Here is a 72,089-nt window from a genome sequence, read left to right as displayed (position 1 = left end):
GAGTTATACAGAGTTATGTGAAGACTAGCCATGGGAGAGGACTTGAATGACCAGATCCGTGAAACGATAGTTAGTTCCAGCCAAGGACATTGCTAAAATAATGCTTATATTTGAATTGAAGTAATTACCAGCTCAGACTTCATCCCAAAACGTAAGTTGATATCACCAGTGGAAATGAAAATTTTGAGTTTGCAAATGACATTTTTCAAAAAACAAACAAAAAAACCCAAACAGACCTAAGCTTTTCTGAAAAATTACAACTTAGGATTCACAAATGGACAGTACAGACTGTTAGAACTAGTGTAAACTTTTTAAGTCTGATGGGTTGCAGACTATAATGGCATTGTGTTATCTCATATACTCATAAGTTCTTTCATGGGTGCAAAAACTGAAGGAAATTGTAAAGAACACATATTTTACAACCCCTGTTTTAAGAGTTAAACTGTCAGTGTGATTCAATTCCTCTCTATGCATACTTTTTCACACATACTTTTGGTTTTAGTGTGTAATTAATTTCCGTTAAACAAAATGTAAGCTAAACCATTAAATATTCAACAGACTTTCCTTATTTTGCTGAAGAGAAAGGTACAGTAATCACTTAACTTTGAAATAAAAGAGAAAGATATCCAGAGATTTACCTCAAAACAGTTCAAGTAGTTTGTTTCTCTCCATTTCTATAAATTTTATCCACATTAGTTACGATTAATACTTTTTTTTCCTGTTGTTTATATAAGGAATTTAGACTTAGGACTCTGTAGAAATTAGCGTAATATTTTTTTTCTAAAACAAAAGAAAATAAAACCTTCCCTGTCCCTTTGTCTAATGCGTCTACATACTCCATTCTTCTATGGTTGTTCTGCATTAATGCAAGTTGTGTTGCATTGTTGTTTTTAATTAAGAGATATTGGATCAAAGAGTGTCTCATTGTATACACAGAATTCCAAAACACAGTGTAATTATAGTCTTCAATAGGACTGAGTGTGGACCTCATGTTAGTGTCTGCTATGCAGCTTTCTCATTCATAAAGAGTAAAGAAAAAGTAATCATTCCTATCGCTGCATTCTCTCAGTTTTCTTGCTTGTTCCCTAGCGTAAGCATCTCAACTCTCTATCTTCTTTCTTTCATATTCCAAGCAAGCTACTACTTTTTATTTTCTTTCTTTTTCTTTTTTTTTAAGATATATATTCAAACTCTGTTAAATTGAGGGTACTCCCTCTAGTTTGTTGCAGTGTAGTTCTCAAGGATTTTTCCTTATTATTGAGAACAGCTATTATTTGTAGAAAGGCAGGATGCAATTGTTTTCCTTGATGTGTAATGAAGGTTTGTATACAAGTAGAGCGACTGCCTTATTAGATAAGTAGTACATTTGTGAATACCTTTGCATACTTTTGAAATAAGTCTTGCCTGAAGGCCTTGCCTGTTGATATCAAACAAAATACAAGAGTCTGGATCTAACTGCTCTTCTGCAAATAAAGCAGCATCAATAGTGTATTGCAATCTGATATAAAAGAAATGCCACCCTTATCTTTATTTCAATCTGATTAACTTTCCTCATTTAGTCATTACCTTTTATTGACAAAGAACAAAATATACTCATTAGGTGTGGGGAGACAGAGTAGAATCAATTTATGCATTAAATTGAAGGGTAAAGCCTCCAGATATTCAGATTAAAGATAAAAGTAGTAACCTGTTAAACATAAAGCCTTATTGATAAAGAATAGCAATTCCCTCTAGCAGGCACATTCTTTTAACAGGTTTTCATTTACAGTGGTGTTATTGCCTCACTGAGCTAATTTTAGCTTAGGTAGAGTATAGCCCTTTCATGCTTGAATCTGAGTTTCAGGCTTCCATCAGAGTTGACCCAGTTTGGCATAAAAATAGTTATGAATAGACTGCAGATTTTAAAAGTGATTCCTGGTTTCTCAGTCAAGACCTAGTCAAACCTATTGCCATATGTGTGCAAGTCTTAAGACAGAAGGATAACTGGACTCACAGTTAGTTGTAACGGGACATAAGATACAATGGAGGCTGGCAGGGAGATATGCTGAAAACCACAAGCTGGAAGCATGACCCTAAGAGCAAAGCGATGTAGGGAGGTATTTTGCATTTGCGATTACATTTGTTGATGACACTTAAACCTTTAAGTGACTTGAAATCCATGTAAAAACATTGGCTACTTGGAAATGGTACAGATATTGTTTGTTATAATCCAATGAATCATTTTGAGCCCACTTATATTTGGCATATCTAGGTGATGCTGAGCTGAATGTGGCTTGGTATTCTGTCATTATGTTGTAGCTGTATGCATGTGGCCAGTATGCATATAGCCAGCACATTACAAATCTCTTCCATCACCTAACACGACGCTTTCATTTTACTCTCTTCTATGCTGCTTTCCTCCAGAACCTGGCAGAAGCAGGTGTAGATCTTGGAGTCCTAAGAATCATAAATCCTTGTCATTCTTTGCCAGTGGTCTTTCTCGTATTAGTTCACCTTCACCCTTTTCAAGATCTGCACTGTGATGGTGGTCATTTCAAATGTGCTGCAGCTTGTGCAGTGATATTTGACATTTTTCTGACAATGAGCCTTAACCTTGCAAGCCAAGACTCAGCTAACAAGCAGCTTTTGCAGAGGTTTTGGCAAGACTGGCCAGTAGATAAATGCCTACAGCTGCAGTGGGAGAACAATGAGGAGGAGGAGGAGGACACTGACCAGCTGCTTAGATCAGTTTCTTGGATTGGTTTCACATGCTGCAGCCAGTGTTTATGGGCTCACTAAACCAATAATGGACAGACCAGCAGTCTGTACAGAGTTTCACCATTTATTTATTGAGATCTTTGTTTTGTTTTGTCAAGCCTTCTGATATGTACAAGCATTTTAGCTTGAAACCATAACCTTAAAATTATCATATTGTGAAGTCTGCTGTCTCCAAGTGTAACCATTCAATAGCTATCTCCTTTGCTTAGGGGCAGTTAAACTGTTGGGCCTGTTGAAATGAAGGTTATTGCATAGAGTATTAACTGTATATTTTAAAGCTTGCCAGATTTCGGAGAATATTAATGAGTTTCCATGAATAGGACAGTTGATAAAACACATGCAGGTCATCTTATTTGCTCTATACCAAGCTTTTGGCTTTAAAATTAGAGTGAGGTATTTCTCTGTTCTGTTCCAGAGGCAATGACTGGGTTATTAACATCAGTGGAGTTATTCTGGAGAGGTTCATGCTGTTGTAATCATGAGGAATTGGATATATATATATATATATAAAATATAAATAAAATAGAATCTAATACGTACTAAAATTTTTGCTCCATTGCTGCCACTAAAGAATTAAATGATGCCAATCTCTCCTGCAGTATTCTGGGATACACATTATTTGGTATTAATCTGGCTAATTAGTTTTGTGCCACAGAAAGGAATTTTCTATTTTTTCTAGCAAAGGCAGATGTGCATCATAATTGGGCTGCAACTTGGTCAATGTCTTCCTTAAGCAAAACCTGTGGATTATCTACTACACATCTTGCATAACAGAAAGAAGGATTCTCATCAAGGAATAGAAGATGCTGAGCAGGTTTAGATGATCTGCATTGTAGATGCATCCTGTTCAAATAAGAGTGTCCTCATCAAAATGTTAATATCAACATGCATATGGTCTGGGATGTTTTGTGTACCTATGATGAGGATAGAATTATTTATCATAAGTAAATATCTTTACTGTATTTCAGACCCAATGTTCAATGGATATACAGTTTTGTTGTGCTGTATCTAACTTTTTTTTATACCTCATGGAAATATAACAAATTATGAAATATTATAAGTAGTAACAGTATAATTTCACCATATACAACAGGATTTCGTTATGCTTTTCATAACATTTTTGTTGAGAATGTTGTTTCTAGGGACTAAGCTTTTATACTCATACCACATGGAATATGGTTATTTTACTGCTGGTATTAATCATGAAAATTGGGAACTATGAGGATTATTCATCACAGCTGTTTAAAATCACCCTTTTCATTAAAATGCAAGTAAAGTAATCCACAAAGTGCAAGTGTTTGAAGTAAAACTAACCCTGAAGATGAGTGGTTCCAATAGTGAGACAGTTCTATAAAACAGCATAAACAGCAGTTTTAAAAGCAAGATTAAAAATAGCTAGTTTGTACTTTTACAAAAGGATATTAACAGTTAATTTTATTGAGAGCAGGAAAACTGTCAATCATGTAGTGGTTAAGTACATCAAAAATATACTGTCCTCTTTTCTGTGAGTTTCTAGAACTGGATGCAGCTGTAATGATGATGGGAGGTAGATCTTGCTATGACAAAACTTTTTCCTGTTTGGTAGTAAATGTTGGTATGTCCTATAGTCATCCTTGTTGTATCTTCACAAGCAAATCTTTTTTCATAGATCCCGTGTCAGAAGTAAAAGAATATGTAGGGGGAAGATTTTTTTTTTTTTTTTTTTTTAATCTCGTGGTCTTCGCAAAGTTGTTTTTAATCTTTTCTGTGATATTATTTGTCACAGATTTGGGAGCTCCAGGATTGTGACAAAGACTTTCCTACTTTCTAGACTTTTCTGTCTGTCTGTCTCTATGCCCTGAGAATTTTTCATCTTTCCTCAGGATCCAGACTTGTTTTTTAGAGACTTCTACTGCATGTTTAAGTAGTGCTATGCAATAGCTGCTGTGTCTAGTTCATACAGTGTATGAAACAGGTTTAAAGCCATAACTGGATACTGTTTTGTGCTTATAAATTTAGACTGCTTCGGGGACATGAGGTGGTATCTCCCTTGTTGGCTCAGAGCCAGGTGAGGTATGGGTAATGCAGCATGCACTGAATAGAGTAGACATTCTTTGTCTGATATTTCATGCCTTTTTCTTTTCGTCTTTCCTCTCCAACTTGCTTGACACTGATAAGAGCAGATAGTGTGCATATTTAGAAGGCTGAAGTGAATCCTGCAAGATGTTCATTGATATTACTCAGCTGAATGGTCCCACCTGGTATTCTGCATGGGATGAGCAATGGAGCAATTCTTTCAGTGTCTGAGCCATAGAAGAACATGTTCCACACCTCCTAGATATGCTCAAGGTATATGAGGAAATAAATTGATTTTGCAAACATTGCTCAGGCAGCATGAGGCTAAATATATATATTACTTCTTTGTCCTTGACAGTTTTTGTGTATTGCTTAAGCTGAGTTTATTTGCTTATCGTGCTAAATTTGAATGGGAAAATGCCTTAAAATATATTTACACAGTTGAGATGCCTTTGTACCTTGAAGAATATGCATAGCACAGTGTTACATGAATTGAATTGTGCATGATAAAAAAGTTATGAGAACTACAATAGCAGCAGAGGGGTATGGGGAGGAAGAAGAGACTTTGTTATGGATGAAAATACTGAGACAGATATTATACATTCTTTGCCTTGCAGTCAGTATGTACCCAGATAATTTTTCTTTCTGAAGTCTGTTTTCTGAATGAGAGAGAGTGTGTCTCTACTGAATGTACCAGAGAATGAAGGTTGTTGTTGTGGTAGCATAGGAGAGGCAGCCTGAAAAGAGAAGTGGAGATGGTAAACAGGAGAACTGTGGTTTGGCTAGGACTTTCAGATGTGCATAGCAATATTATGATTGCAGGTTTCTTCTCACCCGCAACTGAAAACTATTCTACTATGAAATCTTCCCTGCCAGCTCCTTGTCACAACAGTAAGTCGTGTTCAACTCTTGCTGATTAAGTAGAGATGGCTCAAGTTAGGTCCCCTCCTCTGGCAGAGATGGGGGAAAAGTGAGGTAATATAAGGTTAGAGAAGGCTCTGGTGACTATAATTTGTTACTTATTGGTGCTCTCTGGCAATAATTATAACTAGTGAGATGAAAAATTTAGATAGTTGATATTTTCTTCTTTGTCCCTCTCCATCAGCAGTAGTTTCTTCCCTAGCTCCTTTTCATCTTCCCATAGCTGCATAAGGAGTATAAAAATGAAGCTCAAATGTGAAAAGAGAAGTATGAATATATGTACTTTTAGTGTCTTCCCTGGTATAATGGTCAACTTCAGCAAGGCTATTTTTGCCCATTTGCAAAGAGTATAGACTATAGTGCTGTGAGGAGATGTCAGCAGAAGTACACTAATGTATCTCACTTCACGTTCACTCAGGCCAATACGTCATTGTTGTAACAAGGTGGCAGTGGACAAAAACACAGAGAGGAGACAAGTCCATCCTAATAGGACTCTAAACAGGAGGGAATAGCATGCTGAGCGCTGTCAAAAAATATGCACAAGTGTGTACAAATGAATACTAGTACACATTCACTTCACATGCAGTGAACTTCCTTTTCTTGTAAAGAGAAGTTTAAAACACTTTTAAACAGGAGCACGTGTTATTTAGTGTATTAATTTTACCACGAGTCATTGACAATGAGTGCAGTTAAAAGCCGATACAAGTTGGCCAGAGAGATTTTGGGAGACAGTCACTGGAGAGAGTCAAAACTTTACTGAGCAGAGTCCTGAGTGGGAGGTTGAATTAGATGTCATGCAGATTGGATGTTTCTGGAACTCTACTAAGAAATGCATCATGTGAGTAATATGACTTGTCCAAAGGCATAGTGACTGAGCTTAACCATATGGCAAGGTTTAGGCTAACCCTGTGGCACTGGGTGCCACATGAAAATGCATCATGTGAATAATGATTTGTCCGAAGGCATAGGGACTGAGCTTAACCATGTGGCAAAGGGATACTGGGTGAGTATCCCTTTGGGCTCTGTGGGACTACTTACTGATATAATGTTAAGCCGAAGTCACCGGAGAACTTTGGTGTGTCAGTGAAAAGTTCCTGCTGATTTTTTCCAGCTATGCAGTACACAGGGAAAGCATGTTTTCTAAATGCTGTATTTGTAGAAGTCATGAGGCTGAGAGAAAAAAAAGATGACTAAACAGGGAAGTACCAAATACTGAGAGTAGAGTTGAGCCTACTGAACGCTGCAGTCAAGAGGTTTAGCAGGGAGCAGTACCTGCTTTCAGAATCTCAACCCTGTTTAAGCTCAGGCTTGACTTGTGAGCAGACTGGCAGCATCAGGACCTGGTTAGACTCATAGAATCCAAGGAACGCAAAGCTGTCTAATGTACTATGTAACAAAAGTGACAGCTAGGTCCATTTGCAAGTTTACCCCTAATTGAACATCTGTAGTAACATATGAGCAAAATTTGAGACCTACTCTCCTTGCTGGGTGCATTAAAGACACAGATTATTCACTTTCATCTTTTGCATATTAAGTATTAAGGGATTTCATAGATGTGTTTTAAGGCTATTATTTCTAGCTAGCTAGTACATGCTAGTCAATTAATTAAGATAAAAAGATCTAATTGGTGTTACAAGAATGTAACCTGAAATATAGTAAAGAAATTGGTTGAATGTGCCAGTGGTTACAGAGGAGGATACTTTTCCTCAGCTATTTGTTAATGTCAAGGATTTTATTCTCTTTTCTCTTTAACATGACCTTCCCCCTTGATCAGCCCCCAACAAGATGTATCCATAGAACTCCCTGGAATTACATCCCTTACAAATCATGTATTAAAATCTGAATTATTGATTTTTTTCCCCACCCCCTATATACATCTCAGGACTGTAATCCAACAGCATTATTCAATGCATTTCTCTTTCAAAATGATCCATTTTCAACTTCATAAAAATTCTATCATATTTCAAAAAAAATTAGGAACCTTGATTCTAACTGCAGAGATTGCTTGTACTGCTGTATGTAAGAGAATGACATATTAAGGTTGACAAATGTTAATAGAAAGACAGCAGTAGAACATTATTTTAGGCATTAAGTTACCTTTCAGAGAGCTTCTGTCCCTCCCTGATTAAATGCATCTTGAGTTTACAAGAATAAAGGACAAAGACAGAAACGGGCAGAAGATTCCACTCTGACCTCCCATACCTTCAATCTATCCGTGGACACTCATCAGCATTTCATGTGGAGCCTCACAAGTCATATGGAGTTCACAAAATCAAATTACCTCTCAAATTACCCTTTTGCCCATTCTAGTGCTTTCCTTTCCCTTCAGAAAGCCATTCTCTGAAACCGTACTGTTTGCCTGATCGGGTTTCCTATCGTCACACCTGTCTGCAAAGAGAAATGCATTATAGATGTATCCCTTCATCCATTTATACAAATTAGCATAACTAATGCTTCAAGTATATTCTGAATGACAGGTCTTTCACCATGGCCAGATCACAGGATGTTTGTTCACCAGTGAGGGATTGTTTCACCGTCCAGCTGGTCAGTCAGGACGGTGTAATTTGGTTTTCTTTAATAAGCTGGAATCATCTTCCCATTCCTGTAGAGAATCTTAATCTAGAGCAACAGTCCAGCTGTCACTTAGTGCAATTCCCTTTTCTCTCATTTGGCTAGAGTGTCACTCTGTTACTCTTTATTGAAAAACAAGGTTGTTCTCTAGAATAACTATACATGAAACAGTTTATCTGGGGCTGCTGCTATTAAAAAATCAATATTCAATGTTGACAATGGTAATTATGTGAACAATTTTGTATATGTTTTTGGGACTAGCAGAAAGCCAACAACTGATTGTATGTAAGAATCATTGTTCTGAAGTACCATGCAGTTTTTTCTATATTGCTTGTAATTTCAATTAAGTTCCCTATTTCATTATATTTCTTCCCTGAAACATATTCTATGTGAGTACCATATACACCAGTACATCTCCATTTTTTTTTGTCTCATGTCTTTAAAGTTGACTTATGATAAGTTTCACTGATCAGCATACATCACACATCAGAAAACAAGGTGGGTGTGTAGGTCATTTCAAATGGCAAAATAGTATTTTAGAAATTAAACAGGGAGGAGGGTTCTCTACTCCCGTGTTTGCTTTTCCACCTGGCATACTTCTGCACAACCAGCAACTCTAGGCAAGTGCTTGCCATTTACTCAGCTCATCTGTGAGTTCTCTCTAATTGTGTGTATGAGGAGTGAGGTTACCAGAGGAGTCTAATTTTGCAAAACCGTGAGTACCCAGATCTTTTTTGGGAAAAATCTGAGACCTGGTCAGCAATTCACTGAACACTAAAATAGCAGCCAGTTGACAGTCTTATCATTCCTAATATTAAGCTTCCAAATGCTATGTTTTTCAGTTTGTCTACTTCTCACTAAAACCACACATAAAATGAAAGAATATCACCAAAATGGTGGGAAAGGATGGTAGGAAAAAATCCTTCTATTTCTCCTGCAAAAAAATCCTCCAACAGGTAGCATGATAAAAACATTGGTCTGACATTGTAGTTGTGGAAAGGAAATGAAAACTAGTCTAAAGGAGATATGGTAATTTAAAACGTAAGGAAGGGAAGTTAGAGACAAAGGAAGCAAGAGATGAGACATGTTCAGGTAATATGGTTCACTGAGCCTTCAGCCTACAAGGAAGAAGTCACAGATAACTGCTAGCCACTCTCTTCCTCTATCATTAATCCTACCTATTTGCTCTAAGTCACTCTCCGTCCTTCAAGATTTTCTCCTTCCCTTTTTTTCTGCTTTCCCATATGATCACTTTGGCCATAAAATAGACTAGGTCAAGTGTTCTGTGTTTCCTCTATGAGGATGTAATAATGATTGCTGCCTCTGCCTATGTGTGCACCATGGATTTTTCTGAATGTAATTCAGGGGCTGGAATTGTGTATCGGCTTTCCTTCACCATACTCAAAGCAAAGGCACCGATACAGCATCTAGTCTGAAATTTTGCCTTTGCTCGTGTTGCCTGCAGATGCGTTGTAGAATCAAGGGCTGCACTGTTTGTTCCTTCACCTAACTGTAGACACCACTCTAAAATATCTCTTACAGTTGAGTCTGTCTTGATTCTACTTTTAAGATTCTTTTCTTTTAGAATATCTTCATCTCAGAAGTTCAACAACAACAAAAAAAAAAAAGAAAGCATTTAAGTTTCTTTTTTTCTTTCCAGTGATAATAGTCGAACTAATCTGACTCATCCATGTCTTCCTTATTTCTACATTTAAAATAAAATTGATTGGATTGATTAGCAAGGTCTGACTCTCTGTGGAAAAAGATAAAAATCTGCCCCTGTTTCAAACTCTCTTAAAAAAACGCTAGACTTCAGGTTTAGACAAAGCTAGACAAAAATCAAAACAAAAACAAATAACTCTCCTCCCAAGTTGATTTTTCATGATGCATTGGACGCTTAGATGTTTCCCTGGCGTCAGAGAAGCTGAAGTGAGAATTCTCATGTTTGTGTACGTGCAAGGCCTGAGGCTGGGAAGCTATGAAAAATGGCTCTTCCTCAGCTGGATGAAGAGAAGAAGCCAGCTCTGGCCTACATTATTTACATTAAGTATAAGCCTATCCATCATTCCACTTCTGACTTGTATTACAGCAGGATTTATATTCTGGTGTGTAAAACATGACAGTCTATTATTGTGATTTGCTTAAGAAAATGCATAGGAAGTATGCAAGATATGCTCTGGGTGCTGGGTCACAAACTTCACAAGTAATGGGCTGTGATGATAGTGATAGGTTTGCTAAAAGGTTTTATTGAGAGAAAACTGTCCTGGAGAGCAAGGAGACTGTTCAAAGGTTCCTATGTTCTCTGGGTCTCCCATATCCTCTGGATTGTTTATAAAGATGACAGTGGAGTTAGAGTGATACTATAGGTACATAGCTTTGACATAGTGACAGCTCCACAACATAAGGTACGGCCTTTGACATAACGTACAGCTCCACGACAGGTTGCAGTAAAAAATCTGAAAGTACAAAGGTAGACGTATTCCTTGTTTACTACTGAGAGTATTTTGAACACTGTGACTTGGGTTTTAGCTAAGGTGGAATATGTGGTAAAGAATTCCAGAGTTCGGACTTTTTTTTTTTTCTCTCCCCAGGACCTGGGGTTTAACCCAGATCTGATGAGTGGTTTGAGGTAGCTCACTGGCTCAAATATGGCACTACAGACAGGGATTTTCTTTTCTTTCTTTCTTGATTGAATCTACCAGGAGCAGTGGAACAGGGAGTCAGTGGGCATGTTAGAGGTCAGCATTACACAGAAAACCTATTTGAGAGATTAGTTCACAGGGTAAGGCATGTAGAAAAGTATAGATATAGCCTGTATGTTAACAGACTGAAAAGCAGAGAATGGAAATATTATGCAATAAACAACAGAAGGAGCCTCTTGTCTGAGAATGCATTGTAAAAGCTCGTGCTATGTTTTGAAGTATGTAAGGGTGAAAAGGAGAAGTGTAAAATGTCAGGGAGGCAAGAGTGCTATACGACATGTTTCCAGTGCAATCAGACCTGGTGTCTTATATGGGTTTGCTTCCATAATTCAGTAACATGGCCTCCCAGTTGGACTAGAAATCACAGATTTAGAAAGCAGGTCCTCCACCTGACTGACTCAATAGCTTTTGGACTGTGCAGAAACAATTTAGCAAAGATTTTCAATCTGCTCTGTAATAAGCATATTTTTTGTGCCAATAATTGCTTTCAAGTGTTACAAAAAATATGAGAAATTATGCCAATAAATTAAGAGTGGAAAAAGTAGAGCTGACAAAAATATATCCACCAGAACTTCAAATTCTTAATCTGCCAAAAGGAAACAGTAGTGCTTACAATTCAATATAGTATACTGTATACAAGCAAAGCTTGCTGTTTGATAATATTTGGAATACTTCCTCTGAATTTTCAAATGAGAACTCTCATTTTAGGGAAAACTTTTCTGCTTCTACACAGCTATAAATCTAAGGGTTAGATGAAGAAACACATAGAAAGTTTTCAGTTGCTATAGATCTGCTGAGCTATACAGAAATCAATGGGACTTAAACACATGCTTAAAATTAAGTATGAGTTTATCTCTTTGCAGAATCATGGCCTTAGGGTGAAATTAACCCCAATAAACTTCCTAGCTTCTGTTCCATGTAAATCCAATTATGAAGCTCTAAATCAGCTTTATAAATACATGTGTATAGGACTCCTGCTGGCACAAAAGACAAGGATGATGTTAGCCTGTGCTAATTATGCAAATCTGGCATCTATGCCAGCTATGGGTGGCACCTTCAGGGTTATGAACGTATCTACCCCTGTAATGCCATATCTTCTCTGGTGAGTGGAATGACTAGTTACACCAAGGACCACATGTGGCTGATATAGGCCCTTGATTTCACTGGGTAGCGTCTTTTGATTCAAATTCCTAAACAATAGCTGATTGAGTGAGAATCTTTGTAGTGTCATTAAAAACCCAGCAACTATGGAGGTGCATGAAAAAATACTTAAAAGTGTCAGCAAAGTGAGGATGTGATATATACTTGCATATGTTCTAGAACTCTTGTGTTTATAAAATTATTTATAATTAATAACATATAAAAATGACATATGTGATCATTTGAAGACCTGCCTTCCAGAATACAAGTTATGTGGTACAGCTTGCTCTTTGAGCCCCAGAAGCATAGTGCAGAATGAGCTGTTGCTTTACCATCCTTTTTCTGTTTAAATGTAATTTATTAACATCTGTTAAACACAGCAGTTCCCACAAATTTCTTTGCTAGTACTGACCTATAGAAATTTCAATTCAAAGCCCTTCTGTCACCAGCAGCATGTTTAGAGAGTTAAGGTCGTAGAGATGAATAAATGATAATGCAGCATAGCCTCAAAAACAGCAAGCAAATGAGCTGAGAGAATGCAGAACCCATATTTTCAGAAAAGTTAATCAATTGTATGATGTTTGACTGGTCACAGGAAAACTTTTTTTTGCAGGAAAATTCCTCTGTTTTTGTCATCGCTTGGTATTGGATGTTTTTAGTATAGTCCTGCAGCTGGTATTGATGTTTGCTCTCTGCTGTTCTTATATCATAGATGGCACTGCACTAGGTCATTCCTTTCCCTTTCGTGAGTCCTCAGGAATTTTCCAAATATCATCTTATTTTCCTCTTCTGCAGGCAGAAAGTATCATGCTCCTTTTATGCCGATGAAGTGCTTCAGAGTTAAATAAATAAATAAGAAATACAGCACACCTACTTGAGATGAGAATGGTTTGGGAAGTGGCTTGTGCTCTTCCTCAGAGGACATCTAGCTCGGCACGCAGATAGGAACAGCTGGCACTTGCATGCTGTGTATGCTTCTCTTGGGATACATCCCCCTGAGAGTACGGTTTATTCTGAACCCACATGAGTCCTCATAAATGTACATGCTGTCCTTTAATTCAGGTGCATCTTGTAACACTCATTTGCATTTCTCCCAATATGAAACCTGTCTGAATACTTCTCTAAATGATTCATTAGAATTAACTTGTCAATAAATCTGCGGAATCAGTCTCATTTTCTTAAGACTCTTAAAATGTTGAAGGATATCTGTATTGCAATGGAATTAAAAGTATGGAAGGCAAATTTGCCTATTTTCTATTTTCTAAAACTTAAAATGTTTTTGGCTAAATTCTCTTCAGGCAGCATGTGCTTAAATACTTGCACACTTTTTTAATTTTTTTTTAAGGAAAAAATACATACAATCCAAATCAAATTGTATATTAGCTTTTGCAATTAACTTTCTTCTTGGTACTGTAGGTGACCAAAGAAAAAATTCACCAAGAAAGATGATAATTTCCTGCCACCTTTACTTAGAAGTGTGAAGAGGTTCATCTGATCCAGTCTTCACTATCTGTTAGTTTATGTGGTAGTTGCGCAAATTTCTGTTCTCCTCCTTAAATCATCAGCTGCATGGAAAAATGGGAACCGTCTAGGACTGAAGAATCAATGTTGACTATTGACAAGCTGTGTGGTATAAGCCTGCACAAATAACAGCTGCTAATAACTGTGGAAGTTATTGTAATAGATAGAGTGAATTTACAAGCGTATCAGGCTAGTAGGTTTCTATTCCTAACTCTAGTCAATTGTGGTATTTTTTTTTCTGTTTTTACTAAAAAATAAGAGAAAAAAATGCTGTATTTTTTCAAATCTTCCTCATGGCCCAGAAGCATGCTCATTTTCTGTTTGCAGTGGAATCATCTCTTGCTCCTGATGTCATGTCTCATCGAGTAATCTGTTTCTATGTATGTTGCTACCTCTGCCACATCTCTGATGCTCTTGGTTTCTGGGAAGAAGGCACTTGCCACCAGAAGGCACGTGAAGCATTAAGAAATTTGGTAGGATGCACTGCTGTCAAAACTTGAGAATTCTTGAGAATTGCTCAGTGAATGATTATATTTAACATTCTTACTCATCCACTGACCATGAATGCCAGTCCATTTCTAGCAATCCCTGAAAACCTACATGCTGTATTAACAGTACAACTATTATTTTTCTCCCTAAAACACTGTAACTGTGCTTCTAATGTTGAATTGAAAATAGGCATATCAATGAGTCAGCTAACAAGAGAGCTAAATTAGGACTTTGTTGTAACAATGTGAGAGTGCATTGACATCCAGGAACCCTTTGCAGGCCTATATCCTGGCTCCTGCTATGTAACCCGAATGACTGGGAACAAATGCGTGTAAAGTTGCATTTATTTCTTTTAGCCCCTTCAATGGTTTTTCACAATGCTCAGATTCTTTAATTAGCTTATATCAACTGGCTTTCATGTAGGAAAATCTTTCTGTTTTTAGTATTTAGAAGTATTTTAAATGTATTCCAGTTTGTCAGAATATGCTTGTCTTGTTGACAGGCACTGATGCCAGTTTGGTTTCCAGTTCCTTGTGTCAAATGCCAGTCCTGCAAATGGGACTATCACTCACATAAAAATGTAGTCAGAAGTGTAGTTTTCTTTAATCTTCACCTTTATATCACTCAAATAAAATGCTTGGAAAGATGACACTTTTCTGCAACTTGGGCAAGATAATTTTGCTTAAAACTTTCTATTTCTCCTTCCTTCATATCGCATTTAAACTAATGATAAACAGCCAAAGCTCTGCACAAGGGAGGAATTAATCCTTTGAGATATCTGTTAGTACCCCATATGTGCAAGATCAAAAGGGAGGTTACATTTAAAAGAAGAAAGGTTTAAATGGAATAAAGATTTGGAGAAACTAAGGCATGAAAAAGATAATTCAAAAGGAAAGTAACACAGGCTAATAACACGCACAGTAGGGTGTGAGTTTAGACCTGTAGAACTGGCATGTTTGTGAACATGTTCTGGTCTGGAAGAGCATTTTGGGTAAAGACATAACAGCTTTAAAAATCCTGTTTTGTTTCAGGATTCCAACCTCAGTAATGCTGTAAGACTCTGAAGATCAAAAGAAGCAGTGCTGCAGGAATCAGATACTCAGATGGCATAAATCAGGATTGATCTGTTTAAAACAATGAGACTACTGAGCTATGTTAGCTGTGAATGTGGCCTCCTATTTTTCAGACCATAGAGGAATTTAATGTTATATTCTAAACCATGGCCAGTGTGTTTATTGAAGCTATCTTTGTCATTGGAGCCAGGGTTTTCCTGCCAGGCAGCTGCTTTCTGGCCAGAAAGTCCTCCAAACTTTGAAGAAGGCAGAGCACTCTAGGTCTTCCCCATCAGTGGCTTGGAGTTGCTCAGTTATGTGGAAGCAGTAGCCACTTGTTAGTGTGGTTTTGCCCTATTCCCTGCCTGAAGAGCACCTGGGATAAGAAGTTGGGGAAAGAGCATTGCCATTTTAATAGAAATTCATGCAGGTCATCATGAGCTCCCCAGACCTCTGAAGGTAAAGGGCTGTATGCCTCATGATTTGCTCTTTTGATATCAAGGTGATATCTTTATTAATGCAGTTGCTGTTTTCCCTTAGTCTTTACACATGACTGCACATACATGCATTAGATAATGGAAGATGTGTCAAGATTTTTTTGTTTTTGTTGTTGCTGAAAAGAAGGCAAATGGGAGTGAGCTTGTGCCCAGAGGGTCTTTGGACAAATCTAGTGGGAGTGAGCTAATAAACTGTTTGGGATATCAGTGTATGGCCCTCTGGCTGTCAGATGATTGTGCTTTACCAAAGAGGATAAATAAGAATAAAGTTAGGCTGTCAGTGGTCTTGAGTCACCTAATCCATTTTATTTTCCTGAGGCAAGATTGCTAGCTATATATTATAAAGATGTTTTCTTTTACTTTTTTGTTAAAGTTATCCAATGTTGTAGACTCAGCTGTCTGCTTAGACAGTCAAAGGCAGTGCTTCACTGTTCTTACTGACAGAAAAGTTTCAGTAATGGCGAGCCTGAATTTTCTGTGTGAAAATACTTCTGTGAACAGAGAAAACAAGCTTGCTCCTTTCTTTTATGTGTCAGTTTTCCACTCTTGGAATTCTCTTTTTGAGAATAAACAAATCCTCAGTCTCAATTTTTCGTGACAAGACAAAAAAAATTCTGACTATACATTTTGGTGTCCACTAGAACTGTGTCTGCCTTCATTAGGCACTCATCTTTCTTAAAATGTAGCTCTTGAGACAGCGCCCAGGATGATGTGTGAGGTTTTACCAGCACCAAATAGAGTGAGAAATTGCATTGTATGCTTTGAAAGCTGTATTCTTTGTATACTTGCCTTCTTACACAGAAATGACTGTGTCGATATGATGTCCTTATCATTCACTGCAGACCTAAATTCCTTTATATAATAAAGCTAATTAAAAGTTTTTCTCTGTCATTGCATTTATCCTCATTTAAGTATTTTTTTTCATATATCAGTTGTTCTGTTTAACTAGACAGTTTTGAATTCTGATCATGTCCTATAACTTGCTTGCCATCCCTTTCAGGATCTTTAATCTGCAAATTTGCTAATAAGAGCAGAGAGAACCTTTTGGTACTGAAGGAGGAGGGTTTGAAGTTGGAGGGAAAATTCTTCTGAATTTGATTTGAACTCTTAAAGGAACTGAGACTGTGAGGAAGGTGCAGTGCAGCTTAGGTGGGAGTGAAGAGTCCTCAGTCTGTAGGAAAGAAAGGAGAAGGAACAAAACATATTAATAATGGACTTCAATAGTACAAACACAAGTAAGCTCAGAAAATCAGTAGATCAAACTATACAGGAAGAAAGATTTCCTCTGAGGAAAAAGGAGGTAAGGAAAACATTTTATTCTTATGAAGAAGTAATGCAAGTGACAGCAAGTTAAATTATAAATAATTATAAATGGTGAAGAAAGGGAAAATAGTATGGAAAGAAGCAGCTTGCCTAAATTTGGTTACATAGTGAAAAACAAACAAAAAAGGATCAGATAATGATAACATAAAAGAATATAATAAACATAAAAGAATAGCACAAATGTAGAAGGAAAATCAGAAAGACTGGAGCACAAGATAAAAGTGCTTTCCAGGACACTGTCGAATGGACTGTCTAGCAAAACTTCATTAAACGCAGTGATTTAATACCTGGCATTAACTCCATGCTCTGGATGTAGCTGCTGCCTCTTCACAGAGCCTGGAATGGGTGTCCATCACACCAGCTCCTGTAATCTCTTTCACTGTTTCCTGGACACTTCCAGCAAGGCTGATTTCCTTTGACCAAATGTTGATTCTGTGACTAAGATTTCATTTATCAATTTGGTATCTATATGTATAGAGCTCCAGCTGTATACATTAGTGTCTGTTTTTGTCAGCTGCATTTTTATCTTTTCATGTAAAATTCAGACAATTGCATGTGTGCTTCAGGTGTACCTCTTGAAAAACTGACTCTCGAGGTATAGTTGTGACAAACTACTTTAAAAAAATAAGCCTTGAGATGGAAATGTAATTGAACTCTTTCTTTCAAGTAAGGTGAATGGTAAGGTGAAAAGGTAATCATTAGGCAATGGAAATCTCAGAACTCCAGCATTTTTTTTCCTGAACTCTTACCTTTTATATGACTTGGAGTTGGCCAACTCTGCAAATGTCTATAATTTTGATTTTGTGATTTATACAGTTATTGTGTTAATATGGACCATAGGTATCAGGATAATGTAAACTGAGAACCATAAAGAATTTCTTGAAAAGAATTTACTCCTCTTGAAAAGCTTTTTATTTTCACAGGATTGCAAATTACTAAATTTTGCAATCACAAGTGCTTATAGGAATAGCATATAACATAATGTTTCCTAGAAATACTCATCTTCCTCTTTATTTATTATATAAAACAAAGCTAAGCCCAACAACTGCCTTTTCTTAGTTAAGCTTGAATCTTCATATGAAATAGCGTGTATTTGCTTTACAACAGCTGTATCTTTCTTTACTCCATTGTTTAAAAAAAAAAGAAAGAAAGAAAAAAGAGAAAAAAAAGAAAAAAGATCAGATGCTATTAGTGCTGTTAAGATGTTCTGGGAAGCAGATACCAGTTTACAAATGTGACATTTCTCATATTGCTAAAATAATGGAAAAGCAAGTCATGAAGCTTTTACTTTATGAGCACTTGTGGCAGCCCACAAAAAATAATTCCTATTAATAAGTTATATTATGTTTCTCAACATGTGTCCTAGCCTGCAACTATTATGTGAATAAACACAGCTAATCAGTTAATGTGCTTTAGAGTGAGACAAGCAGTGAATACCAATGCAGAGATAACAAAAAAGGAGTCTTTTTTTATTATTATTATTTTCCATTTTCTTTCTGGCAGGGCAAGCCTGGATATCCATCTGTAGACTATTCTCTTAATGAATCCTGATTGAAAAATTTTCTGAAAAGGCACTTTTCACATTAAGAAAAAAAAAGAAAAAAAAAAGATATCTCATAGTTCTAAGAGAAGAAAGACTCTTCCCACTCTCCGCTCCCCCTCCTCCATTTTTCCAAGGAATTTGATGCCCGTTTCATTTAACTGACAATTTTAATGTCTTTTTTCAAACCGAAATATTTTATTGAAACTTGAGAGTGTTTAATAAATAATGATTAGACTTTTACTTTTTCAGCAGAAACAGACTCATTTTGGGTCCGTAACATAATGTAGACAAGCTTCAAGTTGGAGTTAGTGTTTGCTCTGCACTGAAATATTTCATGCACTTCTTTCTTTATACTGTCATGAAAATCTCTCCTCCCCCTTCCTTAATTCCTGTTCACTTGCTGCTTCTTTCCAGCTTAAATATATAATTTCCACCTTCCCAAAACATGCTTCATGCTTACCTTCTCTTGAGAAGTGTTTTATTGTTTTATCTCCAAGATGAGATTTGACTGGGCTGAATGAAGAAACAGACCAAAAATAAGAAGAGAAGCTGTGTCTTGAAAAAAGTTCACTTTGTTTCTCTTTATTTTAATTAAATCTCTAACTTCATCTTTGTCTCCTTTCCTTGACCACTGCACATTTAATTTAGTAGATAAAGCATGCATAAAGATCAGCAGAAGATTCTGGCACACACTGCAGTGATTTCTCTTTTGTAGAGTGAAGAGAGATACCCTGCGGTGTGCAAAATTTCTGACCTATTTGAATGGATAGGTGTAGTCTTAATTTCTAGATGTTGAATAGGTGAAACCCACATGCTTTTAAGAATGTCAAAGATAAAAATATTTCTTTAATAATTACATGTGAGTTACTGAAAGGCTGAGTATCAAATTCTAATCTGTTTATTTCAAATACATTTCAGTATTAGATGTAGTCTTGCAGAGCCCCTTAAAAGAGGCAAAATGAGAAATGGCAAGAGCAATTAGGTCACATCTCCTGTCCCTCGGGGGGTGAGGAAAGCATTGTACCCTGCGGTGTGTAATAATCATTTGATCTAATTGCACAACTCTGAAGAAGGACCAATCAATTCCATCTCTCAATTAGCTCAATGCTCCTTGAGTCATTTTCAATAAAGGGATCTAGTTGGGGTGGTAAATGAGGGCTCTGTTACAGGTGGGGGGAAAAAAGGAGACCTGTGTATAGAACAAAAAGATTTTTAAAGAAAGTCCTGACCAAAAAAAAAAAAAAAAAAGAAAAGCACTGCAGTTCAGAACATCAGGTTTATTAGGATAAAGGAGGGTTTTGAGGTAAGCAGACAATTGAGGTTTAGCATTTTCTTTCCATCCATCAAGTGCGCTTTGCAAATTGTATAGCTGAGGACAGGAAACCTCAGTTCTGGACAAGTTGATTTTTAGCCTCACCAAGCTGTCAGTTATCACAAAAAGACTTTTATTTCTCAATATGTACTTTTAGTAAATATTTCACGGTGGATTGGAAGCCAGTATGAATTAGGTAAGCACACTTTGTGCCAATCACAAGTCACCTTTTGTCCTAGCACAAGGTCTTATTAACTGTTCTGTTGACTCATTGGTTTCCAGCTGAGCTATACTCTGGCCTGCTTATATTTCAGTTGGCAGCTTTGTTTTCCTCTTGTATTACTCCATCCTGAATATTTGCTTCTTAATTAAAAGCGAATTTGAGGATCCTTTTTTAACTTCATTGTCCAAAACTGAAATGTGTGTGTCAGCCTGGACTCACTCACTTGCAACTGACTCAGATTCTGTGCAGCTTGCAGATGCCTCTTTCTTGCTGCTCTTGGTTGCGCTCTTGTTGATGTTGGGTGTCACTTTAACCTCCTCCCTTGCTTTTCCAAAGATGCTGCTTTTGAAGGTGCTTGGTGAAGTTGTCTCATCTATCTAAACATCTAAACAGATCTTTCTTCTTGGTTGTTTTCCCTTTGAACCTGAGCTCTGCTGGAAAATATTAACCGGCCATCTGGACTGATAATCTTTATCCAAAGTCCTTTAACATAACTGTATGTTCTTTCTTACTGATCTAAGTGGGAGTTTTGTCTAATTAAAGGAGCCTTCCTTCAGTGTTTATATTCTTTCTACAAAGAATTGTCATTGTTATGTATGTATATACATATATATGTTTAGCCTACTAATCCTTATAAATTAACTTAATAAAGAGCAGCACAACTCACAGTTATACTTAGCATATGGAATCTCTTGAGACCCTTCACTCCTGGCAGCTGATATTGTACCTGCTTCGAAAAGCTTTAATCTGTGTGCTCACCTTTTCTCTGTTTGCTTGCCTATGAGAAGATTAGCCCATGTAATCATTTACATTCTCTATACCTTGTCTTGTATGTAGATGGCTGAAGAGTTCCTGGCAGTGTGGCAAGGACAGGGCAAATCAATTGCTGCTGAATGTGAGCTAAACTTGCATTTCTTTTTCAAGGTCTTTGTCAGGGATACTTCACAAATGCAATGGTTAGGTGCATCTCTCTTCTCCTTAAGGTTTCTGAAGAATGGACAAGATAAGATTTTTTTTCTTTAAGTGTATGAGGTCTTTAATTCTAAAAATTTGAGCTTGACAATGGCAGAGCTGCAGCCACTAGTTGCCATTGTTTCCAGCACCTATCAACACCAGCTGGCAACTGTCAGCCACATTTTGATTGAGAGATACTGGGTTAAATGGAAAAATAGAAAAGTAGATATTTGCTGCTATTTTCTTGGTCTGTAATAGTTGTGGTGATTAAAAAAGACAGGAATCTGACCGGGAATTCTCAATTATAAGTGAATATTGGAGATGCCAGGCTGGGTGATGTAACTTAAAATAGCCTTCACGATTATTTATGTTGTGTATCTCAGACAGGCATTTTGGAATGCTTGGTGGGTTAAACTTCATTAAATCTTGCCGAGTTGCACCATCAGGAGACTGAGTTATGAGTCTTTTGCTTCCAGTCTTCAGGAGATTTTCTTCTTTACCTGTGCAATAATAACAGTGAAAAAGTTTGAGAACTTCTTTGTTCTATACATGTTAATTTAAGATATTTTTACAATTAGCAATTATTGTTAATCGAGAATAGCTAAATCATGTACACTGGCTTTTTTTCTTCTGGATACTTGAATTAGATGATTAATTATTATAGCATGAGTTCACTGCTATAGTATCTTTTGCTTACTTCTATGCTAGTTAATTAAATAGTATCAGGAAATGTACCTGGGTAGTAGAACACAGTCATCTCTATCATTAAACTGCTGAGGTAGGCAATGGTATGGTTTACAAACAATATGCACTCAAGAAAATTGCAGACATTATTCAGAAAGTAACATGGACCAGAAATCATTTTCAACTGGCAAGTTAAATACAATCGCCCTCTTTTAGAGGCTATCAAAGTCTGGTAGTAGGCTAGATGATGGACGAGTTGGCCTTGGAGGCACAAATGGTTCTGTACATACTTAGTTTGTGTGTATATGTGTAGTCTTTATGTTTTATTCACAGTGGAATGAGAGTGGTTTGTATGTACCAAAGGAAATACTAGACACACTGTTCCTTTTGAAGCTGAGAGCATTTATTTTTCATATTACGGATATGAAAATAATTTGATAATAATTTTGGTCTATTTTCTTCCTTTGGTTTCCTCTTGGGTAAAATCCTAACATGTGCCGGTAATTCCATCATATTTCCTTTTCTAATTAGCTACAAGTTACTGTGGTTCTTGGCTACTCTAACTGAATTTGTTAATACATTTTTAAGTGGGCCTATAATCTGTAGGATTAAGATGTCAAGCACATTCACAAATGTTCTCTTTCTGGTTGACAGTTTCATTGTCAGTAAAATGATTGTTTGCTATGGCCTTCCAGAATGAGTGGCAAGGGTCAATTTAAAGAGTAGGATTTGAACTGCATGAGTGATAAAACAATTATTTCCTCAAAGGCTCATTATATTTCCATCTAGTGCTAAGTTTTCATAAATTATGTAAATTTCATATTGAGTATGTGAATTACGTGTCAGTCAATTTCCCACAATTTTATCCCACAAAGAGATACAGTACAGTATTCTATAATACTCATTTGCTTTACAGGTGATGAGCTTTCTCCTGTGGTAGCCTTTTACATATAACATTTCAAAATGTTCTGCAAGTCCTTGATAGGGTTCATGAAATTATGAAATCAAAATGAACAGCAAAAATGCAAAATACATAGCAAGCATGCAGTAACCAGGTTGGGCAGTAGTCTATTCATCTTTATCCAAACCAGAAGAAATGTCTCCAGTACACATATAAAAATCCTTGTGTACTATCTGTAGAGGAAATGCTGTAACATAGAGATTTTTGTTGAGTTGGAGTGCATATTATGATAAAGTCAGTGATCGTTGTTTGCACAGATCATTTGAGATCTAAGCTGAAATTTAAATTTCTTGCTCCTAAAGCATATCCAATTTACCGTTAAGTGAAAAGTTCAGAAATGAAGAAATTGCACAGAAATCCATGTGCAAAGAAAGACTATTTGGATTCTACAGTCTATTCCACTTTAAACAACTCAGCTTGATTAGCTGGTAAAATATTAGTTATGCTAGATTATAAGAACTGAGACTGTTTTGCTAATTAAGAGCTTTAATTAGGAAGATCTGTTCAGCTGTGGCTTGCAGATATGTCTTAGTTTCACAGAGACTGTTGCTAAGTGTCAAATGATTCTGAAGCTGCTTTCGTAAGGGGTCTGGTATCCGTATTCTTATGTATCTTTTTAAATCTCTTTTAAATTTCTTTTTAAAGCTATAGACATTTTTCTCTGTTTAATTACAACACTACAAAAAAAAGAAAAAAAAATCTTTACAGTTGAAGTGAAAGATGGTGCTTTGTTAGCTTTTGGCAATAGATAGGAAAATGGTTAGATAGGAAAAATGGACTGTTTCTAAGACAAAGTCAACCAACCAATCAAAATATATCCTTAAATGAAAGAAGTACGTGAATAAGTGTTGATAATAATCAGGAATTCTCTCAGGCCTGGAAATTAGCTATCGACAGGAAGAACAAAATAAAATATAATACCAAGGGGACAGAACACAACGTGTGATATCAAATATATCACCAGATGTATGCAGACCATGCCTTTCCTTCTGTTGAAGAAAATACTTTTTCAGCAGTACGATTGTCCTCAATCACATTCCCTGCAAGGAAAGGAGGAAAAGTAGCTGAAGGCTTTGAGTACTGGAAATATGAAATGAGTGGAAAGGTGGCAAAAATGCCTGATTGGAATTCTAGCTGTGAAAGGCCTGCATTCCACATGCCAATGGCAGAACTAATATACATAGAATTCTTCCCGTCTTGGGTGTATATCTGTAAGTTAAACAAATATATGTATATTTTCTTTGAAAGTTATGGTATATAAATTAAAAAATCCCCAGAACTCCTGAAATAATCCTGTTTTATTCAGTGAATAGAAATACTTACCAGAAGGAATTAATTTTAAGAAATTTCATATAAATAGAAATAAAAAATCCATCCTTATAAAAAAAGAGCCAACACTCATCCCCACTTGTATCCTTTTGAAGTTTAAAAAGTCCAGCATCTATTTATTTATTTATTTTCCCATTTATTTGCAAAATCTCTGAATCCAGCTACTGGTGCAGGTGTGAGGAAATAAAGTCTTGTATTTTTTCTAGACCAAAGAGAAACAGTATGTAGACAAAAATTTATGAGGCCCACTGGATTCTGCTTTTTCTCTGGAGGTGGAAGAAGTAAGCCTTTTCCTTTAAGTTATGGAATTTGGGTTCCATTGATTATAAAGGATACAAAATTTCTTTTTTTTTTTCCTTTAAATGAAAATAAAAAAGAAAAAAAATCAGGTCATTTAGAAATAGAGTTAAAATTGTTCATTTTTTAAAAAACAAAATTGGGATGGAACCCAAAAAATAAAGAATAAAAGAAAAAACTACTAATTTTCAACTTGAATTTTTTAAAAAATCAGACATATTTGAAATCACTGATTTCACTGATTTTGAAATCACTAATTCCACTGATTTAAAATTATTAGATTTATTGATTCAATGAAAAAAGTGTACAGTGAAGTACAAAATATTTCCACAGTAGAGCATCAGTGGAGGTAATATAGTACAAGATATGAAAGCTGAGCAGGGTAAAATTCTAATAAATACCTTTGATTTTTTATATATATATTTTTTATTATTTTTACATTTTAAACAATCCAAACTTCAATTCAGGATCTTTGAACCCATTCTTATAGGTGGGAGAAAGACCACTTTTCCCATTCAAAAATACTTTACTAATTTAGTCCTGATAGGGCTAGAATTTCCACAGTGTGGAACATACCTGTGTAGCTGTCCTCAAGTAATACTTCTGAAACATAAAAATTTAAAAAACTCACCTTTTTTTTTGCTAATTTGAACATATTTTTCACCCTTTTCCTTCCTAGTGTTATTTAAGTGGTATAATTAAAATACCTTTTTTTTTTTCCTTTGATCATCTCTTTCCAATGGAAAAGTCATGTGATAAAAAATGTGTGACTTGATTTACTCTGTAGCTGTAAAATCACAGAAGTCAGAAAATGTGGAGCCTGGAGATACTACTCAGAGCAGTCATGAAGATCTTTTGCTATAGTGATCTTAATACTAAAAGAATATTGTTTTTCAAATAATATTCTCCACCAAAATAACTTGGAAGTAAGAGAAAGAAGTAAAAAGGAGAGAAAATATGGGAGACTAGTAAAAGAAAAAATATATTTTATTGAAGCAGGATTTAATCTGATTGAAAATGTCAGATGAAGGAGTTTAGTATTGTAATATTAGGCCTCATGCAGCAAGATTAAAATCAAAAAGAAGATGCTGAGAGGAAAAAAAAAAGATTTACTGAGAGTAAATAAAATCTCAAGAGGAGCAGTAGTAGTTAGAGACAGATTGATCTGGCAAACTTGGAAAACTTTTTTATGGCAGAGTTTTATGCATAATTGTTAGAATGGGGACCAACAGAGTTTGTACCTATCGGTAGCAGCCAAACTCTTTAGCAAAAATTCTAAATTCTGCTAATGGAGAACTTTCCCATTATTCACAATGAGGAACATATATTTTTGATTTATTGTGAGAGTAAAGAGTATTTGCAGGCATATTGTTGGAATTTTCAGGATGTCACTTAAGTGTTGTGTTAAATTAATCCCTTTAAGGTTCTGTAATCTGATATTTTAGTTAGGAAAGAGCAAATTCATTGGCACATATAAAACAAAAAAATAGTGGTAAGTCCTCTTCCCTTAATATGTAGGCTCTCATACATTTGATGAACTTATATTTATAATTATAAGTGGCAGTGACTCATCTTCATTATATTTGTTTACAACAATTATAGAAGGTCTGTCATAATAGCCATTAAAGTTGATACATTTATGTGTGTTCCCATTTCTCTCTCCCTCCCAGAATTTTTATTCCTACCATGAGCACTTGTGTTCCTTAGTTGTACATCTGGTACAGTGTTTCTGACAGCAACATCACTCTACAGGGATTGAATGTGCCATCTGTATGACACTCTCAGTATCTAATATTTTAAGAGCCGGAGACTCATAAGCATCTGAAAAACTGTGGTTTCTAGGATGGTAAGTTGTTGGCCTCTGATCCACATTTCATCGATGAAGTATGTATTACACAACTTTAGAGCTGTGTGATTCTTTCAGTACTAGGGGAAAGTAGGAACCTCCGACTTTAACATCCAGAGTGCCCCATGTATGACTGGCTGGAGGCAAAAGTGATAGAGAGGAGGATTCAGAAAACTTGACCAAATAGGATCCCCAAGAGGCTAAGCAGAAAGAGCTGATTATGATAGAAAAGCAATGTAAAATCATCCTGTGAAAGGAAGAGTGTACAAACAGATGTTTGGCACTGTCTATAAACATGCAAGTGTTGCCTTAAGCTACAGCAGTTAAAGGGATGAACCAGCATTTCCCAAAATATAAAATATTAGCTTCCAATGAAAGTCACAATAAAATATGCATTAGCAGAAATATTTTACTCCTCCAATCAAGGCTTGTGCAAAACTTCTCCACTTGCCTGAACTTCAGTGTGATAATGAAGCATCAAGAAATAAAACCACATAGTTATTCAAACTGACCTGCTGAAACTGCCTGGGATTTTTTTTTTTTTTTTTTTCACAAATCAAATCCCCTTTCTTTAGGACAAGGAGAAAATGCCATTTATGAGGCTCTAGTCTGATGAGGGGGAAATATTGATAAGTTAGAAGACCACTTGAATTCTAGCTTAAAGAAGAAACTGTTTGCAGGAAGATAGGAAGCTTTCAGAAGGTCTTGTAGTTTTTTGCTTGTTTTTCTTCTCTTGAATTCCTACTCTTCATTAGGAGATTTTTTGTATTCATTGCTCACATTAAAGTTTATAGCTATATAATAGTTGTAAAAAAAATAATAAAAAAAAAGATGTATTCTCTAAGTGTCCATAATTTGTGACTTTTTCTTAATATCCAAGAAAATACATTTTTACGTCAGTAAGGCAGTTTAGGGAGAAGCAATGCTGGCATTTTACTCCATCCTGCCCACTCCACCCAGTCAGTGACCCTGCCTGTGGCTAATTGTCTCCTTCAGTTTCTTTGAGCAATAAAACAAGGAACATTTCTTTTAATAATGTATGGCTCAGATGCTTGTGACTTTGTTCCACAGACAGCAATTTGCAAATAGCAATAGAACTGACTGATAAATGTATTTCTCCATGGCACGTGCCAGCTAGTGGAAAAATTTTCCCGGTGATGATTTGCTAGTCTAAATTGTTATTATGAGCAGTTGTGTGGGTATTTGTAATGTGAGAAAAATATAAAAATAAAAATGTAATTGAAGTTGGGATTTTCGATGTAGATGTTGTCAGACAAGGTTTTAGATATTATAATTCAGTATAAACACGAAGAGTTTCAGAGACTCTATCAGATTTTGCTTACACTGAAGTAAATCTACTTATGGAATTACATACTGTAACATTGGTGTGGGTAAACAAATTTGAATCTGACTACTGATGCTAGATCTTCATTAAAATTTTGTGTTAGCCTAATGATTCTAGTTACCATTTGTCTAGCCTATTTCTTTTTCTTCTTTTTTTTTTTTTTTTTTTTTTTTTTTTTCCGCTCCATCTCTATGCCAGGTTGGTTTTCTTCCTCTTTATAAAAGTTTTTGGGGGGCAATGATTGAAAGAGACAGCCAAAAGCAGCCAGTGATTTTGAGCACTTTGATGTTTCTGGCATACAATCTAAGATGCCTTGAAGGGACAAGGCACTCTGCGTTCAGGATTTAATCTGAAATCAGAGTTTCTTCAAAGTTCCATAAACTGGACACCTGGAAATAAAACCATTGTAAGCCTCAAGTCATTTGAGAATCTTTTCTTTTTCTTCTTGACAGTCAATATGTTTGGAGAACACTGAGCTCACCAGAGGCACTACTGGAAACAAGAATCATAAGTAATAACTAAATCCATTTAATGTTGCTTAGAAGACACCTTGTAAAGGCAAAGTCTTGAAACAGACCTTTCTTCAGTGACAAATACCCATGTTGCTGCTCTGAATCCCACTGTCTGTCTTCTTTCTTCCTTTTTATTTTGAAGGACAAATGTGTATTAAACTGGGGAAAGGGAGAGCTTTCCCCTTGAGACTGAACTCATCAGAAGTTTATTGTTGCTCTCCCATGCCATTTGCACTTAGGTTGTCATCCAGGGGAACTAGAGCCATAGAGGTTTAGCTGTTACTGGAGAAATGAAATTGCTGTGTTGGCTGAGCACAGACAGGACTGTTCATTCACCCTTGTAAAGCAAAGGACAATTTGGAAGTCATGGTCTGACTGTCTGTCTGCTACATGTATAAAGTGTCAGTATGTCACATAGCTTTTTGCAAATGCAGAAAGGCTAGCTTTTGTAATGGCAGAAGTAGGAAGATGACTTACCTTGTAATTTGATGAGGTTAATATTAGCATGAATGTGCTTTGATTAGTCTAGACCAGGATAAGATTTGAGGTTACCTAACTACATGAAAAATTTTGTTAACCTTCTAGCACAGGATAGCCAATAACAAAGTGACAGAAAGATGGCAAAGTCATAGACTAGATTGCTTTTGATCCCTGACATCATCTTAGCATCTGAAGAGAGTTTTATCATTGACACAATGACATTGATTTTGATAGGGTAAAACTACACATTATGTACCAATGCTAATAGCATACTGTCAAGTAAGACATACTTAGTGTAAAAGTGGTCTAGGACTGAGTTGATTCTACACCAGAAGTAATACAGAATTGCCAGTGCAGCATCAGAACTAGTAGCTGGGAGAACTGGGAGAGATAGCTTCACATGCAGGGCTGCTGTCTTGAGGGTAAGTTTCCTCAGAGCTTTGATCTAGCACATGTCAAGGGCAATTTGTTTTTCTAGGTGTGTATATCTTCTCACTCAGGTTGATTTAAGCTTTGGTTACTTTGCACTGGTTGCTACAGCACTTAAGTGAAGGTGGAAATTTCTTCTGCGCTTATCTACACTTCTAGGATTTTGCAGTACGCTGGCTTAGCTTGCGTCATCTTCATTTCAGCAGAGAGCCAGGGATGCTCGTTTTGCTGGTGACAACATTCTCTAATTGATGAACCGGCGGAAAAGATGTTATTCTGTGGTTGTTTGCTATACGGGTTACTGACTGTGGCATCTGTTGTTGGTCGGTTCATTTTTAAAACTGTGAAATAGGATATCTAGTAAATGATAATGCATTTCTGCTACATGTGGTAAAATGGGTAACATCATTTAGTATCAGAGCTTGATCTAATATATTTTCTTAAGCATGGCAGGGTAGCCGCTAGGACAAATGTATTCTTTGTTTCCTCCTTCACCTCACTTTGATTTTCTTACTAGATATTGTTTTTTTTTAGCTATTGGGTGACTGCTGAAGTAGCTTACCAGTAGCTTTATGGCAGACAGTTGGAAGACAAGGTCTTTCCAAGATAAATCTTATTTTGAAGTAAATTTATGGAGATTACATAAAGGTCAACAAGTTTCTACTACTCTTGCACTGAAAAAAACAAGCTTAAAGTGTTTTCTGTCTATGATCAAGGTGCAATTACGTAAGCAAATAAGTATTCCTTGTCTTCCAATGCCCTTATCTTGGTGCAGAAAATAGAATGATTGCAAATTCCAGCTAGCATTCTGGCCACACTTGAGCTGAGGCTTCTGGAGGTCAGATGAGGGAAGAGGCAGGAGAAATCCGTGACAAGATAATGATTTCTGAAGCCCATTTTCTGGAGTGGCTAACTGACCTGTCAGTAAAAGTAGTAGATCTCACGCCATCTGAAACCTATCTTCTGAGTGCTTTGGGGAGTATCCAGAGAAATGGGAGAAGAGAAAGAATGACAGCCTAAGAAAAACTACAGCTAGTATTTTATTATTCTCAGTGTAAGTGTATTCTCAGTACAAAAGGGACATTGAACTTTTAGAGAGGGTCCAGTGTAGAGCGACAAAGATGACTAAGGGACTGGAAAATCTCTTTTATAAGTAAAGAATAAGTGAGTTAAGCCTGATTAGCTTGGAGAAGATTGAGAAGGGATCTGATCAATAGGTATAAATACCTGAGGAGAGAATGTAAAGAAGATGGGGCCAAACTGTTTTTGGTGGTAGCCAGTGACAGGACAAGGGGTAATGGGAACAAATTAAAACACAGGAAGTTCCATCTCTATGTGAGGAAGAACAACTCTCCTGTGAGGGTGACAGAGTCCTGGAACAGGCTGCCCAGGGAGGTTGTGAGTCTCCCTCTCTGGAGGTCTTCCAAAATTGCCGGGATGCCACCCTTTGCCTCATGCTCTAGGTGTCCCTGCTTGAGCACAGGGGTAGGGCTAGGTGATCTCTAGAGGTGCCTTCCAACCTCAACCAGTCTGTGATTTTGTAATCTCAATTGAGATTGATTTTACTCTTTATGTGATTGCATGTCATTTTGTACAATCTGCAATAACAATGGAAAGGCTTACCTATGAAATTCTTCCTATTCCTTTGTATCTCCACTTTTTCCTGGGAGTAGTTGAAATAACTGTTATTTTTCAGATTTTTTTTTTCATTTGTGTTATTTGAGATTTGCAATGACTGTAGGCTTTTTTAAATTGTTTAACCAAAAGGTTTTTCGGTAGTGTTTGATCTTCAGTATATGGTGATCATAATAAATACTTCTGGAACTAGAACTTCAGTGTCAGTCTTTTGCTAGGAACTTTGTAATTTTCTTCAAAATATAGTAGCTTGTAAGTTGTTCAGCATCAGCTTACGAATGTTGTAAGGACTGCATGTAGAAAACCATGCCCAAGAAAGGAGTAAAATGGCGGAGTTGTTTTGGGAGGGTGAAAGAGAAAGTAATATAAAATCTGGAACCAGATTCTTTGATTTCAATACATAATTAGCTTTATTTTGGTGTAATTGAATGTTAACAGAGCTGTAGTATTTTTCTTGTTCTTATAGATAGACCTTAGACAACTTGATTTAAATATGTGCTTGGACATTTACTCTATTAGTTTTTCTGAACAGTTTATGTCTATCTCTAAATCCACCTACTGCATCTGCTGAAGTTAATTGCAAAACTCTTGCATGGGATTGATTTCCCATATAGTATCCAGTCGATATATATGTAAATAGGAGGAGATCACACATGATGTTTTCAGGATGGATGCTTAAGGATAGATAGTTCAACATGTTGGGCATTATTTTGATTCTTCTAAACCTTTACATAACATTTCTGAGTCTTGTGTTTGCAGAAATATTTGTTGAAAAAGTAGTGCTTTGTGGCGGGAGATGACTTTGGTTTTTTTTTAAGATTTTCTATTATGTGTTCCTTTTTCCTGTTATCTAAGTTTTCTTTGAAAAATGCTAGATGCCAAAACAGCAGATCTAAAGTGATACATTGCTATCAGTCATCACCCTGTTTGTAACCTATATATTTCTTCTGTTGGTCTCCTTAACTACCTTAGGAAGGTAAATCCAGCAAAGAGTTGAAGATCAGTGATATGAGATGCAACACATGAAAAATGCAGAATCAGAAGGGTGGTAGAATGCAGGTAGAGGTGGTAGAATAGCCAAAGTCTAAAATTCTGACTTATAAGCAAGTGTGTTTGTGGTTTTTTTTTTTTTTTTTTTCAGAGATATTACATATGCTTTATTTCAGTCCCTGAATTATTCCTTAAATGTTAATGATGAGATTTTAGGAAAACGTAGACTTTACAAGTCAGTGGAACTACATTAGGAGTAAATTTGGTCCCCTTCAGAATATGTTCATGAAGTTTTCTTTACTCTTGTCTAAGTGCTAGTTGCTGGACCCTTTTCTTGTTCTCCAGAAGCCTGCTAGAAAGGTGTACTTCTATGAATAAAAACGACTGAAATAAATACGAAGGAATGAAAAAAAAAAAATTACTAAAGCCCCCAAGTCAGTTTTAAAGCATTGTTAGCTCTTCTTTTCCTTTTCTCCCTTCAGGACTCGTTTGTTTCTCATAAAATACTGACTAACAATGAGACATACTGGGTTGAAGTGTTGGAACAGATGGGAAAAGAGAAGGGCTTACAACAAATTAGAGAAGCTCTTTTATGTTCTTGTTATTAAAACCATACATACAACCATTAGTAAATATCCTTCAATAAAATATCAGGAAGCCGTGACTGAATTAGTCTTCCAGGCAAAGATTTAAAATTCTTCTGTGTTTGACTATGGTGTATGTGTATGTGAATTCCTACAAATTGCAGCTGACTTGTGGGATGATTTGTTCAAGAGCACAGAGTCTGAATTTTTCATAAACTTGATGCTGGAATATTACAATAAGCTGTTTCCATCCCTAGAGCTGCCCCTTAAGGAACAGTTTATTTTATAGTAGAAGAAGGGAGATATCAAGATGACCTATCAAAATGTCATCTTGTATGCCTGTCCTGGTACTTGCAGCAACCTGGCACAGAATGATACCTGCTATAAACACAAGGCTTGCATGTCAGAAATGATAGCAAGAACAGAACTTCCCTTGTGATTGAAAAACAGATAACAAAATAATTTATTGCCAACGATCCAATGCATTTTGGACACTTGTCCATGATATGTTCTCTATAAAGAATCTGATATTATAATCATAATAGTACATGGTTAGAAACTACTTTTTATCTTCACAATTTAATGTACACAGAATTGCCCTATTAATCTTTACCAAAATGTGCTAAATATTTCCCTTTGATTCCTAAGCCAATTTTACTTATGCATTCTGCGGGGAAGTTGAATATGTGTGAATGAGGCCCAGAACAATAAAAGAACTACTCCAACAATGCTACTGCAACTGCAAGTAATTCAGGTTAACATATTTTATTTTCTTATTATTATGTTTTTATTAGATTTTTCTTTGTGTTGGTTTGTGAAATTTTATAATAGTTACAAATAGAAACCATGAGAAAAAATCTTTCCATTTAAACTTCATTTCCTTTCTCTCCCTCTCTCTCTCCCTCTCCATCTCCCTCTGCGTTAAATTGATCTTTCTATTATTCTGTAACTTCATAACTGCAGTAACAGTTTATGGTACAAGTCAGTATTAAAACAAAGATTTTTACAATGGTATATGGAAGAAGATAATGAACAAAGAATCCTTTCATTAAACACAAAGTATTTTAATATGAAGTTATGAAATCCTAGTTCCAAGGTGTTGTAAGGAAAACCGTGCTGAGGTCTCTTTGACACCCTCATGAGTCTGACATATTTGACTGGACGTAGGCTTGCAGCAGAGAGTGTTTGGAAAGATTACAAGGACAAGTGCAGGGTCCTGCCTCTGGGGAGGAATAACATCAGGCATCAGTACAGATTTGGGTCTGTACACACACAGAATTCTGTGATTCTGTAAGTCAATATCCATCTTTAAGCATGTACACTGACTTCATTGAATGGGATACCTACTTAGGCATGGCAAGTCTTGTAGGATGGTCTTTCCTGGAGAATAGGATTTTGGAGCTTGCTTTTATCAAATTTGAAGAAAATACAAGTGCATATAAACTTGTTTGTTGAGGAAAAGTCGACAGTGTTTCTCAATTTCAATATTTCTGCAATTCCATTTGCTAAACGATCAATAATGGATAATGTCATTATCTATTGAAAATAGAAAAGGTCATTAGCAAGAGATGATATATCAATTAGAAAATATGGAAAAGAAATAAATGTATTCTATAAATAGAAAAACAGGGGGAAAAGATGGAACGATTTCTGAGCAGATGAAAAACCACAGAGATGTCAAATATTGATAATTGTGTTTGATACAAAATGGCACTTTTACATAGAGAGAAGACTCTTTAGATTCTTTTGGAGGTCATGTTGTCATTTATTTATACCACTGCAAGGGCAAGGTGGGAGGGAAATTCACTCCAGGTGCCTCTCTGAGAGGGTGTGAAATGAGGAAACAGGATTCAGCAATAATCACAGTATGCTCCTCCTCCATCCTGTGTCCAACCTGTTCCCTGTTGATGCTGGAGCTCCAGAGGCGATGAGCAGGTGACAGCTCCACAACTGCCTTGTGCTTCTGACACTGTGATCAGTCATGCACACTCCCTAATGAATTCACTGCCTGGAGAAAGCCCTGTTTATCCTACCCTTTCCAAGCTCTTCATGCTGAGGGGTTCACACAGCATTTTTTGTGCTGTGATTGTGGATGGAAGTCATAGCATGGAGGGACAAATGGAGGTTCATTATGGCTCAGTGTTTAGATTTATATACCAGTACTTTCTGTCATTAATAAAGCATTAACCAACAGCTACATATATTTGAAAAAGTCTGGGACATATGTAGTGTGCCTCCCCTTAAATAGAGAGATATAACAGAATAATGCAAAATATTCTTTCAAGATCAAAATATTCAAGACATAAGGATACCGAATATGGGATTATATACTACAGTGTATGTTATATACTGAATAAGGGATAGAAAATGGTATTTATTGAAAAACAGCTATTGATGATGATGCAAAGTGGATATGGATACTAATGGATTATTATGGATACTAATACTTCATTAGTATTCTACTATGGAAGAGCTGACTTTCTCTCTGGAATTAAAATAAGCAAATGTAAAGACTTGGTCTGATAGGATTAAAAATCCATATTAAAGGTATCATGCTGGTTTTATTGAGGTACAAACCAGATCAAAGTTAACTTGAACGAGAATATTCCACTTCTGCTTAATCACCTTTAGGAGCAAAGCCACCCCGGACAACATCACCTCTTAGAATGAAGCAGAGTTCTAGGGCGTCTTTTTAAAAAATGAGCCTTCACCTGGCGGCAGAGCCAAATAAAAGGCAAATTTTGTTTGTGTAAGATACATTTTTTTCAATTAAGCTAAAGGTACAGTTTCCTCTGTAGATTTACACACTGAAAACAAAAGCAGCACAGGAAAGGAGACATTTACCCTAGAGGCATTGTTACAGTGAGAGATTTTAGAGTAATAGAAAAAACACAGCTCTTCAGAACATCTATGTCCTGTTCAAAAGGAAAGTATTACATTAATGAGTGGTTGTATACCCTGTGAGGAAGTGTTTGAGGATAAAGCAGCTAACCTAGCTAATAGCAAACAGATGTACTGAGTTTCTCTTGTGATAGCTAACTGCTTAAAGCAAAAGGTAAAAACAACTTTTTTTGCTACAGCCTCAGAATTCATGCAGCTGCATAGATGATTACATTTGATTTGGTGTTTTTTTCTGACTCAGTTTATTGTATTACTTGCAGCTTAGTGGCATCCAATTTGGAAAAAATGAAAGGAATCAATGTTAGCATCATCTACTTTCGTGTTTTGATTTGGAGCAGTAGCACAGTTTAAAGTGAATCTCTCAGTCATTCCCACTCGCTGAGATTTGGTTCGGTTCACAGAATAGTTCTGGTGTGTGTGAAATAGTTTTCTTTTAGAAAAAAAGTGAAACTGCAAACTCTGCATCAGGTGTGCACCAGATGTGTTCCAACTTTTCACTGAAATTTGAGGATTTGGACCGAAGGCTAGTCTTTTGGACAGCACTGTAACACACATGCTGCCAGGAGATCAGACAAAATGTCATCTGTAGCAAAGGCCCTGAACTACATTCAGTGTAGATGTGGGGGCCAAGCACAAACTGCTTTTATCTATTGATCAGCTCCTATTTCACTAAATGAATGTAGACATAACATAGACATATACAATGATTACTTAGGACGCTTGTAGGCAATCAAGCAAATCAGGAAATGAATTGTAGCTTGAGGAACAGGTTAAGATTTCTGTCATCAAGAACATCCCAGGTGTTTTAGTATTCTAGATGATATGTCTAGGATGGGCAGATTTGTGCTCATAATTATAAAATGAATTTGATCATAGATCAGAAAAGCAGCAAGTCTTTCTAACTGTCTAGGGAATACATTTAAAATGTCAGTATCATTACTTTATAGATGGGATAGAAGTTATGACTCTATAGAAAATTCACTGTTAGATTTTAGGTAGCATTTTAGGCTTAGGATACCGGTCCTAGAAGTCTAATTCTCCATCAAAGAACCCTAGTTAGTTAGGGATTCCATTTACTTCTAATGGACAACAACGACCTCCATTTGGTGCTCTTGGGAATAAGAAAGTTGTTTGAATGGTTAAAGTATGGACCCTTTTGTCAGCCAATGTCAACTGCAGTAATGTTTTTCTGAGGAGACTGGGAAAAGAGGACTGAGACCACCAAATACATTTTATGTCAGAGGGGAAGCCACTGTAAGATGGTAACAATTTTGACCACTGCCAATGAATTTTTAAAGATTCCTATGTGCTAAACTTCTTGATACTATTCATTTTTTGAGCAATCTAACCTCATGTGTGGCTTAGTTTCAGGCTTTTAATAGTAGTTCTGCATCAGCATAGAGATCTGCCTTTAGTTTAGATCATGCATGTTTCCGAGTTATAGTTTTCATTATGTACATCTTTATTTTGGAGAATGGATTGGAGTACAACTGTGAAAGGAACAGTGTGATTTAGAAAATACTGTTTTTAACTCAAAAATTAGCATCCTTCTAGTAAGGGAGATGAAGGACAATGTAACATCCTTATTTTTTTTCTCTGCAAATTTCTTCTGTTTTTTCAAGGAAGAGCTTTGAGTATGGAGCAGGGATGGGGGACAGATAACTCTACCTTGTGAACTTGATATCAACAGCAGAAATACTAGTGGAGCCTTTCTGAAATGAAAAATGTTGTAATTTGTTCCACAGTAATGGAGAGAAATGTAAGATATGATTATGACACAGCCTTCACAGATTGAATTAGTGACAGATTAATGAAGAGTAAAAGAAATGCATTGTGGGAACCATGAACCCCTGACAGCTATGCAGGCCTTTTTGGGAAACTCACAAATGAAGTCTGCCTGTGAGACTAGAATAAGAGTGTGATTAGCTCAGCACGGCTTTTTTTCTCCCGCTATAGACTTCAGTTTTAATAATAATTAAAGAATAATGCCTGAATCCCATCTGAATGGCTTTTAAGGTTTAACTTGCTGAATCTATTCACAGTACTGAACTTGTAAAGGAGACTGAACAGATCTGCACAACTAATCATGGAATATTACGCTGATGCTTCATCTCTTACATCAATATCAATTAAAATCTGCTCAGAGTATAGCCCATATAATTTTAGCAGAGACAGAATTTTTAATCTGGTCAGGTATTTGTTAGTGTGTATGTAGACACTTCTGCCAGTAACACTTGGAGGCTTGTTCAGGGTTCAGACTGTTGAAAATTTCCACAGCTGGTGCTTCACTATCAGAATGGAAAATATCCCGTCCTTTGCTGGAATTACTTTTTTTCATTAACATGAATAAATAAGAAAAAGCATAGTGACAATCTTCCTTAATCTATCTAAACAGAAATATTTTTACAGGTGTCTGATGATTGATTGGAGATGGTAAGAAGGTCTCAGTGAATGAGAGCTCTTTGAGAAGTGATATCAGATTCCTTTTTGTGACGGGAGCATCAATGGAGCTTTTTTTTCCCAGCATAGGTTAGTATTTTATATTCTAGTCTAAGGAGTCTAAGTCTAAGGAGATTATCCAGGACACTGAACTTAAGACCAGTTTTGAAGAAGTTCTAAACATGTATTAGGAAATCAATAGTTATAGTTTCACTTAGATACTGTCAAGATAAAAATTTTGTACCTGCAAAAGCAAAGGAATGTGACTGAGCAATTTGAGAAGTAGTGAAATAAGGTTTGAGGTCAAAATACTTTGTTGGCAAAATAAAATTCTAGCCAACTAATCCTCAAACATTCTTGGTTAACTGCAGAACAATTCAGTTAACTGATGAAATGTTGCAAATTTGCCATACTGGTTTAGGGTTTGCATATATATATATTTTATATACATATATATATTTCATTCCTACCATGTAAAGGCACTAACAGCTGAGTGGAAGATGTGCTGTCTCCTTCCATTTCATTTTTGTATCCTTTGATGACACGACGAATAAGGCTGACAAACAGTATCAGGATTTTATACTTTTATTTGATGCAGTTGTTTCACCAGTGGAAACTACATAGAAAATACTTCAAAGTGGTCCCTGAACATTTGCAGCAGAAAGAAATGAAATCACACTGGATACTGAAAAGCTGTATACAGACAACAGTTTTCATTGTTGCATTTTTTATGTGTACTTTGTACAAAATATGTCAGCCTGTGTTATCAGATAACCTTATTGCGCGACTTTTTTTTTTGATCATAGCTGTGATTAAAATTGACAATGTGTCATGGTGACACTTAGCAGGACATTGCAAGTGGATAGTTTATGAAGGCTATGCTATTTTATATGCAAAATTTCCATACTTGCTTGTTTGAATTTCCAAAGTTCTATTTCAGTCAGAAGTGGGAATAATTCAGAAGACTTAAGTGTTAAAGGCATCATCATTTTAGTGTATCAATATAAAAGGAGTTAGCATATGCTATTTGATGAGTTTTATAAACAATATTGAAATCTTTAAGTGAGTGTTTATTAAAATAAGTCCCTTAGAAGCTGAGTCCCTGTTTATAGAATTCTCGCTTCAAGAAAGTGTTAAATTTCAGAGAAACTTGCTGATAAACAGTGCTAAACGCAGTGCTATTGGTTTAAATTGACTCAAATAATAACAGTAAAAGAGTATATTTCGTAATTGCCATGGAGTCTTATATTACTATTAGGTAATGTTCTGCTTAGAAAATTTTTAGATAATTTACAAATTAAAGATGCCCAAAGAATATTCTTAAGGTGAATTGACTGCTCAAACCATTGTACTCTACTTGATGCAGTAGGAAACTTAAGTAGACCACCTTAAACATTCAAGATAATCTGAGCACTTAAACTGTTTTATTATGGCATAAGTGCTTAAATTGCCCCAAATCCTTGGAGTAGTGTAGGGTTTTAAGGCACATTAAGTCCTCTGGTGCCATAATCAACTAAACCACCTCAGATTTTTCAAGTGACATAAACCTTCAAATCATCTTAAATAATATTTAGGATGGCATAAAGGCTTAAGCTGCTCTATGGAGGTATAAATGCTTAAATTACTAGTGGGCTGCTTTAAAATTCACTTTTGAATTTACTCATCTTAAAGCCTGCCTGTCATGAAGAGAATACTAAGGATCTTATCCTGATGAAGTGTTACACGTGGTGCTGCCTTGGGAATTTGGCTAAAAATATTCTGGTTAAATTATGTAGATGAAGTGGGGTACCCCTAGAAGTTGTCTGTCAGAAGTACACATTTACACCTATTTGCTCATGTGTATCATACTGTAACTTGCAGTGTTGGCTGCACAGCTTAAAACACATAGGATCATCATAATGCTCAGCTTCTCCTGCTGTATGATCCCTTTTTCATGTGCAAGGAGGGAGAAAAAAACCCAAAACTACCATGTGAACTCAAACCCCCAAAGAATAGCAAGAAGTGTGTGGTTGTCACAGGGGCATGAAGGGTTCACCTGGTTTGCATGTCACAACACATCATGCAACAAGCGGACAAAAGCATGAAGGATCTTGTGCTCCTGGGCTTCCCTTCCACAAGGTGTCAAAGAGGCTGCCCATGTTTCTGCTGGATGTTAGGGAGGCACGAGTAGTGCCATAGATGCTTGAAGTGTGAATCTGCTCGGTAGGTTGCCAGTGCTGCCATTGTGTTTTGCCATGGCGGAGGTGTTGTACGCTTTGGGAAATGGTTCCCCAGTGACCTCTTCCTTCCCTCCACATTTCTTCTTGCAATAATGCACTGCTGGTCAGAAGCAATTGCTAAGGGTACACAAAGCAACTGCAACAAAAAGTGAATATGCGCATTCTTTGTAGAAGTGCCTTGCTCCTGTGGAAAACTTCATAGATTGATAGCACATGTCTATTTAGTCTGTTGGTGGAGTTTCTTCCTCTCTTGGGGTTTGGGCTCAACAGTGAACTTGTAAATGAGCAATCAGGCCTTTTCTCTTTAAACAGAGAGAAAGAAGGCATTTACAATACCAGGTTTAAAGTTGGTAAATATCAATCCACAATATAAGTTCCGATATGACTTTGAACAAAGACTCTTATAGTGAATCTGCAAAAGGATATTGGTGTCAGAGAAAGCACAGGACCAAAAAGACCAGAACATTTAGGTCATCTGGCTTGAATCCTACTCAGGTAATGCTGACAAAGATGACACAGGATATGTGCCTTAATTTGCATTGAATAAAGACAATGATTTCTTCCTGCCTCAGATATATACAAAGACAGAAATGTGAAAGAGTGTAGAATTTGATATTATAGTATGAGGGATCATATTTGTACTTAAAGTGGAGCTTCTACTTATTAAACAGCATCTAATTCTATTAAAGCTATGTATAGGCACAAGTTCCACTGGTATTGCAAATTAACTAATGACAGTATCTGATAATTTCTGAAGAGCCATTTCTAAATAATTCAATAGTAGGGTCTGTTACGTCTGTGTGTATGTGTGTATGTATGTGTGTAGCTTGGAAGCTAGGAGATACAAGCGTCTATGGCAAGGAAATAGGATTCACTATCAGTGAAATATTTCACTGTTTTTTAACAAGAGTTGTTCTGGGTCTTTTATTACATTTACCTGAGTTGAGGGATATATGGCTTCATCGTCTGTCCTCCGTTTTGCTACCAAACATAAGGGATTTTTGAGTATGTGAGATGTCCTTGGCTAGGACTGCTGCAGTGCTTCAGTCAGTATTAAGATTCCTTTCCTGTGCATATGTCACAGGAGTGACTTCGTACCCATAATGATCAGCTTGACTCATGAAAGCAGCTAACACCCCCAGCCATTCTGAATCAGCATGCACAGTCTGGAGGAAATTGTTTTCCTTATGTAAGAGGAGCCTGAAAAATTATTTGGATTGCAAGCTCCATTAGGGCTGGATGCTGCTTGGGAGGTTTGTTATTGACAGTGAAGTAGGATGAAAATGTCTTGGATCATAAAGAGCCTGCATTAGTGAAAGGGGCACTTTCTGGGCTGTATTTTTATCATAGCTGCTTAAACAATAATAGCTCATTGGAATATGAAGTTGTATGAAAGAACACTGCTCATTTCTGCTCTGTAGATGTTAAGGGTTATTCTAAGTGACTGTAGGCACAGGTCTGAGAAAGGCATGGTCCTTAATTGCTCTTCTCCAGGAGCAGCTCGAGGAGGTCTTGCAAGTCAGAAACAACTAGAATGAAGCAGTGTCAAACAAGCACCAACTCCTGCCAGCTCAGCATGAGCCAGTTCTGGTTAGTGAATGGGAATTTAAAGGCATAGTAATGAGACTACCACATGGAGCTGGCAATACAACATTGCTCCTTATTCAACCCTCTTACTGGTCTACTGTCTATGGAGCAGGAAGACAGGGAATATTTTTTCCATATATTTCACTTATATTATTTGGGGTTTTCCTTCCTGTTCATTATAAGTTTTCAAGTTGGCACCTTCACAGACCACCTCAGTTTTGCACTTATTCAGTAACACAGAATGCAGTTTTGTTGATACCTTGTTACGGAGTAGGCTCAAATCTCCTCCAGATTAGCATAGCAGTGCCAGAAACTTGCAGTGAGATGGGAGTGAACTCAGTGGTTTAGCACAGTACTGTTCAGATTTTATTCTTCTTTAGTCTGTGCTTTCAGGGGGGGGAGAAAAAAAAGTGGGTAAATTGTATAGAAGAATGTTTTGACACCAGGGAATCAAGGAAGCTGGCTTCTATTTTAAACAGTGAGAGTCAGCACATTAGCAACAATAGGGAATGAAAAAATGCTCTTCATATTTTTGGTGAATGGGTGATACTAGGTTGTCTTCAGCTAAACTTGAATCTGGTTCAAGCTAAACATTTGAATCATTGATTTTTCCAGTTGGGTGAAAAAATAAAATAGTTTCAGATGAAATGGAAATTTAATTTGCTGGAGAAAAAAAAAAGCCAAGAAATATATTAATTTTTGGTTGAAATAAATATATTTTTTTTTTGCTTGGGACCATTTCTAGAAATAAGAAGATGAAGTACCACATTCAAAATCACTGTCTGTGTAGTCACTTCAGGAAGGTCACCCAAACTTTTATCCTAGAGGATCTAACCATCATATTTTCATGGGGTCTTTGAGAATTATCAGCCCCCTTCTCTAAAAATCATTTAGAAAATGTTGTTATGGATTATTTTAACTAGTGAGTTATTTGCCAGACTAAACTATTACTCACTTTAACCCTTATTCATACCTTCAAAAATGTCAGAGTACCTTCTTTCTTTCTTTCTTTCTCTTTCTTTCTTTCTTTCTTTCTTTCTTTCTTTCTTTCTTTCTTTCTTTCTTTCGAGGAAAATAACTGTCAAGAGAGGCTTGTCTTTTCCTACCCCAATGAGCTCTAACCCTTACACATCTTTTGGAAAAATGAGGCTTCTTCAGCTATTTATGGAGAAAATGAAATGATGATCTATGCTAGTAAAAATGCACTGAAGCTGCCATCATCTGCAGATAAAGTGGGCAAAAGCTGTTGGGTAGAGGGAGTGACTAATTTAGAAGGGAAGCTGAGAGAATCCATAAGGAAGAGCAGCATGAGAGCATGCCAGTGAGCATAGACTTACAAGGAGAGTGAGAGTCCCATGTGCAGCAAGGATGATTTAAGCATCCATGAGCAAGTCCTACTGTGAAGGAAGAAATGAGGGCAGGTCTCTTGCTCTCTGTTCATTCACCTGCTCTGTAATCTAGTGAGAGCCAAATGCTCCTTTACCTTGCAAATGACACTGGTGGCTATTAGCTCTTGTGATCGCCTGGTGTTCGGAGGTGTTTGGTTGTTGCTCTGAGAAGCAAATTCATGCTGCTGGGAAAAATAATATGGGGGAAACAGGATCATGGCAGGAGACCAAGCCAACCGCACCTTAGATTTATCACGTGCATTTGTTAACTCTGCTGACCCTCATTATAAGACTGAGTATGTCCAGGCTAACAGCTCTATAATTGAGCTCAAAGACAAATGGTGCATTTGTAGCAGCTGTAATAGTTATGAAAGTAGTTGCTCTGCAAAAAAAGCATAAAAAGTGTGAACATTGGAACAGCCATATTTACAAACCTTATGAGTAACACTCTGTGCAGCCATGAAAGTTAAATATGCCTTTATGAAAGCAAAAAGGGAATGCAGTAGGTACATATCTGCCAACTGAAATAGCAATAATGTAAGAACAGTCAAAGAATATCTCTGGACAGTTTAGTCCAAACTCCAAAAACCATCTCCAAACTGTCTGTGCTTTCTGCTGTAAATTTGTGATTACAATAGGGCTTTCTGCCAACTGCCACAAAAGGTCATTGAGAATTTCAGGAGAGGTTGCAGATTCCCTGGACAGATATGAATCAGAATGGGCTCTCCTTTTTCTTAATTTCTTTTTCTTCTGAATGGCCATTTGTATTTGCACATGGATGTGAGATGTAACATTATATATGTTATAGATTATATGCTATGGTTACCAAATGTTCTTTCCATTCATCACTGCAAGAGAGCAGCAGCATCTGCCAACCAAGACGCATTAAAGACCTCTATAAACAAACATATTAATCTTATTGTTTTCATACATCTGTTAAGTCAATGCAGAGGAGGAGGCTATTGTTGGAATCATTCTCTTGCTCAGGGGAACATGTCTCTGAGGAGGCGTCTGCTCCATTTGGGATGGAGAATCTCTCCCAATTTAGCACAAGCCATCGTCAATTTTTACATCAAATTTATACCACAGCGTGACCAGAATCAGAACCTTTTTCAACACTGCAGGAACATATTGTTTATTTTGCATGTCCCAAAGATTCATTAGAGTCTCTTAGACCTAATTAGTATGCATTTTCTGAAGTCCAGTATAATCTCCACAGGAGCTTGAAGTGTGTTAATTTTAGATCTGCATCTCTTGCTGTTTTATATACTTGTCCTCCATATGTTATAACATTCACATTCACAGTACATTGCTACAGTGTCATTTTCCCTTTTTTTTTTTTGAGTTTTACGGTATATTGGGGTTTGCATTTAATAACTAGTTATATTCTAAGGGGGATTGATGTGGTTTATATTTTATGAGCTTCAGTGGATTATTAAGGATGAATTCATGTGAGGGTGAATGAGATCTTCCATCTATATGTATCTAATTTTTCTTACTCTAGGGTTCTTTACAGAGTGATACAGTTGTAAAAAAATGGGAAGAATTCATCACAGCTTCACTGATGTGGAGAATTTGACTCACAATTCTCTGTTTTCTAACTCTTTTTGGATGTGGAAATCTTCAAAAGAAATACATTCTTTTTCTCAGTGTAGACCTTTATTTTTTTCTGTTGCATTTTTTTGTGACCTTTAATTGTTTTTTTTGTTCAATTTACTGTTTTTTTTCTCTTCCCTCTTTTTCTTTGTTATATACTGAACCTCTATAAATAATATTACTGCCACTCAGGAAGGTCTAAACGTGATTGCAACAGAACTTCCTGTAGTATTTGAATCAGCTTTAAGGCCGTAATAAATGACACTGAAATTAGGACACCTCTAAAATTTCCAGAGGTATGTTTATAGGGTGTGCTGTGCAAATACTTATTAGTGTTGTTGAGACTGATACAATAAGACCTCGTGTTTACCTTCTGAAAGAAAATCAGAGTCCCATACAAATAACATGGTTCATCGGCATTTTAAGCCTTTATGCATTTTAAGTTTCAATAGTTGACATTTTAAGGCATAGATTTAACACTTTCTTTCTTCTGATGTATCAGAGAGAAGTGTGATTACAACTAGGTAAACTTCCAGAAAGTCAAGCCCCTCTAAGGGCATGGACCAAAGCATCACGGAAATTCTATGCTATCCAAACGTAGGGATAGCAGTACGAGTGTAATCACATCTGTGCAAGTCTAGTAGAGGCATCCATTTCTGAAGGAGATTCGGCAAGGTGGCCCTGTACAATTATAGGTGAAATATGGAGCCAGAGGTCTGGGAGGAGGCCGGCTCCTGAATATTGGCTCCTGAATATAAAATAAATAAATAAATAAATAAATAAATAGATAAATAAATAAATAAAAGACATGCCACAAGTCTTCCTTGTAATAAATCAGCATATCTGTGCTACAGTTGCACATTTATTTTCAACTAGAACTGCAGCTCAAATCCTCCCAGATTTGTCAGGAAAGGGAAAGGATTGATGGTGCCTATAGCAGACACATTCTTTTACCATTCACCAGCCCTGAAGTTTAAATTACTTGTTCCTAGCTCATTTTGCATCATATTCTCTTAACAAGACTCAATAGAGCTAGACAGGCTGGGCTGTGACTTTTTCCTTTAAAGACAGATTTCAGCAGAGGATCCCCATGTGGCTAGTGAACCTAGATGAAAACTGTTACTAATAGAGCAAAACCTGTAATATTCACCTTTTTCCTGATCCAAAACAATGCTGCAAGTTCACTTTCCACCATATAAGCTTAGTGAAATATAGCCACAAGCCAAAGCATTACAGCTTATTGTATTATAGAAAAAGCTCATTGAAAAAGCTGTTAGACATAGTTCAAACCATTACAGAAAGCTACTGAATTATTCTGTTAAATTAGAGCAAACCTATGGTAGATACTACATTGGAGGATGCACTAACTCATAAGACAACCTATCATGAGCACTTTCCTTTTGCATTAGCATTGTTATGAAGTTGTTCTAAAGAATTGTAAATGAGTAAAGGAGAGAAGCTTGAAGACATTTTTGAGAAAAACTGTTATAATCCATATGAGAATTATACGTAAAAATCTCATAAGCAGGATTCTTCAAGATACATGGCATACTTAATATCTGATGTTTCTTTTTTCTCTGCAAAAGAAATTAAAATTTAACGAAAAGTCTTTCTTTCAGCTAACAGAATCATCTTGTTTGAGATTAGTTAAGTACAGATGGTTAACTAGATTAGTAAAGTCAATTAATAGATTAGTTAACCACTAATGTTATGGAGGAAGTTTCTTAGTGACTTTGTGTTTTTTAACACATAAGAAGTGTTGCTGAGATGGAATTATCCATCTATATGGATGAACTATATCATGAACTATATCTGAATTTACAAAAGAATTTTTTTTTCCTTAATAATATCTACATCTTCTGAGATCCATTTTTTTTGTGTCAAGTTTATCAAATGTCCATTCAAATCATCTTGGGGTGAATGATCAGCTTTCTTGAACAGATAAGGCAATTCTCTTTAGCTACCAGTAGGAGCTTTCCACATACTTCTTCTGGAACCCTGTGTCCTTTCTCATTGAATAAATGAATAAAGGAAAAATGAATAAAGGAAAAAACAAAGAAATGAAATAGATAAAGAAATGAGGAAGTCGACATTTCTGAAGACAGCAATGGCACAAAATACTGTAGGACAAAAAATTTTGTTTCTGTAATGGATCAAGAGATCTCTCTGATAGAAAGCACATCTGCACTAATGTATTTTCACTTGTTTCCTTCAGTGTATTTGCTTTCATGTTTGCAAAAATGTTTCTATAGTTTACCAGAAAGAGTTCAGTATTTACCGGCAGCTGCCACATCATAGCAATGGGGATTATTTTAGTTTTCTCTTATGATTAAATACATGACATCGTGCTACCTTTGAAGTAATGATATGTCACATGCTGCCTGTTCTGCTGTTTCTGTTATTACCTGAAAAAAATGTAAAGTATCATCATCCTTTACTGTGCTACTGCAGAAAGTTTTCATTCATAATTGTGTGATACCTTTGAAATAAGGAGCTGATATGGACTGTCTAGGTTCCAATGTGAATTTCTGTGTTCTTGGTAATGCTGTTTACACTTAGTAAGTAACTACCCTTGGCATACTTTTTCCACATGTGTGGTTTTAGGTGCTATTGCTCTGAGTCTGCCTCACTTCTTTTAAATTCTTTTCCTGTTACACTTCTGGTGAGCATTAGTGTATTACTCTTTGAACTATAGTACTTCCCTGGTCAACCTCCGTCTTTCTTATAACCAGACCCAAAAGGCTTTTTTCAATTTAATTTCTTTGCAAATTATTTTTCATGGAACTTCATGCTTATTTCTAGTCTTTAGCAGAGATCTGTTCTGTTTTGCAGAGAATGGAAATTTCTTCCAGTTCTAACCACTAATTATATTGTTTACCAGAGCATCCGTCATTCCAGATGCAGAAGTATGGGGCATATACTAAAACAGAAGAGATTTTTAGTAAGCAAGTATAGAATGTACATGAGCAGTCATGTAATATTGGATTGATGATGTGTCCGAGTTGTCAGTTGCTGATATGAAAAGATTTGTCAAGTGAGTTAACACTTATATGCAAATGAAAAATAGTAATTTGCAACTGCAAAAATAAAATGAGAAAAGATTAAGAGTTGGTTGAGTAAGCATTCCTGAATAGGGACACTCACCCTGATAGTACTAAACCCATTTTTGAAGTTCTGATTTTCTCTCTGCGTGTTGAAGGATTCACTAATGGTCTTCCAGATGCCAAGCTCAAGGATGGTTGGTAGCTTTCAATTCATATTTTTCTTGGCATTGTTAAGAATTCTGCTTCATCCACAGAGAAGTTTCACAATGTTTTGAATCTTTATATTCGATATCTTGGACAAAATCCTTGATGCATCCTATGCCTTAATTAAAATTTTACAGAAGTTGATGTAAATAATCCCTTCTGCTTCTTAAGAAAAGAGAGATAAATTAGGCAAGTCTGAGATTATGAATCAAATAAAATCTGTGTTCTAGTCTTAAACATTGCTGATTTACGTCTTGGAAAACTGCAAATGCATTCTGAGCTTTAGTTTTTGTTAACAGAGAAAGAAAAGAAATCTCTGTAATGTATACTCTCCCGTATAAATCTTTAACCTTGTAAGTACTAAATAACTGGAGTAGAATAATGGGACTCTCAAAACCTTTGTTTTTCTTAATCCGTTTTTTTTTCCAGGCTGATAGGACTCTGCATTTTACTTTAAGCAAGAAGTTTTTGTTGTGGGGGGGGGGGGGTACTATTTTTTTGAAGGGTGCCGTGCTGTCATGGGAGATTAGAAAGCTAAAAAGACCTAAAATGACATAGTTGTATTAAGATTTTCATAGTATGTGAAAGTTTTGGATTCTTTCCTTGCCTCATTTTGTTACATGTTTGATGAGTAAACCATAGCCTCTTAAAAAGTATAGAGGTTAGGGGATAATTAGTAGGAACTTTGATTAAACCTCTTCCTCCTAGAAAAAAAAAATGAGTTTAAACATTGAAATTCTCATACTCTCTCTCTCTCTCTTTTTTTTTTTTTGTTGGCTCTGTTAATGTTGTCTTTGATTTCTCTCTTCTAATAATTTTTTTTTTCAAAAAATGATAACTTTATATTCTCTATACTATTAAAAAAGATTATTCCTAAGGAATAATTTAGATCTGTTAAGTTGTAGCCTACCACACTTACAGATATTAAAGCTTAAAAGCTGAAAGCTGAGTTTTTAATTAAACATGCTTAAAACACTTTTTTTTTTTTTTTTTTTTTTTTGAGATGAGATTTAAGTTGTTGTTTATGTGCAATTTTATACTATTGCTTTTTCTTAGGATAAATGGTATTTAGAAATCTTACAGCAAAAAGTGAGTTGATAATTCTCTTTCTTACCTGGTTAATAAAATTACCTGTGCATGTGTCCATACATACATGCATATATTCCCAGAAGACTAATGAAATGATGACATTTTGAGTTTGCAGACTGGCTTATGAATTTCGGTCTGGTGTTCATTAAAACAGATTCCAAAACCTGCCTAGGCTGGAGTCTGGTTGGGATTGGTTGCCGCTTTGTCGTCTTGAGTGGGCAGTGTAATCCGCAGAAACCGCAAGACTCAGCTGGAACTGCTGCTAAACATTCTTAACTGCCAGTTTAAATTTTATGAACACAGAAAATACATAGTTGGCTCATGCTATAAAGATTTTTTTATTTTATTGCAATGGTAAGAAAGGTTATTCTAGGATATATGGTTATCATAAAATCACAGTCCTGGATGTCATGGACTCGCAGTATTCCAGCTCATGACAATCACTACTTCATTCTCAATGTTTTATTGCCTAGATAATGAAAAATATGCCAAATTGGATACAACTGACAAAGAAACTAGCTTCCTGCACAATCTTTCTAAAGAGTTTTCCCCTTTTGTTTTCCCCACCTTCTGGTTCTATTTTTTTATTGGTAGATTCCTAGTCTCATAATGAAGACATTGTTCCTAGGAAAAGCCTCCACTTCAAACCTTTGCCTGACTTAGTAGTACAAATTTTCTCTTTACTTTTATTGGATATTCTAGGAAAGAGGGATATTATGATGTGTTGATGTTTTGGGAAACATGAGACTTTTGTGTTAACCGATTTGTCTGTTACCTTGTTTTGTTAGACACTTTGTGGGTACATTATTACTTTAGCTAAAGCTGAGCTTGGTCTGTAAATTCCTAAGTCCTTAAATATCCTTTTAACCACATCACGATTTCAATGAATTTGAAGACTTCAGCAAGAGATTTTTTTGTTGTTTTTGTGAGGCTGTTGTTCCACAGATCATTTCCAAATCTGAGAGGGCGTATGCACATAGGCTTGTCTGGTGGATCAGCTCTGATTCTGGGCCTGAATTTCCTTGAAGTTATGTGACAGAAGAGAAATAGGAGATAATAAAGTGATGTCTCTTTAGTGAACTTTTTCTCAGGATCTCCAGTGCAGAGTTTGGCTGAATTTCTTATTGAAATTCATAATTTTGAACCAAATCATAGAATCATTGTGGTTTTAAAAGACCTTTGAGATCATCAAGTCCAACTGTAAGCCCCTCAAAACCACCCTCCCCCCTCAAAAATGTAAGTCCCTAAGTGCCTCATCTACACATTTCTTGAACACTGCCAAGGGTGGAGACTACACCTTTTCCCTGGGCAGCCTGTTCCAATGCCTGGCTAGTCTTTCTATGTAGAATTTTTTCCTAATATCTAACCTGAACCTGCTCTGGCACAATTTGAAGCCATTTCCTCTTGTCCTATTTTTGGCAGTTATTCTGCAGAAGAGATCAACCCCTGCCTCACTATAATCTCTTTCCACTAACCACTAACTTTCAATTAGTGGTCATCATAGGCTATGGTAGCACTTCCTCTTTTGTTTTACTTTATTCACAGTAGTTAAAAAGGGTATTCTTTCACAAACTTATTTCAAATCTAAACCTATGCATGAACTTAGGATCAGAGCTGTACCTGAGCAAAGAGGTGGTAATTACCCATTTACTTCAATATTTGTGAGCTTGTTAAAGAGGATATCTGAAAATACATAGGCTTTTATTTCTTTTTTTTTAGTAGTTGAACCCACTCCATTGCCTGCTCTATACTGGTTCGTAAGGTAGGGTACTATTTCTCCTGTACTTATTTATGGTAAATGTTGCAAAAAAGTTTTTTTCTCCAAAATAACTTGGCCAAAAATAGTTATTTTTTAATGTCAGTGATTTTGTGTAAAATTTTCTAATTAGGACTGCAAATATATATTTTCTATTTGTCAGCCCAGATAATTAACTGTCAGACCTGAGTGTACCTTTCATAATGAAAAGTCCCTAACTTCTTTAAACTTGATGACATTAGCCTAGTTCACTGTTTTGAGTTAGAGCTCAGCTTTGCAGTGTAATGGTGAGCATATTTATGAAACTGTAGGGCACAGACAGAAATTGAAATGGACACAAGGAATTAGTACTGAACAAATTGAAGTTAGAAGCAAGGTTTAGGTCTGATGAGGTGGGAAAGCAAAGTCATAGCTGTGTGAGGAACCTTGCATTGAAGTGATGAATCTCAAATGAATTATGTAACACAGGCGCCAAGGGTGAGAGTTGGTTGGCTCAGCATAAGCATATTGTTCCATTTTAGGCAGTGGGGGTATTCACACTGACTTGCTTCTGCTCCACATGTGTGTGCTTGTGTCACATCTGCCCATCCCATGCAGATGTCTTGGTACCTTAGAGCATTTCACATGGTAACTGTGAACACCTATGCTCAGGCAAACTGAATCCAATGCTGTATGACCTGGACTTCCTTCCGCAGGAAGGAACAAAAAAAGAGGAAGGGAAGAGGCGTTTCAGGAGTCACCCAGTCAGTCTCCTATTGCACAAACCAGTGAAGATGTTTCCTCTAATGGCAGCCACTGGGAATGTGTGGCTGACATTTAAGAGTCTGTATAGTAGTATGCTCTAATGTTTTGTAAAAATAATGAAAAAAAAAATATTGTGGTAGAGTAAAATTATCCAGTGAGGTAAATTGTATTAATTGAAAGCCTGATGCCAAGTAGCTAGACTACTTCTTGTAACTGAAGTAATTCAGTAAAATCTTGGTTTCTCTGAGCTACACAGCAGTGTATAGCTAGATATGCCCTTAAACTTTGTAGGTGTTAAGCAAATTTAACTGAGGATAACTGCAGCTGAAGGTTAATTAGCAGTCCTGTTGAGAGTAAAATCGACTCCATCTCACCCTCCCATCGTGGATTTGACAATGCTCAAAAAGAAAAAGAATTGTACAAATCTTCCCTTATTTGCCAGGAAAATGAATAGATTATAAATCAGAATATGTGCAAAGAAGGATTAAGCTGCAGAGAAGCCTCTTTCTAAGACTGACTTTATTCAAGGAGCCAGTCAGCTGAGTTAGAAAATTTTATGATTGTTTCATTAAAGAACTACTTTATTGGCTCTTATATGGTACTTGTTGGAGAAAAAAATTCTGTTAATTAATCTATTCCAATCTCAGAATGATGCCTCAGATGTGTTAAACTTTTCCCCCCTTTTTTTTTTTTTTTTTTGGGGAACTGTCATCTTTTCTTTGTGAGGTTCAAAAATTGCTTCCTGGATGTGAAAATCATTTTCACTGAAAACTGTATTCGAAGAATAAGAAATGCTGGCTGCAAGCTTCTGCAATGTGCAGCAGTGTTCACATTTGTTTTTTTCTAAAATTCGCCATGTAAAGCCAACATGCCTAGTCATTCTGTAACTATGTGTACCCATATTTAATTACATATCCAAATCCACTTAAGAAGCCTAGTATTAATATTAGGAAACATTCATTAGTTAAATATTTCTTACCACATATTACTTCTTTTACAGTATTGCATGCTCTGAATGCTCATTAGTTCAGGATTTGGTTTCATTGCTCTTGTTTCTTTGACCAGTACCTCTTTAAATATAGGCAAGCCCTGATCTGAAAACTTCGTTAAAATGTTCCTTGTCGGAAATGTAATAGATCATCACACTTATATCTGGATACTCTGCAAATATTAACCTCTACCAGTGAAACTGTTGAGGTGTTATTGAAAGGTGTAGATAGAGAACAGTAAACTCATGGTTTTTAGTTGAATGAGAGCCCAATATAATAAGTCTTGGAAATATTTTTTTCAGCATTTAACACAGTAGTGGTTCATGTGTATAAGGTGTTTATCAGGATCTGCAGTTGTGATTGTGTAGAACTTCTACAGACCAAACGCAGAGTTGTACTGTAATACCTGAGAAATGAAGGTATGTCATGAGCCCAACTGTGACAGTGGGCAGAGGTGCACTGTTACTCCTAGCAGCGCAGAGAAACATCAGCGATGTGTGTCAAATCGTTCACAGGCTCAGCTTAAAGCTGAGGACTGCTCCCTTCTTGCCTTCCCTGTCCCTCTGTCGCGTTGGCAGAGAACACTTACTTGGTTAATGCTTTTGCAGCATGGCATATGGTTCTTAAATCATTAGACAGTATTCATCCAACAAACTCCTTGTCATGGCAAATTAGAGAACTGGCAGGTCCACATTTTTTCCTGATCTCTTTCTAAAGTATCTTCTTGTTTCTTGGGGTCTTGTCCATTTCTGTTAATGATCTTAAAGAGATTGGAAGCTTTTGAAGCTGAGGAAGGGGGAGGAGCAAGGAAAGTGTTTAATTTTAACCATGAGATTGTCCTTTTTCTTCCTTCGGTTAGTATAGTACAACAGTTCCACTGGCAATTAGGGCCTTCAAAGCAAAAAGATAGTAAGTTTGTTACTATGGTTTCCTTTAAAGAAATAATTTTTCTGAGGGTCTAAATAACTAATTTGTTAATCAATGCAGATTGGATTCTAAAATACGTGTTGCTGGTATTGGTGTACAGAGAATGTGGATCTGGAATACCCACGTTATAGAGCACCTGGAGAAGAAAATAAGAATGATAAAGAAGAAAAGAGGTATGATCTCAAAAATAAAAACTCTATCTTGAAAAACAATACTCAAGCCATAAACATATAAATATTCTACAAAAGTAATAATGCAGAGAAGGTTGTCTTTGGTTTTACTGCTATGTCCTATGGTAACCAGGAAAGACACAATGCTCTATAAATTGTCATTCTACTGACTTCCTTTGAACAACACCGCATAAAACTCAGCTTTGCTTTGATGTCATTTGCATTAAATTTTCATGAAAGTAATTCACTTCATGTTGCATTCTGCTTTGTGGTAATAGTTTTTCACCCCCTTTTTTACAGACCTAACAAGTATTTGTTTACCAGCCTCGTATTTTCTGAACTGCTTCCAACCTTCAAATTCTTTTTGCCTCAACCACAGAAGAGTCTTCTTAGGAACTTGACACTGAATATCTAGAGATTATTAATTGTATTCAGACCCATGTTTAATGTTAGGCTGCTATAGGATTACTGTGTGGAATTTCCCATACTTAAATTATGTTGAAATATCCAATTAGTGTATTGTAGGAAAGCATGAATGCATTGTAGTTAAACATTTGCTGACAAGCTGGCTTTCAATTTAGCTTTGTGCATTGAGAGAAGAAATCTGATCTCATCTGTCTTACTTTTGAGTAAATGCTTTCCCATTGCACCCACTCCCTCACTAAGTAGCCTTTATGCATGAACAAGAAGAATCTTTCATACCTTTCTCTCTTATTGTTTGCAAATACCATATTTCAAAAGAATGTATATTATTGGTATTCACCATTCAGAAACCTTGAAGGGAAAATTGAAGATGTGGTTCAAATCAAATATATGCATGTTTCTAAATGAAGGTTATGTGATGGTATTATGTTAAATTAGGTCTCAGGGGCATAATATTGCAATGCATTCTCCTTTTCTGGTCATATTTTAAATATTTTAATATCTGAATTATAAATATTTTACTATCTACACAATTTAAGTCTCAGTGTTTTCCTGAGCAAGCTTTACCATGCAAAATTTAAAAGAAGCTGCAGTACTTTCATTGTTTTCTTCAGGTAATATCCCTGATTTTGTTTTTCAGTATGTTTTATCATCAGAAAATCAGAATAAATAGCTATATTCTTGTTTTGGAGTTCTAGTTACCAAATATTAATTAGATGGCAAAATGTACCTCAAAGCTGATGTTATGTGTCTGGATGCAACTATCTTAACGCATATTTGCGGAGTGACCCCACTCTGGGGTTGGAATGTTTTTTAACTTTGTTAATTGAAGTGAATTTCTTTAAATTATTAAATAATAATAGATTTTGGACTAGAATAATTTAGTACCATAGTTCCTCTATGAAAACACTGGGGAAAAGTCAGTCCAGCAAGGCTAAGCAGATCAACAGAGTGAAATCTCTCATGAAGTCTGGTGTTGCAGAAATAACAAAGCAGCATCAGCTCAGATAAAGCTATGCTTTCCTACTTTCAGTTTTGCTCTTAGCAAATGTGATGCTTACAAATTTTAATAGTTTGTGTTAGGAGTCCTTGTGTTTACTGAGTGTAAAATAAGGCTAAATTTTTGTTTGTTTGTTTTTTGTTTTTTTTCCCCTGAAAATTACTTTGTAAAATAGAAACTTTGCAGGTCTCATATTTCACATTATTCTTTTTGTGAGATAATTTTACTCCAGATCTATTCTACTCTGGATCTATTTAGAGAGACAAAGAATTAAGCGACTGAAGCATCTATGTTATGAGGAAAGACTGACGGAGCTGGGCCAGTTTAGCTTGGAGAGGAGAAGACTGAGAGGAGATCTGATCAGTATGTTTAAGTATCTGAGGGGAGAATGTAGGGAGGAAGGAGTCAAACTCTTCTAAGTGGTGGCCAGTGATAGGCTAATGGATACAAATTGAAACACAGGAAGTTCCATCTCTATGTGAGGAAGAACTTCTTTCCTGTGAGGGTGCCAGAGCCCTGGAATCTGGAGCCTCTGGAAATCTTCCAAATCTGCCTGGATGCTACCCTGTGCCCCATGCTCTTGGTGTCCGTGCTTGAGCAGGGGATTTGGACCAGATGAGCTCTAGAGGTCCCTTACAACCTTAAACATTCTGTGATTCTTGGCTCTTTTGGATATTTCAGAAATTTTAATACCTGTCTGTGGTGTTGCCGTAAAATATTACGGTGTGGTGGAAAAAAAAAACCTTTTACTGATTTTTCCATTAATTTTTTCAGTAGGTAAGACTATTGAATCAGTCTAATTATCCAACACTGATCCAAAATACCATCTATTAGGTATGTGTTCTGCTTTTCACAATGGGGTTTAGGTCAGGTTTATGGTTCATCAGCTAAAGAGACACAGTAACAGAGGCGGCTTCAGTGGTGGCTTACTCTGACATAGGTCAATGACAGCAAAATGTTTTGAGTAATGATGGTCTTGCAAGTCATTTTCCTCTCCAGAGAACTACTGTGCAAGTATGGCTGCCACTGGGAGAAGCCATAGGTAGAATCTATTTCATTTTATAGTTAATTGTGAGTATATTTTATTCCTATGGTTTGGTTAACATACCAACAATCTTGGTAGCAGCACCCAGGGATTATTTTATTATACACATTTTACATTAAATTGCCTGTGTTGTTTAGATTTTGATGTCAGTGTGGGGTAGGAGAGGGACTGCATGATTTTGAAGACTTTCTCGATTCTCAGGGATAATATTGCTTGTCTTACTGACCTTAGGTAACTAAAAGAACAGCTGGGCATAATATTGCTGCTTCGTATTTTCGACTCTGAGGATATTGGTCTTTTATTTTGGAGGAAATTGGCATTGGTTATACCTTATTGATTACTTGGAATGATTGTAAAAACACTGTAGCAGCAGTGCCATTAAAGCTTATTTGAATTGGAGCTAAAGGCAATGCACTCAATTTTGACATCTGTTGTCAGTGAGCTTTGAGCTTTTCACTGCTATTTTATGGCTGACTTAGTCTGGGGTCATGTTCCAGTCTCATTAGTCAGTGATGGCAAAATGATGTGGTTATGAATTCTCATGTTTTTGAGATTTCTCTCTCTGCACATTGCACATTTTAGAAAAAAAGTCTTAAATTCTTGACGGAATAACTGCTGAAGATAACTAAGAATAGAAAGGTTGCAAGATAGTCACTGCTGATTTTGGGAACTTTTTGATAAATCTAGTCATCAGAGCTAGAGAAAACAACCTCTCAATCTCCATCAGGAGGAGAGCCAAAATCTCTATACCTTGGAATTGGAATTATTCAAATTAGCATATTCATGATATCCTTATGGGTAAAGAGTAGTAGTACCTACATTTTATGGGCAGACAACAGATATTCAGAGGATTAAACCCAGGAGGGAGGCAGAAATGGATGCAATTGAATCCCCAGTCAAGGAACTAGTAGTTAAGTAACCGTCAGTATAACCTCAAGGAACTAGCGAAGTAGTTAAGTACTGTTTAGTATTATCTCCATGCTTACATTTCAGTGCCAGAAATAAAACTTCTACTGCTGACATGTATGAGGTCATTTTTGACTATTGCTGGGCAAAAGAATTTTCAGCAGATGTTGTACTGCAAGGCCAATAAGATTCTCAAAAACAAACAAAAAATACAGTAAGAAAAGTGATGCATAGTCTACTATACTCAAGAGTTGCAATTAAATTGGCTTTCAGTGCCAAATTTTAACATTTCTGATTTGAAAGAGAATTTGACCCCTTTCCCGATGAAGAGGAAAGCTAGGTTCATCTCTTGGTCCACACCTAGAGAATGTCTCTCTTGTTCTAGACTGGATCAGTTGACCCATAGAGCATTTGGTAGAACAGAGCAAGTTCATAAATCACACAGAAGAGGGACTGTATGTAAGAACAGTTCAAGCAGATATGATAATGTTTATTATTCAGAGCCCTAAAGAACAGTCAATACATGCTTTAAGCATCCTCCAGGGACATAAGTGGGAGACAGGGCTGCACAGCATTAGGATTTAGGAGATTTTTGTGGACAGTCTCCACAGAAGCTGAGTTGCTATAAGACTTTTATTTGCTACAGGACTTTATGTATCTACAGATTTAGATGTCACTTGAGCTAGACTTAAAAAAAAAAAAAAATTAAAAGACTCAATGGTATGTCAGTGTTCCAGTAAAACACCGCATAACACTGTGCATTTAGCCATAAGTCCCTCTGCAATAATGTCAGAAAAGGGCAGACATCAGTTCTCACTCCTAGACTTTCCTATTTTCTTCACCCTTATAGCTACTATAGCATAAGCAGCTGTAGACCTCACAATTCCAGTGGCAAATAAGACATAGTTTCTCGTTGATTTCCACTTGTGAAAGGCTTGATTACCTAGATATTTATATTGTACATTTAAATATATATTTCCTTGTACCTTTTGTATTCTTTTGATTTAGAATTATTAATGTAAATGATCATCATAACAGATTTTAGATCTATTAATCCACTTTTTTTTTCACTCATCTTACTGTTTCCCTCATCCTCACTGCTAATTATTGACAAAGTGATTGATACAGTACCTAGAAAAATATGATATTGCATCTGAGTCCTGAGCTGATAGTCTGATACATTTTAAAATAATAAAGCTACTTGTTTTATTGCACATTCAGTCTGTATCTAGTCAGTTTCTACATGGTCAAATTCTCAGAGAAAAATGTTTGTTTTTTTCCCCTACCACCATTTGTCTTAGGGCAACCTTGACAAGTAGTCCCTCTGGTGATAGGGTGTGTTGAGCATTTGATTGCTACCAGCTGTGTACAGTATCCTTTGCTACAGTGTTTGTGAAGATGTTTTCGCTTTGATTTTTCAAGGGTGCGGTGCATAATAATCTTTGCTTACCGGAATTTGTTTTCAGAGAATAAAATGTTTATGAAAAGTTGAAAAAAAGACACATTTTTGTATTGGCCTCTAAAGAAAATAAATGTGGCATTATGTCTCGGCTATTTGTATCGCTGATGCATCCTGCCACCAAAGGGACTAATATCATGCTTCACAGTGTGACAAATGATGTTAAGGTTGGGATTCCCCTGACAGTACCAGTGGAGGTTGTGGTGAAAGAGATGGCTGCAAAAGTATTCACAGAATGCAGAATATTGAGTGGTTCCACACGCTGCGCAATGCATGTATGTTTAACAGGACCTTTTGAGTCAATCTTGCTACAAATTCAGGGATAAATTAACCAAAAAAGAAAAAAAGGAATTGTTTGTGAAATTTCAAAATTATCTATGGAAGCAGCTGAGGATTTGTTGAACTATTCAAGTTACTCTAAAAGAATCATTTTAAGACTACTGAAGGATGATTGTTATTTTTATTGCTGCCAATTGATGGTATTAGAGAAATACCAAAAGTTCAGCCAACATCAGGATCCACTGTGAAGCCCTGAGAGAAAATAGCATAAAATGTCAGTCATTATTTTGATATTGTAAACTATGTAGGCTGGGAGAAAATAAAAACAGTGCAATAGAACTCTTTTCTTGTGAGTAACATCTCTTGACTTAAAATTTTGATCAGTACCAAGAACAAGCTAAAAACATGAAAATATGTATCAGAAGGAGTTCTAATACATTACAGGCATTCTGATTAAGTTACGGAAGTAAGTGTTCCTTACTTAAGGAACTGCTGTGTAAGAATTATTCTGCTGCATATCCTTCATCTTCAATATAGGATACTATTTGTTGCTACTGACTCTTCTGGGAAAATTTGTTTTCTGCAGTAAGCATTTTGCAAGACACAAGTGTAGTATTGTTTCAGGATAATAGGATACTAGATCCTCTAGATGTGATGAAAGCAGAGGCTCAGAGGAAAAGATTTCAGGCTTTGAGAAAAAATAGTGGAAAACGATCAGGAAAAAATCACTCTAGCATATCCTTATGATTGTCAAATGAACTGGAACAATGCAAGGTGTTTGTTAAAGGCTACAGGCAAACAGTCTGTCTTGCCATGGGATAGAAAAAACTACGAAACAAAGTGAATATTTGAGCTTGCTCCAGAGGGGGAGATTCTCTGAGGTTTTATATAGGAAAGCTGGAGCTATGGGATGGAGAATATATTTTGTCTCTATTTTGATACTAACAGCTAGAAAATAAATATATTTCTTTTGATAAATATTTTAAGCCTATTTGCTAAATTCAGTCTCCCCCGCCACCTTTATTTAGTGAATTTTCCTTAGAGAGGTCATACTTTTCTTGAATTGATTTGTAATTAGTCACACTTCTCTTGAATTGATTTGTAATTGGTTATCGTTTTCTGAATAATTTGAACAATCATATTGTGTCTATAAACTGATTATAATGTAATAAAAAACAGAAAAATTACAAAATCAGGTGATGATGGCTAGTTTTTCATAGATGAATGTTAATAGTTTATTCCTTCTATTCCCTCAGTATCCACTGAGTTTGAGAATACTTTTCTAATGCAAATGATGATGATTATAGCATATTTTCTATCATATTATTTCCATGCATATGTCTGCCTGTTATAATTTTGATAGAGAGCAAGCCCCAAAATGTAACTTAAGGGCGTATTTTTAAAATGATACAAATACTAAACAAGCTCAAAAGAAATTTAAAAAACCAATAGATATCCTTGACTGGGGTTTAAGTGGGGAGTCCAAAACAAGTGGCTTCAGAATGTGCTTGGTTTTTTATTACTGAGATAATTCTTACTATTTACTAAGCTTTGATTTGAAATTATGGACATGAAACTGATTTAATGCAATACTTTGATTCTGTTATTGTTTACCAGTCTGCTTAACTGGGAGATTTTTTTTGCTATGTTTAATAGGCAAAAGGTACCAGTTTGCTTAACTGTGATTTTTTTTGCTATGTTGAATAGGCAAAAGGTAACCTTCCTGTAGTTACTGATATTCATAACCTTTTTAAATTATTTCTTTATTCTCTGTGTTAGTAGAAATTTATCTTGGGGACTCTATTAGATTTTCTGTGCTTAAGAGAAAATATTTTGTAATTTTCCCTAACGGTTTTTGATTGGAGTGAAGCTCTGACATTTGTTGATGTCATGCATGGTATGAATACTATAATTCTTAAGAAATTAAAATGCTGGAGGTAAAGTTTATAATCTAATTTAAATATGAGACAGGTTCTGCTTTAGGAATATTGAATTAAAATAAGATATGTTTTAAATTCATATTTTGTTTTCACTTATAAAATAGAATATGGAATACAACTTGCTGAAGCAATGATGTTCCTTATAATCATAGCAGTAGGTGCAGGTTTATGTTATGCTATTAGAGGAGCTGCTGTTAAAAATATACCAAGAAGTATATATTTTTTCCATCAGGTGTTCTGTGATGTTCTAAATCAGGAATTACTCTAGGGCTCCAAGAAAGTGAAGGAGTGGCATTAGTCAGCCAGGGAAAACCCAGAAACTGTTTTTCTGAGCCAGACGGCTAGTATTACTATGAACAGGAGTTCCTGTACAGTTATGATCTGTCCCCATTTTTAAAATACACTTAAATAATACATGAGATTTAGGAAAACCCAGTGATCAAATTGAGAGCAGAAAAAGAGTGGATATCTGTTTTTGAACCTGGTGAGGCTACAATTTCCTGCCACTGCAAGGCTATTCTTTCTTACAGGACAATGTTGCTGTTGTAGAGGACATCCCTTGGGTCTCTGCAGGGCCAAGAGGTCCATATGCAGGGCAGGGCTTTTGCCTCTTTGCTGAACAACAGCTCACTTAATTGCATCTTCCCGTCAATGATTTTGTAAGACCTTCTGGAAACTGAATACTCTGCTTTTTATTTTAGGGAGGAAAAGGAAGAGAATTACTTTTCCCTCTCCACACACATACATATTTGATATAAGTTATTTAAATAGTTGTGGGTGCAAATACCTATTGGCAAAAGAGTGTGGGTCTTGCCAGGCTGGGTGAGTGGTATAACAATTACCCAACTGTATAACACACAATAACTAACAGTGATTTTTTTTTTCTTCCAATTTTTTTTTTTTCTTCCAGCTTGTTTTGAATGGACTCCAGTTTTCTAAATGTGAGTGTCCTGCAAATGATGTTGCTGAAGAAATGCTTACCATAAAAAAAATTTAATATATTTGGTTATGAGCAAGACACCTAGTTACTCAACACTGAAATGACTCCAATAACTCTGGGCATAGAAAGTCAGGTCTAAGGAAGCTTTATACAAACAAATATTGTAGAATTAAGGTAGCAATTCAGTGGAGGATCCCAGGATCAGAACTGAGGTATGGGTACCTAAATCCTTTTGTAGGAGATGGTGATGTCGGGATCATCTACATCAGCATCTACATTAGCAGATAACTCCATAATCCTGTACCTGGATTCGAGTTATTGCTCTATTGCCCTTTATCAATCTTGCTTGTTTTGGGAGGAATATTTCCATATGGATCATGGTAAATATATAATATCCCTATAGCTGAATCTCAGAGATATTTTTGTAATATTGACAAAGTACATAAGGCTATAAAAAGCTTTGTTGGAGCTTCATAAAATAGCCTCTAATTATGCTGGCAGTGTTATTAAGCTCCATGCTATTATCTACAAGGAAGCTTATTTTGTGTTTGATTGCAAAACAAAAAGTTTTGTGGCAGAATGATTCTTTTTTTTTGGTTGTTGTTGTTGTTGTTGTTTTTTGTCCTCCCAATTTAATAACCCACCATAGGATGCACTGTGTGGAATCTATAGTAATATACTCTATGATACTAGTATATCATAGAGTATATAGTATATCATAGAGTATATGGTAATATATCATATCATATACTCTATGATATAGTAATACACTCTATGATACTAGTTCCAGATACTAGTAATGCATTATGAGGTTTGCCCTAGCTTTCCAAAAATTGTGGCCAAGTGTGACTGTGTCTCACTAGTGGCTGAATCTGATTAGACATTACCAAGTTTCTTGAATCTTTCAGATAAAGCGTTATTAGAAAAGATCACATCCCTAGTTAAAATGATGCTAACTCCAACCTTGCAAAGACTGAAATTAGATCATTTTCAGATATAACAGGAGTTCCTTCCATACAGAAAGGAGGTAGATTGTCAGGGAGCATATGGTTTCTTCCTTCATTTCTCATTCAGTGTGAAATGGCAGGAAATTTTATCCTTTGGCTGACAGATATGTTTGTGTATATATATTGTAGTAACAGAAAATCCTGTCCTTGAGATGCTTTTGGTGGTGTTGTTTTTGTCTCATGTGTGAAAGTGTATGCTTGCATGTGGGTTACATTTATTTTCCTTCTTATCCGTATAAATGAGGCCATTGCAGTTTTTATAAATAACAATCATGCTTAGAAAGCTGCTCGATAAGTGTGTTATTAGTAATTAAGCATTTGATTGGTACTCAGCAGCAGCATGGGAATTGGTTGGTTTAATCATTTACTGTGTAATAATTGTTTGAAAATTCAGTAAAAAGTTAGTATAGAAAGGTACCAATAATAAAGAAAATGTGATGGGTATTCGTTCTACACGTATAACTGTAGGTTGAGAAATGATGCAGCAGTGCTGATTATCTGATTTGTAATGAAAGATGGCTTGTGGAGTTAATCTTAGGCCTATGAAACAAGAGATTAGCAAAACAACTCAATTGTTTTAACTGTTGATTATGCATTTCATTATGAGAAAAGGGCTGCACTAAGGGAGTCATGATTCAGCTGTGGCATTTCATCTGAAAAGAAGAAGAAGAAAAAGAAGCAATGAAGTAACATATAGAACAATCAAGAAATTTTGCTGCTTTGTAGAAGAGAAATGAATAACTCGGTGTTGAGATGAACACAGCTAGCTTCTTCAGAAACAGTGTCACATATGAAGTGACAGATGATCTTTAAAAGGTAAATGTGATTTTCAATGAAGTCATATAGCTAAGCTTATTTATACCGGAAAAAATCTTTTTTTTTTTTTTCTTAGATAAATGTTCTTATAATGACTACTGTGCATTTCCCATGTATAATTGTAAAAGCATTGCTTGCGTTGTCATTTGTAAGCACAAATTTAGCCTCTCCTCTGGTCACCATGGAGAACCTTATTGTAGTAGTACAAAACAACTCCATTATGTGAAGTATGAGGGATAGAGCTAGGTCAGAATACAAGCTCCAGAGCGTATCCCAGACCGTATCAAAGAGTTGTTTATGGTTCTTGTTGCTGCTGCTCCACATCTTATGCTGCCCGGAGCAGATTTTGACTGTCTTGTCTTTCTCCCATCAGTGCATAGTAGAAAGTATACATTCAGAAAAGAGATAACGATGGTATTGGCTGTCATTGTACATGAGAAGTTACTCTATGGTTATAATCATTCTTTTAAAAAGTAACTCCTGTATGCCAAATGAATATATTTCCACGATGACCCTTGCACTGTTTTTTTATGATAGGGGGGCTGGACTCTCAGCCTCTTGTCAGGATGCCCTGCTTGCACCTGGGTGATGATGTGAGATGTATTAACCTCTGAGGAGCTCTGGCAAACGAGGATGCAAGGGCAAGAACTGCCATATGCTTGGAAGGTCCTGCTGCCAGGCTATGAGTGCATGGACAAGGAAGGTGAGCTCAGTCTGGTGCTTTTCATGCCACTGAACCTCAGATGTTTTCCATTAGGGGCTACATCCTGCATTATTCCCTCATATGGGTTCCATTTAAAATTCAGCTTCATATTGTAGCTGTAACCTTTGCTCCTTTGGTATTTTCTTCTCACAGATAGGAAAACGGGTTAGTGTGCATGAAGTCTTTGTGGTCTTTAAAATAATGTACTGCTATAAAATATGAATATAATTAAGGCGTCTCTCAAAAACCCATGATTTTAATATTTTAGGCTATTATATTTAGTTCTAGATCACTCATTAACAAAAGATCCTGATTATCCTCACATTCTTACAATATCGGCCTTGTTTTCTTCTATATAGTGGGAAAAAGTGCATTATGTATCCATGTGCAGTGCCTTCCTGTATATAAATAAAACAGATTCACCTTTTATGCCCTCTGCTTGCTTGTGCAGCATATTAATCACTTCAAAATGTTTCAAAATCTAATTCACCTTCATAGTAAGGAGAAGAAATCAAAACCAGTTATGCCGATGGGGTTTGTCGTATTTTCATGGATAGGACCTCACACTTTGATGGTCCTGTAGGAAGGAATATTCTTTCAAATTCTCATGCTGTAGGCAATTTTACACAAGTTGAGGCTAAGTTTGAGATAGTAAGTCAATTGATCCATCTCTTAACTAGAAACACCTTTTCTTACTGAAGTTTCATTTACTTGGAGGAAAAATGCAAGTGTTGTTGTAGCAGCATTTTCACATAACTGTGGTTAAATGTTGTGCTAACACTTCCATTTTTAAAAGGTTCTTAACATTACTATAAAGGAAAAATCCTTCTGGAGAATGTATATTCTTCACCAATTAGATGAAAGATAGTGATATATTGAAGGGTAAGAGTGGAACAAAAAAAAAAAAAAAAAAAAAAAAAGCATGGAGAAGAAATCAAAAAACTTTGTTCCAGTCACTTTTTTTTTCTTTTTTTCCCCCTCCCTTTTGTATAGCTAAGAAGAATGTAATTTAAAAAATGACAATAATGCAGTTACCGATTTATATTCATTTGGCTACCTTTTTAAAAGAGGACTATATTTGGGCTTATTATTGTTTATGCAGTAATTCAATGGAGAATTGCATTTACGGAAAAAAATAGGAAAAGAGGTAGGAGAATTGGGCAGGAGGTCCAAAGAAATTTGATATGGCATGAAGATGAGAAGATAAAATAGGAAAAATAAAATGTAAATGTTGATTGAGAGAGAATGAGAAGAAGGCAGTAGATAAAAGTGAAGAACAAGCTGAATCTGCTGTAAAGAAGGGTGAAAAACAGTCTGAAACAGTGGCAGACAGAACTGAATGGAACCCTGAACAAAATCAGACAGGTACAAAATCCAGATACAACAGTCATATATGGAAGAATAGTAAAAAATCTCTAAGAAGAGTAAAATGAAAATCAGAAATAAAACAAAGGGTGTATTATATATATATATATTTTGTTCTGACATTCTCTGGAAAGCATTAGAGCTGAAATAGTTACTGCTAGAATAACAAACATACTGATTATTCAAGAGCTACCCTAAATCCATTCCTAGCTTGGATCAGAGACCTGTAAAAATGATTTTGGGATATCCTGATGCCAAACTCCTACTAGACAGATTTCAGTTCCAAAGCTCTCTGTGTGCAGGACTGGCTACTTGAATATGATATGAGAAACTTGGCAGATATTTGGAAGAGTTGCAAGTTGAGCTCTCAATCTTGACTTCAGGAAAATAAAAAAAAGATCTTTTGTTTCTGTATTTCTTTTTCATAGATGCTGCAGCCCCCCTATTGAAAGAACCTAGCAGTGATGTTGTATGATACCTCTCTGGCAAAAGATAAATAGGATGCAGTCCCTTTCAGCTGAGTCAGAGCACTCTGCTGGATCAGAGTCAGCACAGCAAAACTGCATGCAGTAAGGTACCTTCAAACAATAGCAGTAGAAGATCAAATTCAAAGAGACAAAACAGAAAGGAAAGGAGTGATCTTTAAAGAAAAGCTTAGACAGAACTATAAAAAAGTGTTTTGTCAGGTAAATATTGTGAAATCAAATTCAGAGTAAGTGAAATAAATGGTAGAGCAAAAAAATGTAATCTTTTACAAAATGCACTACAGAAGATTTCCAAGAACATAGAATGACACACCTCAGTATGATATTTACCTTTTTTTCTAGAAGGAAAACTTAGTAACATTTCAAGAAATATTTTACTGAAAAAAATGACTTATATATGCGTACATACAAGTGCAAATTGTCAATATATATCACTAATTTTACGTGATACGCTTTGCATTATGTACACGGAAATCACTTAGATTGCTTTCTCTGTTGTTAGCTTCAAGTTCTCATTTAATCCATTATGTATCACCTGCGCGATCATAATATATGTATTCCTGTAGAAGTGAATGGTCATATAGCGGTAGATGCTGTACAGTAGTGGAATTTCTTAGAGTGTTCTTAGAGTATTTGTATTGTGAACTACCCATTCTTATTACAGTTAAAGACATCAAGTTCATATGGTTTGTTTAAATAACACTATTCAATACCTTTTTTTCTTCTTTCCATAGTTTAAATATATGACCTACCAACATGATATTGTGTATGCGCATATTCAGGCACAGTAGTACAGGTTAAGAATATAAGACTTGAAATGGCACCAATCAGTTTTCAAAAGACTTTATTAACTTTGTCATTATTAAACTGCATATTTCTCCTCCAACTCTTTATATGTGCAATTAATTTTAAGTAGATGCAACAGATGAAATTATTCTCAAAATTAAGAGTTTGCAGATATGGAGATAAATGGAAAGCTATTATTTGTTCAAAATGTCTGTCTTGATTTGTATCCCCTTGAAATTGTTCCTTTGACGTGAAAGAATTATTGACCTTGTTGTCATTAAATTACAAATAATGTAGTCATTGTAGAAAGAGTTCTATTTTTTCAGTAAGGATTTCATTTGAAATTTTAAGATATTGTGGGGGAAGCTTTTGCAGCCCATTAGTACTTTTTTAATTACGTGAATATATACAATAGAAATTCCATATATTTCTCTTCAACTAACACTAATAGGATACTTTTAGGTGTACTAGACAGAGCAGAAGATGGTATTAGAAATAGCATACGAGATAAAATATTATATTCCTTTAGAACTCCACACAATGGTAACAGAGCATTTGGTATTTGGTTAGTTGTTGATCATCCAACAAGACTGTGTGTAATGTTAAATGTAATGTTAAATCAGTCAACTAAGACTTTTGATGAGTGTGGGCAAAGTCAATTTTTATGATTGAAGATTTGTGTCAAAGACAGATGAAAAAGACTGGTTTCATTACCTTTGCAGAGAAAATTGGTCCTTCCATTTGACAAAGCTGAAAAAAAATGCTTTGGGTAATTCATACAAATAAGTAAATAAAAAGAAAGGGGTTCATTTTATCATGTCTTTTACAATCCACATTCTTACTCTGGTCTTGTCTTTTCACTGGAAACTTAGTGTTAGTAATATAGGCAGCCTGCTGTGGACAGAAGAGTAGTTTCATAAAACAGGGTACTGGTAATGATGCCTGTGAACCCCATGGAGATGGCTTGAAAATTATGGCACTTGCTTAATGAAATTAGGGCTTCCTTTTTTTGGTTGAAAATCTTTTCATTTCACTAATTGGACTGTATATTATGACAATGTGAGGCATGGTTAATGCTTCAGCCTGTCTTGTGTCATTTCTAGTTTCAATCTGGATATTCTTGATTTGTTTATTTACTGGAAGCAATTACCCTTGTAGGTAGTGTTATGTATTTTCACTAGCTAAATCGACTCTCAGAAGTTGAAATAAAATAATTAAGTATTCTATCATATTGACACCAAGCCTTAGCTGATAAAAATCTGAGCGTTAGTAAAAAGATAGAGTTTGTTCTACAGGAAAGGTTGGTCCATGTCACTGGATACCACAAGGGGTTTTGAGAGGAGCTAATTATTCCATTTGTCTTAAAAGAAATAATTAAAAGAGCTGGTCACTAGGACTGCCCATTGTGTGGTATCTTTGAGTCCACCACAAGCTGCTGCATACAAGAAATGAGATTTGGAACAGATCTTCATCCCACAAATAAAGTTAGTGCATCCAGATTTGGAAAATGACAGCAGTAATATTCCCTTAGTAAAGCTGGAGCTTAGCCCTGTTATACTTATTAAAAAGCCTATTCATACAAATTAAATCCATTCCATATCTTGGCCTCTGATGACAGCTCCATTTTTTTTCTTGTCTGGTTTGAATTACCTCAAGTCTGTACCCAGAAAGAATTTATCCCTTTCAAGAGACTTCTCGAAGCCTGTAATAAATTCACATGGGTCGTCCCATCAATGTAGAGAATTTGCATTATTATTTCATTATGAGAAGGAAAGAAAGGGGATTAGATCTCTTGCAGCATTGGCAGCGCCTAATTCAACCTGAACATATGATTAAAGCTGGCATTTATGACTATAACTGTCAAAGAAAACTAATTGTAAACTGAGAGCTCTGGATAATTATGGCCTTTGCTATTAAACCATTTTTCTCCTATTTATCACAGGACAAACTACAGACAATACTACTGTTTGCATTTAGTTCTCTGGTTACTGGGAGCCTATTTATGCAAATGAAAATTGATCTAGATTCTCAAACCGATGGTTCTATGTAAGCTTAGTTTTAATCACGCTGTGAAAGCCACGAAAGAAGGTGGCTCTTAGGCTGCAATATCCATGACACTGCATTTTGCATCATCTCACTAGTAAGTACCTTTCCTTTTTAGCATCTGGTTAATTAGTTTCACATGAATGCTATTGAATAAGTAAGTAAGTTACTTGAACTACCTTCTCACAGGAGTTATTTTCCTTGTACAATCTTTTATTATAATTCAGACGTTGCCTGCCTAGATTTGCTATCTCCTAGGGCTGTATACATCACTGTTTAATAAACTGTTTGTACCTTCATAGAGAGAGGAGACCCTCAGATGCTGGAATAAAAGTTGTCATAGTGATAATTGTTTTAGTGTCTTTTGTCGAGGAATAGTGCTTTAGCACCACTGTAGGAATAACGGTTTAGGATTTTTGTCTTCACGTTGTATTTTTTTTTATTTTTTATTTTTTTTACCCTTGAAATGGATTCCAGATAAGAGAGATTAGGCATATTGAAAGGAGGAAATCCTAAATATTGCAAGTGATGCAAGTTACAATATTTGAGCCCTTCCTGAGTCAGTGTTAGCTGAAAGCCAGAGTAGGTAGACTGGGGCTTCTAATCTTTCAAGAGGGATATGAATAGGAGCTATGAATAAGAAATGTAAAATCTAAAAGTATGTATTATGTATCACAATAAAAAAGTGGATCAATTAGCATCCAGAAATGAATCAGAAATGAGTTAGCTTTTCCACTGTTTAGTTGTGTATTTAGTTTTTGTCAGAGTACTTGTAGAAGCAAATACAACTGGGTTAAAAAGGTGTTACATTCATTAGTGACCTCTAGGATTACTCCTGAATGTACTCTTTAGGCCAGAAATTCATATACCTCTACTTACTGGAGCTGGAAGAATTGTTTTCACTGTTTTGTGTATTCCCTCTGTAAATATCTACTAGACAATATATGAGGGACCAGAGACTTTCTAAATGGAGTTTTGGTTTGACATATTAATTTCCTGATGTCCACAAAAGGAAGAAAAATTAGTGACTATGGTCTTAGTAGGATTGATAATGTGATAATTAGGGACGCTGAGCCTTATTAGCTCATGATATATGAATTTATAGGTGGCAATAGAATAGAAAAAAAAGTGGAAACATTCAAGGATTTTTAGAATGTAAACTGCAGTAAAATGCTAGATTAGTATGCATAGTGGTTGAGATCCTAACATAAATGTATTTAGGAGTCTAGTAACTATTTTTTTTATTTTATTATTATTATTGTTTATTCAATTTGTTGCCCTTGAGGCCTTAGATAATGATCTTTATTTGCACATAAAGAGCAACTTTCTTTTAACTTTCATTGCAACAAATATACATGTTTTTTAGTTCCTGAACAAAATGTTAAATGATCCAGTCTTTGTACTAGAGAATTTGCATTAAAATTTTAACAATAGATAAAATATGTATCCATATTACTGTGTGCTAAATCCAGACAGTGCCAATTTCAACACACTTTGAGATGTAGCTCCAGATGTGTTGAATTAGAAGTGTTCAGTATAAGATTTGAGCTGTTTTTTGTTCAGTCCAAACCATTTTTTTCATAAACTCTGGTTCTTTCCATCCAACTAAAGTAAATTTAGGCTCTAACATCAGTATAGCTTGTGTTTTCTTGCTGTTACCTGCTTCTTGTGAAATGGTATGCACTATTTTTAATTAACTGTGCTGACAAATTATTTCTGTTTAGGAATTGAAAGGGGTATTCATCTGGTTTAATTCAGTTATTGTTCTTCATACATATTGTAACTAATGTTGAACCTACAGATTTTGAGCCCAAATCTTTCATAGGCTCTTTTTTTTTTTTTTTTTTTTTTGGGGGGGGGGGGGGGAAGATCCGTCTTTGATAGACATTTGGGAAAGGGCTGCAGTCCTTTATTGAAGGGGTACATATTTTTATCCCTGTTCTGAGGAAAATGACTTTTGAGATCAATAAGGAATTGCAGAATTGGAAACAGAAAGCCTAATGATTTTTATGTAAGCTAAAAAGAAGCAAATACTTTGAGAGATTAGTGATGATCTAAATAGTACATTGGTAAAACATGGGTAAATATCAATAAATTGATAAATATTGGCAAATATATTGATAAAACTATGAATCAGTAACAACAAATATTATAGGAAAGATTGCTTTCTGTGTATTCTTGTAGCCTAAATGGTCAAAATGTGGACAAATTTATGACACACTGTTTCTATTTAGTGGCAAAGCTTTGAGAAGAATTTTGACAAATGCTATTTCCGGTTTGCCTAAATTCTGATTACTGTTTTCTGAAATTTAGACCTAATAATTTGTAAAAAAAAAAAAATCTCAATAATCCAGCAAATTAATTTGGAACATGGGCAGTTCTACCCCACAACAGAAACAGACTTTAGTTATGACCGTCCACAATGACCTTTACTCCAGAAGGTGAAAGATACTCCTGCTCTCAGTTTGTCCTTGGCCTTTGTCCTATTTGTCTTGCATCCTCCGTGCATTTTTTTCTTCTTGTATAAAATTCTGTCTCAGTCAGTAAAGTGCCTGTGAGAAAATGGTCTTTCCAGAGGAAGAAAATTGCATCTTTTTTTTTTTTTTTTTTTTTTTTTTTTTGGAGCTGAAAGTTCCACTGAGAGAATATCATTGGCTGCAGGTTGTGGACAGAGCAAATTTGCAAGATGACTCATCAACTAAGATGTTATGTTTGCTCCTAAGGATACCAAAATCACAGTGTAGTTGGGGTTGGCAGGAATCTCTGGAGTTCATCTGCTCCAAAAACTCTTGCTTAAGCAGGATGACCTACAGCAGTTGCCCAGGGCAATTTCCAGTTTGAGGATTTTGAGAATTTCTAAGGATGGAGATTCCTCAGCCTCTCCAGACAACCTGTGCTAGTACTCAGTCATCCCCACAGTGAAGAGAGTTTTGTTATATTCAAGTAGGATTATTTGCTTTTTCAGTGGCCTCTTATTCTGCCACTGGGCATCGAGAAGAGTTTCAGCTATCTTCACATCCTCACATCAGACCCTAATTTGATTACCAGTTAAAGATTACAGTTGTGATTTAGAGAAAGGGTCTTTTTTTTCTGAAAAAAAAAAAAAAAAAAACAAACCCTTATATTCTTCAACTACATAGCTGTTTCGGCTATGAAAATTAATCTTGATTACAGGTCAAGTTTGTAGCTATGTTGGCTGTTAGCTAAGGTTTCATATGCATTTAGGGTTTTTTATTTTTGATAAAAATATTATCTGTGGTAACAGAATAATTTACATTGTAAAAGAATAAAATTTGTCAAAGAAAGAATATTAATTAGAATTTATAGTTAACAGTGCTTATTAATTACTTTGCAAAGATTGAGGTCTTTGTCTAGAAGACAGAGATGGAGAGAAATACGTAATTGACTGAAAACAAAGCTTACCAACAGAAGTAGTAGATCTGAGTATAATTTCTTAAGACAGTATTTGCCATAAGGAGATAAAATATAAGGAAGGAAACAAAGGTCAAAAAAGAAACATCCGTTTCATGTAGACTGTATTGCCCATGAGATGGAGATGTATTGTGCAATTGGGATCTCGCTAGAAATAACAGACATAAATGAGGATGAGGAAGAACCTGAATGATTAAGCAATGTCTGTGGTAGAATTCTAAAACAAAAACAAAATACTCAGAAAATACTAAAATA

This window comes from Nothoprocta perdicaria, unplaced genomic scaffold, assembly GCF_003342845.1.
Source record: "Nothoprocta perdicaria isolate Ctin4 unplaced genomic scaffold, notPer1 scaffold_35, whole genome shotgun sequence".
In the NCBI taxonomy this organism is placed as follows: domain Eukaryota; kingdom Metazoa; phylum Chordata; class Aves; order Tinamiformes; family Tinamidae; genus Nothoprocta; species Nothoprocta perdicaria.
This window is presented reverse-complemented; position numbering follows the sequence as displayed.